General features: G+C 47.1%; 1 protein-coding gene across 2 annotated transcripts; it reads right to left on the bottom strand.

The window, feature by feature from the left end:
• Positions 1-18,285: 18,285 nt before the first annotated feature.
• LOC133339730 (uncharacterized) lies at positions 18,286-61,281 on the bottom strand. Of its 2 annotated transcripts, XM_061547888.1 has the most exons (7): positions 61,015-61,281; positions 43,679-44,035; positions 41,914-41,991; positions 32,439-32,498; positions 30,092-30,241; positions 27,752-27,798; positions 18,286-18,811 (listed from the first exon to the last, which is right to left on the bottom strand). In XM_061547888.1, the coding sequence occupies exons 1-7, from the start codon at positions 61,064-61,066 to the stop codon at positions 18,710-18,712; spliced, it is 846 nt and encodes a 281-aa protein (XP_061403872.1). In that variant the 5' UTR covers positions 61,067-61,281; the 3' UTR covers positions 18,286-18,709. The 2 variants fall into 2 exon arrangements, with proteins under 2 accessions (XP_061403872.1, XP_061403873.1); XM_061547889.1 differs by lacking the exon at positions 30,092-30,241 and having other exon boundaries at positions 27,752-27,801.
• Positions 61,282-72,089: the final 10,808 nt, after the last annotated feature.

The following is a 72,089-nucleotide window of genomic DNA, read 5'->3' as shown; positions in this document are numbered from 1 at the left end:
AAATGGTAGCTCAACAAAGTGTATTTTCGCGTGGAAATTTATAGCATTAGCCAAATATTCTAAAAGCATAATATTAATTCTAAATGTGGAGGGAACAACCGGAGGACTCGGAGAAGACTCCATGCGGCCACGGGAAGAGATATATGCAGACTCCAAATATACTACAAGCGTCATGGTCGGGATCAAACTCCCGACCTCCTGTATACCAGGCGAGGTAGTTAACACCTTGCCACCGCCTGGGTTTGAGAGTCAGAATACCATTTGATAGGAACACCAAGGCATACGTTGTAACCAGATCATTTGCATAACCAACGCTGTTGCTGTCATTTCCAGAATCAAGAGCAAGCAGTCGAGGTGACCTACGTGACCCTGGATAGAGATGCCCTGACGTCAGCTGGTGGTCAGACTCCGTGGGTCGCTTCTCAACTTGAGACCGTTTATGCTTCAGTGGGAGAGACACTCAGCACACTGATAGAGACACCCAGAATCCATACAGAGACACCCAGACCACGGAGAGAGACACCCACCACCCTGACAGAGACATACAGACCCCATACAGAGACGCACCGAACCCTGCGAGAGACACACAGCACACTGAGAGAGACACCCAAACCCCATAGAAATACACTCAGAACCCTGAGAGAGACACCCAGACTCCGTACAGAGACACACGGACCCATGGTAGAGACACCTAGACCACGGAAAAAGACACCCAGACTCCATACAGAGACACCCAGACCATGGAGGGAGACACCCAGATCCCATACAGAGACACCCAGCCCCCATACAGAGATACCCAGACCACAGAAAGAGACACCCACCACCCTGACAAAGACACATAGACCCCATACAGAGATACCCAGACGACAGAGAGAGCCACCCAGACCCCTGAATGAGACACCTAGAACCCATACAGAGACACCCAGACAACTACAAGAGAGACCCAGACCCCCGAGAGAGAGAGACAGATCCACAAGGGTTCCGGATATATATAATACTACACGTGTTCTGATGCATTGATTCATCAATTTATATCGATACTTAATGCTCAGGATATGTGTATGGGAAGTCATGTTTTCTTAATTCGAGAATGCCTTTACCTATAGTCGCAACTTCACAGCAATGAGGGAAAAAGGAATGGATTCTTAAGTATCTTAAAGATTTTTTTTATTATGTTTTTTTCCCCTTCTACGTGACTTTACCGAAAGAACCAAGAATATCTTAAAGATTCTTAAAAATCGTTCCCCACATTTCCTCTCCCTTGTGATTTGAGGCTTGGTCTTATACACATAGCTGGACGTGAGTGACGGAGAAGAGTATGTTTCTAAGCCAGAAGAGACATATATATTATTGCATGGCCTTAACTGCTGGGATTTCCATTCCCATGTAGTAATATTCTATGCCTCCGTTCTGTAACTGTCACAGCAAACTTTAACAAACACGGTCACAGTTACACCAGATGTGCCACTGCCTATTTTAATTAAAACACTCAGAACTTTAACTGTCATTCTAAAGCAAAACCCAGACCTTCCATCATCATCCTCAGCCGTGAATGATCCACTGCTAGGCAAAGAAGTCCTCAAACTCAATCTTGATTTGAAGCTTTCGTGACTGCAGGAATCCATACTTTTTGGTTCTTTCGGTAAAGTCACGTAGGTAGAAAAATAATAGATCACGACGTTTCGATCACAATACAAGCAATCGTCATCATGTGGGACAACGACAGCAAGAAAAAACTGCTAGGCGAGAGATCTGCCGTGGCACGAGGTGAAAGGACTCGGCAGTAGGGGGGGAGAGAGAAGTGGGGGGGAGGAAGGTGGGCGTGCAGTAAGTGGACCCCGCAGCAGCACCCGGGTCACTGGAGTAAAGTGGACCACCGTAGCAGCACTGGAGAGATCAGCTGCAGGGGGGGAGAGAGAAGTGGGGGGGAAGGAGGCGGGGCAGAAAGTGGACCTCGAAAAGTGAATCTCCGCAGTTAATTTTTCTATCACCTTGTGACAAAAAACGATTAACATTGACGTGACTCTGCCTCTTTGTGTATACACTGTGCCGAACCTTGCTATATAAATATTATTATTAAACAATAAATCTTGGTTAAAATGTTTATCATTTCAAAAACATATTCAAGGATTATTTTCGTAGGCCTTTTACTTCAATTTTCATAGGCCCGAGGCACAATACCTACTGTGAACTATTGGATAATACAGCCATGGTGGGTGAGTAGGTGAATGAGTGAGTGGGTGGCTGGGTGAGTGGGTGAGTAAGTAGGTCCTAAGCACAGTGCTTACTGTGGCCTATTGGATCAAACGGCCCTGTCAAACCTGTGGTGTTAGTGTTGATTTACTGCGCTCCTAAGACTGCTACTACATTTCTCCAAATATTAATTTTTAATTTTGGAGAAAAAATGTGTTTCGCACGTTCACGCTCTGCTGGTTACGAAGTAGGTGAGAGTGCTCACCCTCCCTCGTTCCTCACTTGAATTCCTAACTAGCTCAACATCTGGTCGCCTGTGCACCTCTTCACCTCATTTTGCATTAAGCTCGTCCACTACGATGTTTACAAATATTAAAGGTTGTTTTGGCTTAGATTTCATGAATATAAATGTGTCGTTACATCTATATTGACGCGATCTAACGCCAAAAAACTTCGTTAAGGATCATATTGGTCATGTTGAACTGACTATTTCAACCTGACTAAAGAGTTCATTAATTTCCTTCATAAATTGAGTATAACTACTCATCAGTATGTATATTTCACATATATTAGAATTATCGTATATTTTTATCATAATAACAGTTACAACATATACAGAAGTGATAGAGGCATAGCAATCCTACTTAGTATAGTTTTAATGGTACAGCATGATCAATAGCTAATACAGCATTTAATCAGATTATAAATTGCACTCATGACAGTATTGTGTTATTATTTTAGTCAGAATCATAATGACACTTGAACATCGTGTGCCAACTGTGTGACTGGTTATCTCCAAAATGGTTGGGGTCATCTGCGTGTGAGTGGTGCCTTTCCCACGTCGCTTACCACTGTCGTTACATCGACAACTATGTCAGTAGGTAGATTATGTCAGTAGGTAGATGCAGCCAAAAAATCTGCTTCTTGTTGTTACTGTGTTTAGTTTCTTATTCTTCACCCCCCCCCCCCCCGCATCTCCGATTAGCATGGTTGGCTACGTACGGTGACAAGGAAGATCAATGTACATGCATACATACATACAAAGCGATGTTAGGAATCATTGGGTAAGATCAAAACGCCTTTTGAAATGTATCCACTGCTGCGTCATAAAACGCACATCTGAAGATGCATTATTTTGTAACTGGATACAACGTTGAACAGAATGATTGTTGACAATAGTTGGCATCCCATGAGGTCAGAAGTGAACTAGGAGAACTCTATTCTTTCTTTCTCAGAGCAGCAGCGTCTTCTATCGCAGAGTGAGAGTTGACAGTGATTATAGAAAGGAGTTGGATGCTTCATCTCTCCGTAACGTAACGCTTAAAGGATAAATAGTTCACCGGACCGCGTTACTCCACAGACCCTAACTGTGACATAATCTAAATTCGAATATTTTACCTAAAACATCCAGACCTATAACTGACACCATAACTAATTACGTACACTTATGATAATCAGTATAGAGCCAACTTACTGATGCATAGTACAACGATGTTGTGCTATAGCGAGAGACAACTCTCTAGCGACTGACATGAATTCAAGTTATATTTGAAAAGGGTCGAAGATCTGACTGTTTGATCGGTGTCAATTCTGCAAATGTTCTACAATGGCATTAATCACGTATTTGGCACAAGTGTAAATTATTTTGCAGAAATCTAGTAACGTCCATAACACATTGTCCACGTAAATGTAAGGTATAAAATATACTTGTTAGTATTTTGAATACTTTTTAGTATTTTTTTAAGACTGACAAAAGTTATATCTGCAAGTTTTGAACAGCAGTACATGTGTATGTTACGTCAGAATTCATATGGTCAGGTCATGGTTTAAACTAAACTTTTTTTTTTACCAGCTCAGATCCACTGAGCTATGCATTCATTTTTTCTGAATCGACCTGGTCACAAATTATAGCTCAACGAAGTGGCTTATGATGTGGAAATGTATAGCAGCAGACAAATACGTATGATTCTAAATGTGGAGAGAAAAACCGGGGTACCCGGAGAAAGGCCACGCGGCCACGGATAGAGAGCGAGATGCAAACTCCAAATATACAGCAAGCATCATGGTCAGAATTTAACCCACGACCTCCTGTATACCAGACTAGGAAGTTATCATATCCTAACCACCGCGGCGTTTGAAGAGTGTGCCCTTAAAAGGCGATGGAAAGCGAGTGAAGGCCGTTTCCACCAGTGACAAGTTGTGGATCATTATGAGAGTCAGCGCGGTTGTTGCTCGTTAACGTTATCAAAAAAAATCGTAAGCTCTTTTGTGTTTGCCTTTGTGTTGCTCCCATTAAAACCCTGTAACTTTGTATTCATTACCCAATAAATGTGCATCTACAATACAAGCTACATTTGTGTGGCGTTTTGGCTAATACAGCTCCTCACTTATCCATGAATAAGATACACAAAAACCTCGGGTGATTGGCAATGTATAATGATGATGATGATCATGTCTGACTTAAGCTTCTCGTAAGACGACGACATGGGCGATTTATACTCATGGTTGGAAGTTTTTGAACCGGATGTATTTTATTTGAATTTTTTTTTACATTTCATGGGTCTTTTGATAAATTCTAGATTTGAAGCTTTCGTGACTGCAAGGATAGATATTCTTAGGTTTTTTCGGTAAAGTCACGTAGGTAAAACATTAAAAAAGTAAAATAAAATAAAAATCACGACGTTTCGGAGGCAACACAAGCTTCCGTCCTCAGGTGGGACCGTCACATCCACGACAGCTGTATCAAGTAAATGAGAGATTGCAGGAGCTACCATGGGGAGCCGAGAGCTTCTGGCAGGATCGAGGTCGGGGCGTGGCCGAGGGCGGAGCTAAAGGAGAAGCCGAGAAGCCGCGACAGCGATTGGGGCTCGTCTGTGGAATCGGCCCTGGGTCCTGCGGCTCGTCGTCTACGGGTCTTCGGTCTTCGCTTGGCATCGTGGGTCAAGCAGCGCGTAGGCTGACTGACCCGCTCGTGTAGTTAACCCGCTGCTCACGTAGTTAACCGTGCAGCTACACCTAGCAGTAGAACCAGTGGATGTTTAGTGAGTCACCCTGTAGGGGAGTTAATAAATAAAGGTGTTGCCTCCAACTCCAGTGTGTGCCTCCGTACAACACACTACAAAAAGTATAGGAATAGGTTTTACCCTTTCTGGCAATAAAACAGCTTGTGTTAAGTTGTTCAAACACCAAACAGAAACCTTTTGCATGTAATCATGTCTGCATTAACCACATATGCTTTTAGTGAACATGCATGTATATGTAGTTAATGCAGACATGTTTCACCACAAGTATATGTGGTTAATGCAGACATGATTCCTTGCAAAAGGTTTCTGTTTGGTGTTTAAACATCTTAACACAAACTATTTAATTGCCAGAAAGGGTAAAACCTATACTTATAGTTATTCATTATGTTAACGCTGTGAAAGGTATTGTCATACGCCGCATACTTTTTATTAATATGGTAAGGTGAGGCTTAAGAGGGTGAGCCTTTGTTATGGAGAGGTGCGGTTTGTGAATCAACCTGTGACAGGGAGACAACCACTAAACATGGTAAAACTGTAATAGTTATCTGTCAAATAAGATTGGCAAATAAGTGCAGTTGTATGGTTAATCACATCTTTCCAATGATTACTCAGTTTGTAACCGTCATCACGGTTGAAATTATGTCTGTGTTTGTATATTTGTATGGCTTCGTGTAGAAACCTTTGATGGTAGCCAGGAGGTTTGCAGAGAACCTTGGTCTCGGAAAGGACAATTTCATGAGAGCCCACCGAGTTGTAGCAATGATCGGCAACGGCCGAAGAATCAGTTCTGCCGTGTTTCAGATCTGACTTGTGCTCGCGGACACGATCAGAAATATGACGTTTCGTTTCTCCAATGTAGCAATCACCACAAATGCAACTCAATTTATAGACTCCAGGATACTGTTAGTCAGGAACGACATCCTTCACAGATGGAATCAAATCACGGATTTTATGCACTGTACTGAATCGGACTTGGATCTTATGTTTGTTTAGAATTTTGGAGATTTTTTTGGTCACGCCTGCTATGTATGGCAACGTGATAGTTTTGGTCGGAGTTTCATGTGGCTGTTTCTGTGTGGTGGGAGAAACAGCTGAGCGGATAGTGCGGTCAGAGTATCCGTTCATCCTGAGGGCCCGATGTACATGTCTTAATCGTGCCCTCAGGATGAACGGATCCTTGCAGTCACGAAAGCTTCAAATCTAGAATTAATTCATACATAGCATTGTATTTTTTTGTTATCTCACTCACATACTCTGACTTCTAAATCTCAGTAAGTATTTTTCTGGTACTAAAAGCAGTTGTCACACTATTTCGTCTATTAGCCTATTGGTGCATATATGTGTAGTAGGTTCAATGAGACGTAGACGACGTAGTCGGAGGCACACTTATTTATTATAACGTTTCACTCAGCACAGGCCAATATATACAACACTCGAAGGGGTAACGGCCCCTTCACCCGTCTAACAGGGAGACCCCATTAACTCTAGCCCGGCTAGCCTACTCGCAGGTCCTCCACTCGAGAGCTAGGGGAGGCGAGCTGATCCAGTTCTGGCCAAGCTAGGATCACGGCACCCTTAGCCACCAGACCGGCTCTTACGTAATCGACCAGGCTATGCGTTAATTGTGTGTTGACCGACTCTCTGTGTTGCATTACATTACATTTCGATATTTTGCTAGGTTATTTAATTTTAGTGTGTCTTTCTCCCTTTCTCCTAATTGTCAAGCTTGCGTACCGTACCACACGTCGCCCTACTCATTGACATGCTAATTTTTCCTCTGCCCCCTCCCTCTCTCCGACCCCGTCCCCCTCTCTCTATTTAAGGCCCCGTCACAGAGACGATCTCTCTCTTTTTGCCAATGCGTGTCCTCTCTCTGTGTATCTTTGTGATATCTGTCTGCTTATATGTCTGTCTATAGTTTTCTGGTTAGATTTTTGTTGGTATTTCTTTCTTTTATACCTGATGATGATTGCTTGTGTTGCAATCGAAACGTCGTAGTATGCTGTTATTTAATTTATTATTTTATCTTTATACGTGACTTTACCGAAAGAACTAAAGAGTAATTCCTGCAGTCACGAAAGCTCCAAATTAACCCTCTACAAATGTAGTGACACTCGACACAGCAGTCTTAAACAAAATTAGTATTTGTGTATTTTATCAGGAGACACACAGGGGGTCTTCAAGGATTCCCTTCAAACTCTAAGCATATCAAACTCTCTTGCTTTTCCTTAATATATCCCTTAAGCCTCTTTTCTAAAGGTTCTTTGAAACTCCCGTTTTCCTCCAGCTAATCAGCTTCCACTTTTGCTAACGGATTCAACCGTCCACCCTCTCAATCAACCTCCATTATCCAATCGTTCCATTTTGCATTTCTCCTCCAATCGCTTCAATTTCCTGCCTTTAACCAATCCTATTTCAAGCCCCGTTAAGTAACCAATCAGAGGGCTTGGTTCTACTTCCTGACTCTCCGTATCATGCACGCCGTGCCCATAACGTTGTGTGAATATTTTCGGTTGTTATTGAATCACTATACTAGTAACGCACTGTGTGTGGATATTTAATGTTTGAATATGCAACGTTTTACCGCATACGTTGTTATATTTTTAAGGATTTGATTTCAGAATAAGATAAAAAAGTGCTGCCAGACCACTTGGTTTGCACTTTAAAAAGTAAGCGATTTGTTGAACCAGTGGTAACGCCTTCCGGCACTGTGTATGAGCGCAGAGCCATCGAAGAACAGCTTGCAAGGTTATGCCCAAAGCTAGTTTGCATTTCTTGATGTTACCAAAGAGATGCAATCGTTCCCAAACAGCCGCCTAAATTTTTACTTAAAGCTTTCGTGACGGCAGGAATTCATATTCTTTGGGTCTTTGTTTTTTTGTTCTACGCGACTTGACCGAAAGACCCAAAAAATAAGCCACCTAAATCTATAGTTATATTCCATTCATAACAGGAAAATTGTTCAAAAGGAATTCCAAAATCTCTCATTTTTCTAAGCTCCATGATTGCACGGTGAAATCGGCTGGATATTTTTCTTCATCTACTTTAATTAATTTACTCTTTTTTTATCACTCGAATTTGTCAATAAAAGACAGCACTTAAATATAAAGCATTTTCCTCATGGCGATGACGTCACTCACATGTGGAAAACGTCATCACAAGCGATGTAATCTTGTGATGTTACGTGCAACGACCGTGAGATCTCGATATCTGGCTCAAAGACTCTCACGTTATTCCATATCGTCAGTCGTGATCAATCGACTGCCAGCGAAGGTCTCACTAAGCCAACCGGTGCCTCTCAGCCAACCGGGACCCCTGTCGATTCTGCAATGTAACAGCAATCCACCCAGCTAGCACCTGCACAATGAGCTCATGTTATCACTACGTCTCCTCAGTGGACGTGCTATCTCACACAATTTCCATTCCTGAGCTGCCACTCCGTCATTAGTCTTGATCATGGGCCATTTACCCTTCTAGCCATGACGTGCCCTGGATTATGTCTTCACATTTTCAGTTTATTTTGTTCAACCATGTGAGATGTCATTAACCTGTTTATGAACTCTAATAAACGTGTTCCTGTCTCTGAGTGTAAGTAAAATGCACGTATCTCTCCTTTACATGTGTGTACAATTTTCAGTTTTGTTCCATTGGTCTTCGTTCATGTCCACGATTCTTATGCATGTGTCATAGCAGTTTGATAACACTTTGATAAAACAATGAACGTTTTTGGAGGTAGTCACCCCCTGTGAGTGGAAGGCGATCCAGAGTCGAAGATCAGGAAAAGCCCCCAGCAGAGATGATCTCTGAACTTAACTACTGAGGGAGTGTGGCGTTTGTCTGCAGACTACCCTTTACGACATCATCACAACAGTTTAGACCACTGGACAGGGTCCGTACACTTAGAAGGGTGCCCTGGTCATCCTCATTTTTAAAAAAGGGTCATCTCCCTCCTCAGTGTGTCAGGAAAGGTCTTGGCAAGGAATATTCAACATTGCCTTGCCATGCACGCTGAGGAGAGGCCTGCGGAGCCTCAATGAGGTTTCATGCCAGGGTGTCCTGCACAGATGCTATATTCGCTGTCTATCTGCTACATGCAGAGGTGTAGGGAATTCCCATAAGACCTACATCTCTGCTTGTGTCATATCAGTTTGAGAACACTTAAATAAAATAATGAATTACTACCATCAACATGTACACATTGGAAAGTGTACAGAACCATGTATAGACGTGCTTTTCATCCCCGTTGTATGTTTGTTGTATAATGTGATATATTGTTGCTGTATTCGCAGGAGTAAAATAGATCCCAAAACTGGGAAAGCGTTGGACATATCCTCTTTTAAGCCAGAACATACAGTAAAAAAAGTGCCGAAAAGTATCGCAAACTTAGGATCGCATTTAGTACGATTACAGTTTTCACTGAGACCATTATACAAAATGATTACATGGCAAATTACTTTGTTTAAATTGAATTCATTTTAATTTTGGATATTGAAGAGGTCCATGCATAATTAGGGTTTCATTTACTTCAATACAAGAGTTTTATCCAGAATGCTTTGTACCAGAAACACTTTATTTACTCTTCGTACAAGTTAAACTGTCCAGTAATACATCTTTGATTATTGAAAGTGTTGTCTGTTATTCAATGGCTACTAAAATATAAATATTCATATTTAATTAAAAAACTGGTAATTGGAAAACAATTCTGAAATACAATTCTCATCAGGCCCCCATATCATATCCACTCTGGCTTTCTGGTCTATCTATTTATATGCTATGAAGAAGGGTTATTGCTCAAAACGTCACCTATTATATACTTTATACCACCACTAATAGATTCCTTTCATAGATAATTTTTTGTTAAGCATGTACTTAAAATTGAACTTGCTTTGTGTGCTACATCTACTTCTCATCTTTCCAGAACCCACGTTAACTTATCCCCTAATCCTTGGTAAATACGGAAAGATACAGCATCCTTTCCTCTCCTTTATATTTTGTTTGTTAGTTCAATTAATTTCGTATTTTATAACTTTTTTCTGCGCCCATTCCACTCGTGCATGGTTGCTCATTATATTACAACAAACTTTCGTGATGTTTAAATGTTGTGTTCAACACACTAAAGGTGTTTATGAGAATGTTTATGAAGTCGTGGAACTCAAAAAAGAAGCAAGAGAAAGAGCACTGAAAGTAATAGCAGCCCAGGTTCAGGGCTTGCTGCACACAGGAGGGTAATTCATGTGCCACGCACCCAGCACACTTCCTGAGCAGATTCGGCCTCTAATTCCACACACGGAGTAAGATTCGTCAAATTTAAGAAAAGTTTAAAATCTGAATTGAATCCATATCATCTATATGCAGATTTGTCCCATTCCTAATAGTAACTACTGTAGCATTGGAGCCTGCCTTTCAGAATTAGTTTGTGACATTTGGTGGTTTCAGCGTGTGATTTTTACATAACCCCCACTGAATGAAATATATCTTAATGGCACACTGACAGCACCATCAACATAGCAGGTGTCCCAGGTCTACAAAGAGTAATGCGTAGTCCATTGCTGAAGCACAACCAAGACTGGCTCGTGTTCAGGGTGAATCACCTCCTGAGTAACCAACGTTGCTCTTCATCGCCTCGTAGCTTGCTCAGCTCATGCCAGACGAAGCTCCCAACGATAGCCATACTTTCTTTGAAGACTGCCATTTTATGTTGAAGTCGGCCATTTTAGCTTTATGAGAGGTTAACCATGTTGCACTTTTATGATCTCACTACTCTGCTCCCTCCGTTTAACATCCACCATTGAACAGTTTGATGAAGTATAGTCAAATTAACTCCTATGGCCAATATGTTGTGGAGATACCCTAAACCCAACAGTGGGTTGACAAGGGACTGTATATATCAGTGTCAATAGAGATATTTTTGTAAATATGCTGTTAGTCCCATATTATAGTTCGTCAGTAATACTAGTGTAATAAACGACTTCCACGACAGTTGTTGACTGATGTCTTTTCTTTATTTGTAGAATTTCTGCACGACTCCACGCTCTCTCCCTCCGGATAATTTCCCTCTCTCTCTCTATCTCTACTGCCATTGACGAGCCACTCTCTGTCCACCGTCCAGTGCGCCTCCCTCTCTCTCCGCTCGCGTCGCTGGCTTGTGGCGCGCCAGGAAGAGAGGCTGCTTCGCTGGGAGTTGCCACGTGGTCGCCGGCGAAGAGAGGTTGAGCGGTGATGCAATCTTGACCGAGGCTTCCCACACCGACCTCGAGTCCTCCTCTGCCTGTCCTTATATCCCTCTCGGTGGAACTAGCTCGGCCCTCTGCCACGCCCCCTGATGGAATCCTGGTTTCCGTGTATTCTGTGTAGCTCCGCCCGTTACCTTTGGCCCAGATGGATACTGGTTACCCAGCGGTAGCCATGCAGATATCCCTTGTTACTCCCAGGTGGCGCTCTCTCATTACACTAGTATATGATAATGTAAAAAAAAAGTGTGCATGATACGGAACGTAACCATGTTAATATGCATGTTATACCATATTCTCTGGATTAAAGATATCGCCAGAAAATAAGACACCTCCCAACCGTATGTGTTATTTAAAATTGAAAAAAAATTGTAGGGGTAAACATGATGCGGTTAAACGCACAGCACATTACACAGACGGTTATCATTATGGTATCTGGTACAACATACAGTGATAACATTGTAACGTCTTAAACATGGTGCACAACACCACTAGACCACTTGTCTCAACACTGCTATGGTACCATAAAACACGTGTTCTTTCCAGTCACTTGCAAACTCAGTCGAGCAGTGGCAACATTGGTTTAGCACTGCGTGTTCTTAACCATAAACATGCACGCAGTCTGCTTCACAGTGGACGTTACAACCCAATGATATGAAAAAGTTTGGGGCCCAAATGTTGCAAATCTAACTTCCTCATATTTATTTGCAAATGTGATCGAAGATGACACCTAAAGATGTAAATTTGTCGACAAGTTACATTTGTTGAGAGTTGAACACAATATTGGTAGTGGGGGAAGGGGTTAATTGACTGCTTGTCAGAGCACTGTTCGTGTCGTCTTGCTGCCATTAAGAACACATTTTTGATGATTTAGTTGCATTTGGAATAAGTCAAAGTCAGATCATCCTCGGAATTGCTAGACACCATCACAGCGTTGTTATCAGCAAACAAATTGAGGTTGGAGTGGATGAATGAGTCTCATAAATTATTGACACAATTTAAGAAGATAGGACCAAGTATGGAGCCTGAAAGACACCTTTAGTGATCGGGGTTGTGTTCTAGGTAAGATTTATTACAGAAATTAGTTGTGCGTGGTCTGAGAGGTCGCACTGTAACCCGTATACCATTGAATTGGAAAAGTTCAGACACTAAATTTGGCTCAGTAAGTTTGGAGATTGAGCAAAATTGTACATTGTAAGTGGTATGTCCAGGTTCCAGGTTTGTCCATATACCAAATACCATGATGTACCTCTAACTTAGAATGAAATTGCGTCTTAATATGGAGAATATGATATATACATGTTATCCCAAATTATGGTAATGTATTATAATAAGCTATAGTTCAAATGTTATAAAAAAATATATTTACTTGGGCATTGTTTTCATTTATAGTCACCTATTATCTTTATTTGCGTACTGCACAAGAACCGGACCAACCTTACGTTTGTTTTCTAAGATTAGTGGCACATATCTGACCTTATATCTATTCAGTGCAAGGTGTAAACATCAGCACTGGGGATACAAACGTATCCAGGCATGAAGCTGACCAGGCCACCTTCTTGGGCGCCGTATCTACCTGTACAGAAATTTTCCAAAATAATGTTTGGCTATGGTATAATCTTTGTTTTTGCGTGTGGAGTGAGTGTGAGGTTTACTTCACCAATTGGGAGACGAAGGCGGCCAGGCGTGGTGCCGTGCTAGTCTTCATAGGTGCTACTCGCTAACAGCACTTTCCCAAACAGTCAGTTCAGGCTTTACAGGGAATATTTGTCTCTTGTTGAAGAATATTTAATGATGCATGTCAGGACGGGTTGGTGTCCTGGAAATAAGCCTGGTTCAGTGTTTTCCAGGCATAGCGGTGGCACTGTGATTGGAACATTGCAAGATGTATGAATGTTTAACTTCTTTCGCATAGATAATCTAAACACAGCAACATCAAGCAGCAGTTTTGAATAAATTAGTTCGTAAATTTTTATGATTTTAAAGTGTGTAGTTCCAGTGGCTTCCTAATAGCGGAAGGAAGAGTGTTCCAGATGGTCGCTGAAGCAGCGCATCTGAAAACGCCGTGCGATGATGCGGTGACCACCATCTTTGTTCGATGGCCAGCCTAAAGCCGCCGCTGTGGGAATGAGTGGAGTTCACGTGATGATGGTTTATGCTCTTTGACAAGATCCACAGCGAGGTATTGTGGTTCATTGATGGCAAGCACATTGTGTGCAATGAGTGGGATAATCTTAAAATGACGCTGCGTTCGTTCAGCAGCCGGAAGCCAATGCAGCTCGGCGAGCACCGGACAGACGCGGTTTGGGATCTTGGAGTGCCCGTCACGACACACATCCCAGAGCTTTGGTTAATCTGTCCTGGTCATGCTTGACGTCAATGGCACGTGATGTTTGAACCCAGTCCTGCTGCACTAGTGACAAATTGGTATGTTCTGTTCACATGACAACCCTTACTAATTGCCTTGTCGGGTTTTAATGACGCATTTATTTACGCGCTCTAACCCAACGAAAAAAACTGTTATGGACGGTGTGGGATCTTGCAGTGCCCGTCACGACACGCGCCCGAGAATTTTGGTTAATTTGTGGCCTGAGCTGCTGTCCTGGTCACGCTTAACGTCAGTGGCACGTAATGTTGAGCCAGGTGCTGGGTCCTAGGAAGTGCATTGGCAAAGGGCTGTTAAGTTATTCCTGAATACTTGACAGGTTCGAGTTAATACGGTGTGTATGTGTTTGTGTATTCCCTCATAACTCACGAAATACGAGTATCAGTTGAAAATATAAGGCACATGATGATGATATTTTATTAAATAGCTTCTCATACACCTTGTAGGCACTAAGTACAATAAGATTATGACAATATCTTTATATACAATTGGATCTATTTGGAACCCTAATATCAAGACAATAATTATATCTCACATTATGCTTGTTTGTGCCAATATGACTGTATTGTACACAAGTCAATCTTCTGTTCTGCACAAGGCCAAGTAAGATTACAATCTATATTATTGGTTATTTCGGTATAAAGTCACATCGATAGAAACATAATAATAATAAAGTGAATAAAAATAATATAAATTAAATTAAAAAAATCTCAACAACAAAAAAACACTAACGTAGAATGTTGCCTGGTTCTTAATCGGAGTGAGTGTACTGGCAATCTCTAATGTGGACTGTAGCCTGACATTTACGCTGGTGAGCGTATTGGCAGTCTATAAAGTAGACTGTACTCTTTGGTTCTTTCGGTAAAGTCACGTAGGTACAAAATAAAATAAAAGCATGCTTTCCCACCTGATGACGGACGCTTGTGTTGCGCCCGAAACGTCGTGATTTATTTTATTTTTATACCTAAGTGACTTTACCGAAAGACCAACGAGTATGGATTACTGCAGTCACGAAAGCTTCAAATCAAGAATGTAGAATGTAGCAATGGTTATTAAAGTGAGTGAGCGTACTAACCTGACTACAAGAAAATCGTGCATGCATAATGTACATGAATAATTTACGTTGAATACCATATGAATAACCCAACCGGCAATGAAAACCCATTGTAATTTATATGCATTAATTAATCCCCCCGCCCCCACCTCTTCGCACAAGAGGGCTTATAGGTGACGTCATCACATCTATCCCTCTATTTAAGGAACGAACCAGGAGGATTTATACACAAATCTGGATCTCGCCTGATGAAGCTAGTTGTAATTACTGGCAAAACGTCGTACTCAGATTGTAAATATTGTGGACTTGCTCTCCAACACACCGGTGTGCTGTACTAGTAACGAATTGGCATGTTTTTTTTTTTACGTGACAAACCCCTTACTAATTCTCTGTCAGGTGGTGGCGGGTTTAAAGACACATTTTCTTCTTTCTTCTTTCTTGTTCGTCCATCAAAGTTGATGATGACCAAGGCACGTTTGTCATTATGTTGGGTTTTGATGAGTGCGCAGATGGCTGAAGAGGCCAATCCGAGCCCGGAATTCTCTGTGGCACACTGGACAGGTCAGGGAGGATGTAGCGCTCTGAGGTGCAGCCACACGTCCTTCCTTGGTAGATTTGCGCTGCTGCCTCTTCAAGATGGCACAGGAGCGTCTCCTACTCTCACAGAGGACTGCACCGTCCTGTACTTTTCTTCTCCAGGCAGGTCGGTCCTGTGCTAGGGATTCCCAGCTTTTAAGGTCGAATCCAAAGCTCTTCAAGGAAGCTTTCAGGGTGTCCTTGTAGCGCTTTTTGGGGCCACCTTGTGCTCGCTTGCCATTCCTCAGCTCGCCAAAGAAGAATGGTTTTGGAAGTCTCGCGTAGGGCATTCTGGTCACGTGGCCAGTCCATCTAAGCTGTTCCTTCGCAAGCAAGGTGTAAATGCTGGAGATATTTGCCTTGCTGAGGACTTCCGTGTCAGGGATTCTGTCTTGCCACTTGATCCTCAGCAGTTTCCTCAGACAGCTCAAGTGGAAATGATTCAATTTCTTGGCATGGCGCTGGTAAACTGTCCAGGCTTCGCACCCATACAGAAGAGTTGGTAAGACAACAGCCCGGTAGACCTTCAGTTTTGTCTCCTGCTTGATGCCAGTCCTTTCCCATACCGAGTCACGTAGACGTCCAAAGGCTGCACTGGCCTTAACAATCCTGATGTTAACTTCATCATCTATGTGCACAGCGCGAGACAGTGTACTACCAAGGTAAGTAAACTTGTCAACGGCTGAAAGCTTTTGCCCATTCACAAAGATGGTTGGCTGAGTGTAGGGTTTCCCAGGAGCAGGTTGGTATAGGACTTTAGTCTTCTTTGTGCTGATTGTTAGGCCGAAGTTGTTGCAGGCTGAGGAGAGGTGGTCCATACTGCCCTGTAGATCTTTATTTGAGTCAGCAGCCAGAGCACAGTCATCAGCAAACAAAAGTTCTCGAACAGTGATTTCCTCCACTCGAGTTGTGGCTTGCATCTTCCGCAGATTGAATAGCCCACCGTCAAAACGGTAGATGAAGTTAATCCCAGTGTTGTGGTTCTGGAATGAGTCTTGCAGCATGGCAGAAAACACCATGCTGAAGAGCGTTGGCGCTAAAACGCAGCCTTGCTTCACCCCGTTTGTGATTGGGAACGGACCAGAGAGTTCTTGCTGGTCTCTGACGCTGGCCATCATGCCATCATGGAGTTTGCGCACAATGCCAATGAACTTGTCTGGACACCCAAACTTGGCCATGATTTTCCATAGGCCCTCAGACACATAATTACGTGATATAACCCCAAAAACCCTATATTATGTACATACACATTGCCCATAGACTCAACACTGCCCATAGACTCACCGCTGCCCATAGACTCAACACTGCCCATAGACTCAACTCTGCCCATAGACTCAACAATGCACCTGCGATGAGCACAGTTGTCTACGTACAGTCGGAAAGACGAACAGTGAGGGAAAAAAAGTTATCAGTCTATCATTTTAATGGTAGGTTTATTTGAACAGTGAGAGACAGAATAACAACAACAAAATCCCAAAAACGCATGTCAAAAAATGTATACATTGATTTGCATTTTAATGAGAGAAATAAGTATTTGACCTATCTGCAAAACATGACTTAGTACTTGGTGGCAAAACCCTTGTTGGCAATCACAGAGGTCAGACGTTTCTTGTAGTTGGCCACCAGGTTGGTACATATCTCAGGAGGGGTTTTGTCCCACTCCTCTTTGCAGATCTCCAAGTCATTAAGGTTTCGAGGCTGACGTTTGGCAACTCGAACCTCCCTCTACAGATCTTCTATGGGATTAAGGTCTGGAGACTGGCTAGGCCACTCCAGGACCTTAATGTGTTTCTTCTTGAGCGACTCCTTTGTTGCCTTGGCCGTGTGTTTTGGGTCATTGCCATGCTGGAATACCCATCCACGACCCATTTTCAATGCCCTGGTTGAAGGAAGGAGGTTCTCACCCAATATTTGACGGTACATGGCCCCGTCCATCGTCCCTTTGATGCGGTGAAGTTGTCCTGTCCCCTTAGCAAAAAAACACTCCCAAAGCATAATGTTTCCACCTCCATGTTTGACGGTGGGGATGGTGTTCTTGGGGTCATAGGCAGCATTACTCCTCCTCCAAACACGGCGAGTTGAATTGATGCCAAAGAGCTAAATTTTGGTCTCATCTGACCACAACACTTTCACCCAGTTGTCCTCCGAATCCTTCAGATGTTCATTGGCAAACTTCAGACGGGCATGTATATGTGCTTTCTTGAGCAGGGGGACCTTGCTGGCGCTGCATGTTTTCAGTCCTTCACGGCGTAGTGTGTTACCAACTGTTTTCTTGGTGACTATGGTCCCAGGTGCCTTGAGATCATTTGCAACATCCTCCCGTGTAGTTCTGGGCTGATTCCTCACCGTTCTCATGATGATTGCAACTCCACGAGGTGAGATCTTGCATGGAGCCCCAGGCCGAAGGAGATTGACAGTTATTTTGTGTTTCTTCCATTTGCGAATAATCACACCAAATGTTGTCACCTTCTCACCAAGCTGCTTGGCAATGATCTTGTAGCCCATTCCAGCCTTGTGTAGGTCTGCAATCTTGTCCTTGACATCCTTGGAGAGCTCTTTGGTCTTGGCCATGGTGGAGAGTTTGGAATCTGATTGATTTATTGCTTCTGTGAACAGGTGTCTTTTATACAGGTAACAAGCTGAGATTAGGAGCATTCCCTTTAAGAGTGTGCTCCTAATCTCAGCTCGTTACTTGTATAAAAGACACCTGGGAGCCAGAAATCTTTCTGATTGAGAGGGGGTCAAAAACTTATTTCACTCATTAAAATGCAAATCAATTTATAACATTTTTGGCTAGCGTTTTTCTGGATTTTGTTGTTGTTATTCTGTCTCTCACTGTTAAAATAAACCTACCATTAAAATTATAGACTGACCATTTCTTTGTCCGTGGGCAAACGTACAAAATCAGCAGGGGATCAAATACTTTTTTCCCTCACTGTACATCGTACGTGCGTGAAACCTCCCCATCAACCAACAGCCAACGATGGAGCGAGAGACTTGGGGCTGAATTATTGGCACGTGGTAATTTCCCCTTAGGAGGGATTCAATTAATTATTCATAATATTATTATTATTAAACTTCACAAGTCAGTTTAACACGGAGTCTTTCGCGACCAATAGTATCCATTATATAGGGTTTTTGGGTTAGATCGCGTAAATATAAATGTGTCGTTATATCTGGCACCACCGGACACAGCCAAAGTCGTCCTGTGAGACTCAATTTATGATTTCTATCCTGGTGAGGTTCTTCAAATCGTGGGGCCGAGTGGCGGAGAGGTGGCTCCACGTGCAGCCTTGCGATCTCTCTCCAGGTGGTCGTAGACGATCTCCCTTTGGCGCAGCTCCTCGTACTGAGTCAATCGGAAACATCGCCCCACCCTGGTCAGTGACAGCCGTTAGGGAACCTGCCGATTTCAAAATAGCCCACAAACAGACACCACCTTGTTGGGAAAACTCCAACGCAGAAGATCGTCTGGGGTTTGGTCTTCCACGAAGCTGTTCATGGTCCACCCTCAACCGCATCCACTGCACAAACCAGGGCAGTGAATGCGGGTACCTGGTCATTCACAAAAGGAAATTAAAAACTCTCCAGTAGTAGTGGTGTGACTGTGGTCATCCAGAACAGAGACTGTACAATGTGTAATGATGCAACGCCCAGATTAACAAATATAAAGGAGACATCACCGCGATGATCCACGACTCTGTTTGCTCCTGACATCTGTGATTGACCACCTGAATGCGCAATTGTAGACATTGCTCTGCATCTACATCAGCACCCATACGACAACAAGTAGACAGAGACCCATAAACTCATCACCGCACAGCGACACATATACTCATCACAACACAGAGACCCAAAAACTCATCACCACACAGAGACCCATAGCCTCATCACCACACAGAGACCCAAAAACTCATCACCACACAGAGACCCATAGCCTCATCACCACACAGAGACCCATAGACTCATCACCACACGGAGACCCATAGACTCGTCATCACACAGAAACCCATAGGCGCTGCACACTAACAGCTCTCCTTCTCTCCCATATAAACAATACACCCACACATTACGGGTTACAGGACGGGTGGAAGATCCGGTCTTCATCCCTTCAAATGCTGAGCGCACGTGGACACCTCCTCAACTTCACCATATACACGTTCTATGGACCGAGTCTTTGAGCTGCAGTGAACCGATGATGATGATACCCATGAGACGTACTTACGATTGATATATGACTGTTGTTCACAATTGCACCCAATACACAATAAAACCCCAACGTGGTTGCACGATGACGTCACAATATAGAGGTTGTTGTTGCTGTCCCAGGCCTACTGTAGTCCCGTGTCCACGTGGTGCTTGGTCGACAGCAATGGGGGGCACTCAGACCGCATGTTAGCAGTCGTCATTTAAGTTCATAAAGAGCTTCACGGCTCGAATCCAGAGGCCTCCTGGATTATTACAGAGGGTGCAATGACAGTAACAAAATCACTACAACTGCTACTACTACGACTGCTATGAATGTTGCTACTACTGCTGCTACCATAACTGCTGCTACTCCTACTACGTGCTGCCTGCTTCACAGTGGACGTTAAAGATTCCCCTGACGTCATTCAGTAAGAGTAGGTAATTGAATGCCAGCGTCAGGGTCCACATTTGGCACGAAAAAATGAAAATGGCACCGCATATTACCGAGCTGGCAGAGTATTATTATATATTGCAAACATCACTTCCTGCTGGCAGAGTAATTCACCAAGTAACTATTCCAAAGGAGAGTCTTCCGGTCTGTAGAGTCCTTCCAGGGTAAAACTAAATTAGCTCGAGCTTAACGTCATGCCAAATCGCACTCATGGCTCGAGCATTTAATCAATTTCTGTGCGTCATTTGGCATTCTGTTCATGCTATAAAACACACCAAATGTGTGATAAAAACAATAAGAATACCACTTTTCAAATTTTTGGAAGTTCTCGCCTCACTGATGCCAACTATTTCCAAATTAACTTTTACAATTTTTGTGACCATCTACACCTATTAAAATAACGACGTACCTTCATATTCATGGACGTCTCCAACGAGCTTCTTTACACGTGTAATACCGTTGACGACTCTTGACACCGGAGTTGGAGGCACACGGGTTTATTTCACAGCACAACAGTGGGCATATAACACTCGAGGGGGTATCGGCCCCCTCACCCGGCTAGCTGGGAATACACACGCTAGCTACCCTAGCCTGCCTCTTAGTCCTCCACTAACGGGCTAGGGGAGGCTATCTGGCCCGACACTGGTAAGTCGGGCCCGGTACCCGGAGTCCCAGACCTGCCCTGACAAGAGGACCGGCTCTGGCTCTCGGAACCACGCCGCTGGCTCGATCCTGTTCGGCCCTGATAAGGACGTCGAACTAGGGGAGTCCAGGGCTTCTAGCTAAGATGTCTTCAGTCTTCTCGTTAGCTTAACATTTCTCCCCGAGCCCTCTGACACATCCCCTTTTATACTCAACCCCCGCTGAGGGGTGGGGCCCCGGGCTGCCCGGTGCAGACGTCGTTGAGAGCACCCCCCCGTGCACTCACGTAGCCCCGCCCACTGTGTTTGTTTCCCATAAGCTGCCATGCATAACGGCTCTCTCTCTAACACCCCTACATCACTGTGTTTGTTTCCCATAAGCTGCCATGCATAACGGCTCTCTCTCTAACACCCCTACATCACCCCCCCCCCCCCCCCCCCGCATAGCTTGCAGCCGTCCCGGCTGCCAACATACAAAAAAACGACAATAAAAGCGCATTTACCCCCTGACCGCGCGTGTGCCTCACTATTTTTCAACAATAACAAGAACAACAACAAGAACACAACAAGAATGCAACAGCAAGAAGAGAAAACAACCCGACGCACCCCCCCCCCCCCCGAATAAAAACGAATTCCGTAAAACAGCATACATACGATTTGCAGGGAACCCACCACACACCCAACACATGGTGAGCCCAACGCATACGCATCCATTGAGCGGGGAACACACCATTCACAAAACACACAATGAACACAACCTACGTACACCTCTTCCGTCCTCACAACAGTCTGCGCATTTTAGCGCGCATCCTTGCAGCGGGCCCCTCACACGGGGTAACCCCGGGTGGCGGACCGTCCTGTGGCAACAGTCCGTCTTGGGGTGAGTCCTCATCCGACGCCGCGTGACCCTTGGCATCCCCAGGAGGGGTGATCGGGCGTGAGCCCGTCACTCCTGATGCACCTGGAAGTGGCACAGCCGGCAAGGCATTAGGTGAGAGCGACGGAGACGGACCCAGTGAGTCGGCCGACCCCCCACATGTTTGGCCACGCGTGTGTGAAGTGGGGATGTGTACTGCGACGAATGGTTTTAATCTAGAGGGGTGCACGAACCACCGCCGCTTTCCCCATTTGATACGCACGCACTGCGGTCGCAACACCTCAACTACCTCCACAGGGCCCCGCCACGGCCGCACCAGCTTAGAGGAGGTTGCTAATGGCACCTGGGGACAGTGCAGCCATGCCTTGTCCCCCGGCTTCCACTGCAGCATGTGCGCCCGACCCCATCTGAGTCGCTCGTTCGCTTTCTGACGGAGGTCAGAGTTTTGTATGGAAGCATCCCATGCCTCAGTCAATTTGGCCAAATTAAATTTCACATGGTCAGCCAATTTAGTTTTTCCCTGAGGCGCGGGGATCTGCAGCTGGGCACGAACAGGCGGTTCAGGTTCGCGGCCGTACATGAGGTAGAAGGGTGAAAATCCCGTAGCTGCGTGGGGGGCCATCCGGTACGCCGCCAATACCCCTTGAATTTGCAAGTCCCAATCGGTCTGTGAGTCCGACACCTGCTGTGACAACATTGACGTGATGGTCTGATGCAGACGCTCGACCATCCCGTCAGTCTGCGGGTGATACGGGGAGGTACGAATTTTCTTCGTGCCCAGGAGCTCACAGACTTCTTTGAGCAATTTACCGGAAAAAATTTTGTCCTGGTCGGTCAGCAGCCGCTCCGGAGCACCTTTGTCCAGGACATAACCCTGAACAAAGGCCTCCACGATGGCTGCTGCTGACTGGTTGGCAAGGGGCCAGGCCATAGGCCAGCGCGTGAAATACTCCACAACCCGTCAACAAATATCTATTGCCCCTGGGTGTGGTGGGGAATGGGCCCAAAATATCCAGCGCGACGAGTTCGTTAACTCTGGACACTTTGATTGACTGCAAGGGTGGGTTAAACACACGTGCTGGCGGTTTTCGTTGCGCGCACCGAGGGCATGACCCCAGTAAATCCCCGACATCCTTCGTCATGCCTGGCCAAAAAAAATCGAGTTGGAGTAAGGGGAGGGTCTTTTGGGTCCCCAGGTGTAGGAGGCGCTCATGTGCGGCCCACACCGCCTTGCCCCGCAACCCCGAAGGGACCACCAGCCGATGTCGATGGGATTTCCCGTCCAAATGCATCAGCAGACCATGCACCAATTCCCATGCGTCGGCATCACCCCTGCCCTGCCCAGCACAGCCGACGCGACGACGCAACCAGAGGAGGGAGGTATCCTCCATCTGGAGGCGCCCCCATTCATTGACGGGCAACCCCAACAGGGAATCTTTTCCCTGTTGTGCGATTGAATTAGGAACCAATGTTTCGTCGTCGCCGGCGGCCGCCAGGACCGGAACCGGTATGTCCCCTGCTGGCCTGCAACGTCCCGACCCCAGGAGGCATGCACATTCGGAGGTGGTTGGCATGCACGACAGAGCGTCCGCATTGGTGTGGCGAACGCCCTTACGGTAGGTGGTTTCAAAATCAAAATCCTGGAGGATCTCCTGGAGGCTGTTGAACTCGCAGGGCGTACTGCAGTGCCGCATGATCTGTGTGGACGGTGAAATGCCGACCGTACAGATATGGGCGATACTGTTGGATGAAATAGACAATTGCCAACAGTTCCCGACGGGTGACACAATATCTTTGCTCCGCCGGAGACAACACCCGACTGCCGTACGCAACCACCCGTTCCACGCCGTCAACCACCTGGGAAAGCACGCCCCCAATACCCGTGTTGCTCGCATCGGTGTCGAGCAAAAAAGGCTTAGAAAAATCGGGGTAAATCAAGGGAGGAGCTTTTACCAGGGCGTCCCGAAGGGAGCAGAAAGCAGCCTCCTCCTCCTGACCCCAGTGGAACCGAACCCCTTTTGATGTTAAAGCGTGTAGGGGTTTCGCAATCGTCGCAAAATCTGCGACGAACCGTCGGTAATACGACGCGAAGCCAATGAAACTCCTGACCTCTCCCACCGAGGTGGGAGTCGGCCAGGAGCTGACGCACTGCGTTTTGGCGGGATCGGTAGCAATACCTGAGCGCCCCACGATGTGTCCCAAATAACGCACCGAATCGCATAACAGATGACATTTTTGGGGTTTGAATTTCAAATTAGCAGCCCGCATCTTTAGGAAAACTGCCCGCAACCTCTGGAGATGTTCGTCAAAAGTTTTACTAAAGACGATAACGTCATCCAAATAAATCAGGCACGAATCCCATTGCAATCCAGCCAAAACCAATTCCATCAAACGCTGGAAAGTTGCCGGCGCTGAGTGGAGTCCCATCGGCAACCGGTTGAATTGGAACAGGCCGTGCGGTGTACGGAAAGCAGTTTTAGGCTTTGAATCATCGTCCAGAGGAAGCTGCCAGAATCCCGAAAGTAAATCCAATGTGGAGAAGAATCGCGCTCCCGCCAAGGCGTCCAGCGATTCGTCCATCCGTGGGAGCGGGTATGCGTCGGCAACTGAAATTTTGTTAAGGCACCGAAAATCAACGCAAAACCGCAACGAGCCGTCCTGCTTTTTAACCAGGACGATCGGCGCTCCCCAAGGGCTGGTGGAAGGAGAAATGATGTCAGGCGGCTAACATGTCATCAATAGCCGATTTGACATGGTCCTTTTCGGCGGGACTTAACCGAAACGGATTCTGGCGTATTGGCGCGCTGTCACCCGTATCAATATGGTGACGCAGCAGATGAGTGCAACCCAAATCGTATTTGTCCCGACTGAAAACGTCAGAAAATTCCCGCAGTAGCGTTTTAAGCTGTTGACGCTCTGAATTTGACAGGTCCGTCGATCCCGCACAAAGCACCTCGAGCCACCCTTCATCGCTGTCCGAATGTGGTCGCGGCGCAGGGACAGCACTCACGTGATTCGCGACGGGTTCCTCACAGGGCACCGGCGTCGCGTGAGCAAGCACGGTCCCCTGCGGGACCACCACCGTCTGCGAGCCCACATTGAGGACCGCGATGAAGGGGTCTCCGTCCCCTCTTACTATGGTCTGGGCCGGAAGTAAATGAGGTCCACTAACCCCGGCCCTAGATGGCTCCAGCAGAACCCCTTGGGCCCCAATGCCCTTAGCGAAGGGCTGCCGAAGTTTCAAAGGAACCAACATTTGTGCCCCCGGAGGAACGCGCACCGTTCTATCTACAAACGCCGGCACCGTCGCGAACGCCGTCCGAGTCGTAACTGGCGATGGCAGAAACGCCATGCGTCGGCCCGACGGGAGCTCAATGCATCCCTGGTCGATTAATATCCTAATCGGCATTTTGGCTAGGAAGTCCGTCCCCAGCAGGCACGGAACCGCCAGCGAGGAGGAAACAAAAATCGGCCCAGACATTTTAATATCCCCGATACAAATTTGGGCTCGAATCTGTCCGATGATGCCAAGTGAGCCCCCGTTAGCAGCAAAGAATGGTACGTTAACAGGCATCAAAGGACGGCTCTGGGCAGGGAGAATATTGTAAATTAACTCCGAAATAATGGTCGCCGATGCTCCTGTATCGACCAGGATGCGCACCTCGACCCCGTCGATGTGCCCCACAACGGCCGACGACCCCGACGACGCGGCTACAACACGATGGGCCAACACGGACCACTGGCTGGGTTCAATCTGAGTACCCAGAGTGGTGCGTGTTGGTGCGATGGTGCGCGATATTGGCCCCTCAATCGGTGCGGTGTATGAGTGTGTGGCGGGTGTGTGCGTGGGCCAAACATGTGAGGTGCCGCGACTCGCCGGGTTATGATGATGGAGCTTGGGAAGAGGGCCGGCGTCCCGTCGAGGTGTCGTCCCGCGCTGCCGAGGAGAGTGGCACCCTGAGGCGACATGGCCCCGGATGCCGCAGTTGTAGCAGCGCGGGAGCGCTGGTGACGACGACGGATGATCGGGATGGCTCGAGCCGCCCCGGTCCGCCCGTACTCCCGCTCCCTGCTGCCGTTGATGGTCGATGGCGCAGATCTCCTCTGCCGGGAGGGTGGCTGCGGCCATGGTACGCCCACTCGCCGCCTTGCTGGCCTTGCGTCGTTGCGCGAGCAGGTTTGCGTGGAGGAGTCGTGCCGCTTGGAGGGAGCACATCTCCGCGTCGTCCTGTGCGATGATGACGATCTCCAAGTCGTCCGCCAGCAGGAGTATCTTCTCCGTAACCATGACGTCGACACCTTCGTTGTCCATCCGTGGAAAGGCCGCCTTTGCCAGTGCCAGGAGGCTTGTGCGGTACGCCAGAGGCGACTCCTTTGCCCCCCGCTGGCGATCATAGAAGAGTTGGCGACAGTCTGACGGCGGACCGTAAACTGCAGCCAGCACCTGCATCGCCGTCTGCAGCGTAGAGCGCCTCTCCTTCGGTGCTGATGTTAAAGTGACGAGGGCGTCGCTGTCGAGGAGTGCTGGCAGCGCGCGGAGAGCCTCGGCGTCCATCCACTTCGCCATCTCCTGGTGAGCGAGGAAACGCCGCTGGAAGCCGCCCCAGTCGCTGATGTAGCGCAGCGGCTGCCGCAGAAGGTCGCCCTTCCTCGTTCCCCTCACCCGGCTCTGCTTCGGCGCGCACGACCGATGGCATCGCCGGTCGCAGCCGTGGTGACGTCCCGTCCGTTGGCGATGACGCGGCAGGTACTGTATGCCCGCCGTTGGACGCATTGCTTAGGCCGGCCACGCCCTCAACTGCAGCTGCGGTGATGGCGGGATTTTCAAATTGGTGTTCCGCCGAAATGGCGGGAAGGCGCTGTGGTCGTCGGCTTTCGTCGCCCCGTGGCGGTCCAGCAGCCCCCAGCTGAGTGATGTGGTCCAGCATGCTGGCAGCGGCGTGCAGCAGCTCCATCAGCTTGGCGTGCACCTGCCTCAGCCCCTCTGCCGACACCTCCCCACCCTCCTGTTGCTGCGGCGTAGCCGTATCTGGCCCCGACTGCTCCGTGCTCTCTTCACCCGTCCCGGGCTCTCCGACTGCAGCGGTGTCCTCCGCCCCCGGTATCCTGACTCGAGCTGTCCGGCGCGTGTCCATGTTCGTAGATTTTTACTTCTGACACCAGATGTAATACCGTTGACGACTCTTGACGCCGGAGTTGGAGGCACACGGGTTTATTTCACAGCACAACAGTGGGCATATAACACTCGAGGGGGTATCGGCCCCCTCACCCAGCTAGCTGGGAATACACACGCTAGCTACCCTAGCCTGCCTCTTAGTCCTCCACTAACGGGCTAGGGGAGGCTATCTGGCCCGACACTGGTAAGTCGGGCCCGGTACCCAGAGTCCCAGACCTGCTCTGACAAGAGCACCGGCTCTGGCTCTCGGAACCACGCCGCTGGCTCGATCCTGTTCGGCCCTGATAAGGACGTCGAACTAGGGGAGTCCAGGGCTTCTAGCTAAGATGTCTTCAGTCTTCTCGTTAGCTTAACATTTCTCCCCGAGCCCTCTGACACATCCCCTTTTATACTCAACCCCCGCTGAGGGGTGGGGCCCCGGGCTGCCCGGTGCGGACGTCGTTGAGAGCACCCCCCCGTGCACTCACGTAGCCCCGCCCACTGTGTTTGTTTCCCATAAGCTGCCATGCATAACGGCTCTCTCTCTAACATCCCTACATCACTGTGTTTGTTTCCCATAAGCTGCCATGCATAACGGCTCTCTCTCTAAGACCCCTACACACGTACACTCCACTATACACTACAATGCACACTACACAACACACACGACTATACACTGCACCACTGTACTAAATTGAAAACTAATTTCTTTAGAATTAATTCTTGTTGTTGTGTTTAGTTTGTTGTCCTTCCCCCGAACCTAAGATTAGCGCGCATGGCTATGTATGGTGTGAAATAAGTTTAGTAGGCATTCAGCATCGAGCAGGCGCCACCTTATTCTTCAACCAGATTGTGATTGCGTTGTCATCACAAAGTCTCAACCAGACTGGCATTGTGTCGTCATTACAGTGTCAACCAGACTGTAATTGTGTCGTCATCACAAAGTGTCTAACAGCCTACGTGTTAAACAGACTCACCTCGTTTTCAGGAGGAGAGACGTCGTGGGTGGATGTCCGTCCTTTGCCTGCTTCACACAGAACACAATCACAGATTGTACTGGCACCACAGAGACAAAGATCCCACGTGTAGCCTTCACAAACTGTTGGGACAAGTGCTGTTAGTGAATACCTATCGAGGCTGGCAAGATACACGAGGGGGTGGGTGGCCAGCATCACGCCCGGCCACCTTGGTCTCCCCAGTAGCGATGTTTACATTTTAGAGTTCAGATTATCGTCACTGGTATGTTGGCCGTGAGCAGGAATCGAACTTGGGTCGCCGGTTTCATAGCGCAGCATAGCACTGACCACTACACACATACACACACCCACATTCAGCCCAGGAATAAAAGAACGCGACTCAGACACACTTTCGTCAAAGTGATCCTTGGACACATTTCTATTGAAGCGACTGATCGGGCTCAACATTTTTTTTATTCAGCGCCTTAATTGGGGAAACCAATGCTTTCACTGGGTAAATCATTCCAGTGGCTGCCTCAGAGCATCATCATTCGCACCTCAAGCGCGGTTTGTTTTGTGTCAGTGTTAAAATGAGAAGTTCTAACCGACGCAAGAGACGTTAAAATAACCCATTCCGAAGCTATCAACAGAATGTGTGTACAGGATTAACTGCACGTGTGGAAAATGTTATGTTGGGCAAACAGGACGAATGATCAGCACGAGACTAAAATAACATCAGAGAAATATTAAATACTCCCAAATACAACTGTCAGCTGTAGCAGAACACGCACGCCAACAGGGACACTCAATTGATTTTGATAATGTTGAAGTTCTGTGCAAAACTAGCTACTACTGGCCAAGAATAATCAGATTATCTATCGAAATTTAAATAAATAAAATTTTACCGTTCGGATAGCTATCCGCCTTAGTGCTACATGAAAGCGAATCATCAAATAATCCGTTATTTAAATACATGCTTATGAACGGCACCATACTTCAATAGGGATTGCCGTTGGTACGGCTATTTTAATACACACAATAGACAGGAAAGACAAGATCAAAGGGCTCGCATAATGTGCATGCATAATGTACGTTGACTCATTAATCCACCCCGCCCCCCCCCCCCCACTTTGCGCAAGAGTGCAGAAGTGTGGTAACCACATCTATGCCTCTATGTAAGGAACGAAACAGGTGGACTTCACAAATCTGGCTGTCGCCTGATGAGGCTAGTTGTAAATACTGGCGAAACGTCATACTCAGATTGGAAATCTTGTGGCCTGGCTCTCCAACACACCGTTGTGCTGCACTAGTGACAAATTGGTATGTTCTGTTCACGTGACAACCCTTACTAATTGCCTTGTCGGGTGGTGTCGGGTTTTAATGACGCATTTATTTACGCGATCTAACCCAACGAAAAAAACTGTTATGGACGGTGTGGGATCTTGCAGTGCCCGTCACGACACGCGCCCGAGAATTTTGGTTAATTTGTGGCCTGAGCTGCTGTCCTGGTCATGCTTGACGTCAGTGGCACGTGATGTTGAGCCAGGTGCTGGGTCCTAGGAAGTGCATTGGCAAAGGGCTGTTAAGTTATTCCTGAATGTTTATGGCAGGTTCGAGTCAATTAGTGCTAAAGTGACAGCTGAGCGACGGTAGCGTGGCCTACGTTACATTTTTCCCGTCTCCGAATTATGACGATATCATTTGTGCACTTTGGCACGGTATTCACCAACTTCAAATGTTTTTAAGTAATAGGGACAATATGTAAATGGGTGTTGAGTGATTTATATATGATGAATTTATATCAAGTCGGATGAATGTCATTTTTGTATCGGTGAATAAATTAAGAACCGTACGTTTGATTTCAGAATTTATTTTCTGCCTTTCGCTCCTTATCAGCCTCTGATAAAGAAATGTTAACTACCTCGTCTGGTATACAGGAGGTCGTGGGTTTGATCCCGACCCAACGCGACGGTGGCCAGATGTTAACTCCCTCGCCTGGTATACAGGAGGTCGTGGGTTTGACCCTGACGATGCCTGCTGCTGCATATTTGGAGTCTGCGTTATCTCTGCACTTCTGAGAGGACCCCTTCCCGTCCTCGCCCCACCCCCTCCCCTCCTCCCCTCCCACCTCACCCCTTCCTCCCCCCCTCCTCCCAACCCCTCTCCTCCTCCTCACACCCCTTCCCCTCCTCCCCCCACCCCCTTCTCTCCGCCCCTAAACCCTCCCCTCCTCTCCCTACCCCCTCCGCTCCCGCCACCGCCAACCCTCCTCTTTTCCCACCCACCCCTTTTTCCACCCCCTCCTCCCACACCCTCCCTTCCATCCCCACCTTTTCATGACATCGTCACTGTTCCACTCACGTCTGAAATGGCAAATGAGGAGGACGATCACCACGACCGCCACCACCACCACCACCACCGCCACCACCACGACCTCCAGCAGCATCACCGCCGTGACATGAGCAGCAGCAGCGCCGGAGATCACGTGACATGACGCGTTTGTCGTCATTTCTACAACGGCACGGACGCGAATAATCTCACCGCGGTCAGGACACCATTCAGGTTGCTCTGCTGCGTGAAGCAGTGGGCAGTGCCTGCAGATGTTGAAGCATGTGTCCGGTGACTCCAAGTGGCTCCCAGTGCTCACCCCCACATCGCACCACCGAAAAATCTGTAGTGAAGCAGCGGCCCTCCGGGAGTGCCAAAAACATTCTCAACCCCTCAGAACCTTCCAATACGTCGGAGACATAAACCCAATGCCGACTGTTCACGCATAAGATCATGCCCACACCCCCTTCTGGATGACAGCAGAAGCAGCCTCACTCCACGCCACAAATACAAATAAAAGCGAGAGATGGAAGCGAGAGTCAAGGCCTGCGGCCGATGTCTAAAATCAACATTTCGTACGGGGGGATCCCTACCGTCGAACCTCCCCGGTTTCAACCTTCCAAACCGCCAATGGTCGGCCATCAACCGAATTAGGACCGGTGGCCGATGCGGCCACCCGATGCCACAAATGGCGAATCAACGATTTGGCGGCCTGCGAATGTGCGGCCACCAATTCCAAACCATCGACCAGCATCGTAAACTCTCCACTAACGCTGCCGCTGCTGCTGTTGTCATCTTCACTCCTTTAAAGGAGAAATGGACGAAATCCATTCTGCTTCTGAACAGACAATTGAGTTGAGAACAACATCTAAATATTGCATCTTTAATCCGCTGCTATCAATTCATATGAAAGAAGAACTGTGTCCGGTAAATGATGAATTTCGATTAAAACGTATAGAAAGAAGGCTATGGTAACAGAAAATTGATCTCACTGTTCTTGCACGCAATAACCTATTGTGACTTTAAATTACTTTGGTAAAAACAGTGAGTGGAGACCTCTGTACTCAAGTATGTCAACACGAGTTAAGATTATGTTTGCATCCTGTTCAATACACGACCAGGCTCATGTGTTGGCACGACGGCCGTTCCATTCCACGAGTATTTTGTATGAATCAGACCTCACGTTTTTCTGTGCAGCTCATTTTTCTATGTTTACTGTGACCTCAACAAACACCCACCCACCCCCGCCTCATTCCCCTCACAACCACATCAGACACGGTCGGTGGATTCAGAGAGACATCTGCATTTCGGAAAATACACACGGGGTTAAGGCCACAGTGGGTCTCAACCGGGGGTCTCACTCGGACCACCGGGCAGTTACATGGCAACGTGACCAGGTCTGTCCGACAAGGAAAGCCGTGAGGGCAAGTCCTGTTCAGGTGGAAGTGAAGATGTAATGGAAGAGGGAGGGCAGAGGAAAAAAATGCTCAAGAGTATTCGATAACTTCTGCCACCAGGTCAATTGTTACGAGGAGAAAAACACAGCACAACGAAGATATTGGTGGATGAAATTAAATCAAACCAAATGGGAAGGAGTCCACAGATGCTGAGTCCCAACCAAGAACACACCTGTTGGGGACCGTTCATCAGCAGTTTCCCAATTGTTCACACACGATGACGGCAAGCCAGAGGAGGAGGAGGAGCCGGCCATGCTCCTGCCCGAGAGCTCATACCTGGTCCCTGCCGCCATGCCTGCCGAGACGTGCTACGACGAGGACTGGGAGGTGTTCGACCCATACGCCTTCATCAAAAACTTGCTTCTGCTATCTGAGGAACAGCTGGTTTGCAAGTCGGCGCTTCCATTCAAGACGCGCAGTACCCCAGAATATTTGCTCGGCCTAAGTGAAACCCTGGTGCATTGCAGCCTCATTCATCTGGAGGAAGCAGCACTCACATTCTCTGTTCTCTTTCAGGATGTCAACTACCCGGTGTACATTCGCCTGCGTCCATAATGATGTTGGGAGTGTTTGGAGAGGATATCTAAAAAATTTGAGATCATTCTCTTCACTGCATCCATAAGAAGTGTATGCTGACAAACCGCTCAATGACGTCAACATCCTTGGGAGTGACCTCTCCAAGACCATCATCATTGCCAATGCTCCACAGGCGTTTTTCCTACCAGCTGCCCAATGGGATCCCCATTGTTACTCGTGGGGAAATAGCTTTCTCTGAACGCGTTTTTTCCGGGAAGGCATCTCCTGACAATCACGCGTCACTACAATGACTCGTTGCAGGCCTTGCAAAAGTGGGAGGATGATGCTGATGATGATAAAACTTCCGTTTCACGATGTGTTCCCACACATCCGACAATTTCACGCACCCACTGTAGGACCGTCGTCCTCGGTCGCTGTGGATGACACTGTATCTCCCGTGGTCTTGCCTACGAACGACAACAAGAACACGCAAAATTAAATGGCCGCATTACAACACTATACATTATGGGAACCTCATTTGCCAGTAAAAATATGATAATTGGTTCTTTACCCTTCTATCTGGCAACAAAACTGACACCTTTTTACAAGGAGTCATGTTTGCATAGACCGCAATACCTGCAGTCATAATACAAACAAAAGAACATAACTCTGATAATGTGCACTGTCCCTGAAGTTGATTGGCCCACACCCGAGACAGCTTTCCTTCGAGCCTAGTCTCATATGGGTTGGACCAGATGACGCCAAAAGGCGCACAACTCAAGGACAATGCACCATCAGAGTATGAGAGCTCGGGGCAAGCATCTACACTATGGGGACCTCATTTGCCAGTAAAAATATGATAATTGGTTCTTTACCCTTCTATCTGGCAACAAAACTGACACCTTTTTGCAAGGAGTCATGTTTGCATAGACCGCAATACCTGCAGTCATAAAACAAACAAAAGAACATAACTCTGATAATGTGCACTGTCCCTGAAGTTGATTGGTCCACACCCGAGACAGCTTTCCTTCGAGCCTAGTCTCATATGGGTTGGACCAGATGACGCCAAAAGGCGCACAACTCAAGGACAATGCACCATCAGAGTATGAGAGCTCGGGGCAAGCATCTACACTATGGGGACCTCATTTGCCAGTAAAAATATGATAATTGGTTCTTTACCCTTCTATCTGGCAACAAAACTGACACCTTTTTGCAAGGAGTCATGTTTGCATAGACCGCAATACCTGCAGTCATAATACAAACAAAAGAACATAACTCTGATAATGTGCACTGTCCTTAAAGTTGATTGGTCCACACCCGAGACAGCTTTCCTTCGAGCCTAGTCTCATATGGGTTGGACCAGATGACGCCAAAAGGCGCACTTTTGGCGTCATCTGGTCCAACCCATATGAGACTAGGCTCGAAGGAAAGCTGTCTCGGGTGTGGACCAATCAACTTTAAGGACAGTGCACATTATCAGAGTTATGTTCTTTTGTTTGTATTATGACTGCAGGTATTGCGGTCTATGCAAACATGACTCCTTGTAAAAAGGTGTCAGTTTTGTTGCCAGATAGAAGGGTAAAGAACCAATTAACACTATACATAACACTATACAATGCTATAGACTACACTATACAGCACACACTACAATACACTACTATATCGTACACTACACACTACACAGGACACGATACACTACTAAACACTACACTCTTATACTCAATTGCAAAATAAATTATTTACAAGTGCTTGTTGTTGTGTTTAGATTGTTGCCATTTCCCAGCACTACCGATTAGCATGGTTGGCTATGTACGGTGGTGCCAATGAAGTTCAACATATACACAAAACACTCCAATTCACAATAAATACTACACTATACACTACACTATACACTACGCTACACACTACACTATACACTGCTTTACACTACACTACTATATACTACACACTACGTGGACATTTTCAAATCCATCACCCCTCCTTCCTCCTCTCTGTCTCTCCCAGGATGCCGGTGAGATGGTGTAAACGACAGTGACTGTGGGTGGCAAGCAGACTGCCGGTTCTGACACTATACACTACACACTACACTATACGCGACTATACACTTGATTGCTTGCTTAAGGTAGTCTATCGCATCCTACGATGACTTCTTCTTGTGGGTTTTCTGATGGTTGTATATTTCGATGCGGAATGCACACAGTCTGCCACAGACAGAGCACACATATGCATGTCCCGTTGAGGTTGATACAGCCATGGTCACATTCTCCTCTGCCGCTTGATCAGGCGACGTTCGGCCCTTTTTAAATCCTTTATATTAAGTTCGCTTGCTTGCTTGCTTGCGTGCTTGCTTGCTTACGACTGTGCAAATCTATCGGTCGTTTTTTAACCCACTTCCCGTGATCCAATCGAGCTGACATTTTGCACACAGACTCGTTGTGCGAGACAATTAATGTTCGTGAAAAAAATTCAAAAATTTTACACTTTTTAGGCAAAAAAAATTATTTTACATTTATTCAAATAGAACTCATTCATGGCTTTGGCTGAACGTCACAGTGTAGGAGCCCAGAGCGTAACCCCTCCACAGGCCGTGGTGGAGTAGCGCAGTTGGTAGCGCCGTTGCTTCCCATGCCAAAGGTCGCGGGATCGATCCCCGCGTCCTCCACAGGCGAATATATTTTTAAATCTTTTATATTAAGTTCGCTTGCTTGCTTAGGACCGTGAAAATCTTTCGCTCGTTTTTTAACCCACTTCCCGTGATCCAATCGAGCTGACATTTTCCACACAGACTCGTTGTGCCAGACAATTATTGATCGTGAAAAAAAATTCCCAAAATTTTACACTTTTTAGGCAAAAAAAATTTATTTTACATATATTCAAATAGAACGCATTCATGGCTTTGGCTGAACGTCAGAGTGTAAGAGCCCAGAGCGTAACACCTCCACAGGCCGTGGCGGAGTAGCGCAGTTGGTAGCGCCCTCGCTTCCCATGCCAAAGGTCGCGGGATTGATCCCCGCGTCCTCCACAGGTGAATATATTTTTTAATCCTTTATATTAAGTTCGCCACCACGCATATAAAGGATTTATAGTGAAAAACTTTGTTTTTACGGGTTTACTTGTTTTAAATCCTTTATATTAAGTTCGCTTGTGTGCTTGCTTGCTTACGACCGTGCAAACCTTTCGGTCATTTTTTAACCCACTTCCCGTGATCCAATCGAGCTGACATTTTGCACACAGACTCGTTGTGCGAGACAATTAATGTTCGTGAAACATTTTTTCAAAAATGTTATACTGTTTAGGGAAAACAAATTAAATATTTAATTACCAATTGTTTAATACTGCAGACAATCATCTGACCCATAGGTGGCAGCCATCTCAAGCCAGAGGACGAGAGGACTCTAGCCGCCACGCATATAAAGGATTTAGAGTGAAAAACTTTGTTTTTACGGGTTATACTTATCCTCAGCTAACTGCACTCGTTGACGGCAGTGACTGCGCCAGGTGGAACAGTCAGCAGCAACAGCTTCAATGAAGGCAGGGTCTATCCCACACCTTTTTGGTGAGGTTTCAACTGATCCTTAAGCCGTTTTTTTGCCCCATCTGCAGAGCGACGGCCCAGTTTTAGCTGTCCGTACCGCATATTTCGCGGCAAGCAGTCCTCCGGCATTCGGATTGCATGGCCGAGCCATCTGAGCTGGTGATGTGTAACGCTCACCTCATTGCTCCTACAGCTGGTTTTCTGTAGAATCATAGAATGTGGAAAACGGTTCTGCCAAGTCACTTTCAAAATTTGTTGGAGGCATTTGCTATGAAACGACTCACGTTGTTTTAGCTGTCGGCTGTAAACTGTCCACGTTTCACATCCATTGAGGAGTGTAGAAACACACATTTCCTGGTATACTGCAACTTTGGTGTGTAGGTGGAGGTAACAGTTGTTGAAAACCCTCCTCCTGAGTCGTCCAAATGAGGATGAGGCCTGCTTGACCTGGTGCTGCATGTCCTGGTCGATGTTGGAGTCTTCTGAGAGGATGCTTCTGAGGTAATTTAAAGTGTGGAACGATGGCAATTGGGAAGTCTGAGATGGAGAATGCTGATGGTTTTGTGTGAGGCTCAGATAATCATTGACATATGACCTCTGTTTTGGTGATATTAACAGATAGCCCCATTCTGCTGTATGCTCTCACAGCTGCCATGAGGGTGGCTTGCAGAGCTTCTAGGGTATGTGCCACAAGAATGCAATCAACCGCATACTGGAGCTCAAGTACAGGTTCAGATTTAAGATTTGTGGCTGCTTGGAGCCTCTTGATGTTGAAGAGGTTCCCATTTAGCCTGAAGTCCAGGGTCACCCCAATCTCCGTTTACATGTCCTTGTGCAGAACTGTTGTGACATATAGGAGGAAGACATTGAATTAGACCGGCACAAGCAAACAACCTTGCCTCACACCAGTGCCTACTCCAAAGGGTTCAGACTCCTGACCTCCAACTGTTACCCTGGTCATCATCCCCTCATGGAATTGATGAAGGAAGTTTTCAAACTTACCAGGGCAGCCATCCTGCAGAAGGACCTTCCATAGCAGTTCACTGTGTGCTGTGTCGAAGACTTTAGAGAGGTCAACAAAAAGCCATGAACAGTTCTTGCTTCGGTTCACAGGACTTTTCCTGCAGTTGGTGTGCAGTGAAGATCATGCCCACCGTGATTTTGTTCTTTCTGAAACTGCACTGGGACTCTTCAGTGATGGTGTCAATGAATCTGCGGAGTATGTCGTTCATCAGGACTTTGCCAGCAATTGCAAGGAGGGATATGCCCTTGCTGTTGCTGCAGATGGCTGTCCCCCTTATTTTTGTATATGGCGACAATGTTTGCATCCTGCCATTGATGGGAGATGCCTTCTTACCTCAATATCTTAGAGATGAATAGGTGAACTGTTTCAGGATCTCAGTAGGAAGGGAATCAGGTCCAGGGGTCTTGTTTTTTCTTAAGTGACGTGATGGCAGCACAAACCTCAGAGTAGGTCGGTCGGAGATCAAGGCTCTAGAGTCTAGATGGTGGGCAGTGTTGGGAGCTCCTCCAGGACTGAGTAGTCAACTGGGTTTGGCTGGCTTAAGAGGACTGCAAAGTGTTCACCCAACCTCTTGGCTATCTTAGTTTTGTCCTTTATGAGAGAGGACCCATCTGCACTTCTGAGGGGACAAAGAGATAAACTTGTTGGGCTGTGGGTGGTCTTCAAGGCATCATAAAAGTTGTGCATGTCATATTTCTCCCCATAAGATTGGATTTCCTGTGCTTTGGAGATACACCACTCATTTTGCAGGTGTTGTAGAGCACTTTGAGCCTTCCTCCTCTGCTCCTGCTATTGCTTTTTTGAGTGACCTCAGAAGTGGGGTTGTTAATTGGGGCTTCATGCACTCTGTGCACGCTGTCAAGTCCTGGTGTTTCTTGATGCTGTAGCCGATGGAGTGAGCTGCTGACGCAGTGATGAACTTAAGGAGGACCATTTGTCGGCAATCAAACCCTCTGCACTCAGGAGAGTCTCAATGCTCCCTAGTTTTGTTTTGCTAGAGAGCAGCATATGCTGTTTCGTGCCTCTGCTTCCTGAAGTCGAGCACAATGCAGCAAATTTCTGGTGGACTTATTGAGGTAGACGGCTATACGAACCTTCATTCTGAGCTTGGCTAAGATCATCCCATGAGCCATGCAGTACTCTGATCCTATTATGGCTCGTGTAATGAGGACGTCCCTGACATCAGAGCGCCTGACAATCATATCATCTATGGGGTGCCAGTGCTTCGACCGTGGGTGCATTCAGGAAGTTTTGTAACTATTTTTCATTTGGAACATGGTATTGGTGATGGTGAATTATTTTTCAGCATGAAGGCTTAACAGTCTCAATCCATTTATATTAGCATAACCGACTTCATGATGTCCCATCACTTCAATCCATATCTAACAATCTCTCCCCACTCTTGCGTTGAAGTCACCCAATAACAGGATTTTATCATGTTTGGGGACTATGCGGATGGCCTCATCCAGCATCTGGTAAAAGCGGTTATTTGCTTCATCTTATGATGGTAAAATCGGTGCATAAGCACTGAAGAGAGTGGCATGCTGCTTTCCAATGAGGGGAATGCGGAGTAATGTCAGCCTTTAGCTTCTGCCAGTTGGTGTTTCTGTTAGATTTGGCAGGAGGCAGTTCTTCGTGGCAATGCCCACACATGCAGATGTTTCCCTTCTGGCCGGGATCCCTTCCAGAAGAATGTGTAGCCCTCTCCTTCCTCCGTGAGCGACCCTTCCCCAGGAGTCTGGTCTCACTCAGAGCAGTGATGTCGATGTTATGTCACTTCAGCTCTGCTGCAGTCCTTCGTTCAGGCCTGTCGGTCCTTATGTTCCATGTTGCAAGTCGTAAAGGGACATATTTCTTGTTTAGTTTTCTACCACTTAATGGAATGTCCTGCTAGCTGCAGCGACCTATCCAGGAGAGTAAGAGTGGGCAATATTTAGGCCACCATTTCTAGGACTTTCCACATCTGGGCTAAGCAGTGTGGCTCCTAAATTGGGCTGCTGAGACATATAGGGGTCTGCCGAGAGCAGCTGCCACTCAAATCTGAGCTGCTGAAAACCAATAGCTCCTTGTGTCGTTATTGGGCAGGGGCCTGGTTAGGAGCTTCCGGATCATTCAGTCCTGCCCCCGTCACCACGCACTCCATCGCCAGTAGACTTTCATGGTGCAGGAAATCGTAGATGGAACTTATAAAGAGCATCTTCTTGGTTCTTTCGGTAAAGTCACGTAGAAGGGAAGTAATAAAATAATAAAAATAAAACATAAAAAAATAATTCTCACGACGTTTCGGCCACAACACAAGCAGCCGTCCTCAGGTGAAGACCAGGTCTGTCGAGGCGACAGCGTCTAAATGAAACACCACCACGCTTGGAGCGTCTATTTAAACTGGGTTGGAAGGGGGGGGGGTAAATGCGCCTTGACAAAATAATCTGCATATCAAGAGGAAATTAGCATATTTATGGGAAATGCAGGAATGCGACTAGTGCTACTTGTGAAATGCGTGGGAGGTGGGCGGGGGGTTTTCAAAGTCATATTATGCCCATGCATTATGCAGGATTAGCAGCATCAAAGGGAGGGGGTAGGGGTAGCATTAATAAAGGGAAGGAATGTTAATAGTATGTAGCTGCAGTAACTAAACAACCACGTAAAAAGCTAAAGTATAAACTACATAGTATCATCAGTATGCTAAATATACTCTCAATAAGCTGAGCTACTAACCGTAAGTAATACATTACAATTCTAGGTCGCAAAAAATATAATAGTATGCTTCCAGCTAAGCTTTTCTAACCTTTTCCTTACATCACACGGGTCTATCCCGTACTATATGCTGCTATAGACAAACCCAACACTAAATTGTATACTGTATTACTATACACTACCCTATGTCTTAGAATAATACATAGTGTAATATTACACTATGTATTATTCTACCCACCCAACTGTAAACCACCCTGCTGTATATTCACTATACAATAACGATACTATATATTACCTTATACATTGTATTAAACATTACACTTTAATACTATTTATTATTATACAATATGCTATACACTATACCATTGACCGTCGCGTGAAAGGTACTAAGAGGAAGCAACGAAATATGTCAATGAGAGAGTGGTGGTAGGAAGCTTGCAGCGGAGCAAAGAATCCATTCCCTGCGGAGAATACAAGATATATAGTCAATGTCAGTGAGTGGAACGCGGTCTGAAAGTCACCGTAAACGTGGACACAATCAGTTAAGATCCGAAATGGTTTATTACGTCCTTCCAATGATTGCTAAGCCGGAATCCATCTTCTCGATTGAAATTGTCTCTGTGTTTGTATATGTGGATCGCCTCATGAACGAATCTCTCATGGTAGCCAGATAGCTTGCAGAGAACCTCTGTCTTGGAAAAGTCAATATCATGTGAACCCACTGAATTGTAACAGTGATCTGCTACGGCTGAGGTGTTTGTCCTACCATGTATCAAGTCTGCTCTATGTTCACGGATGCGGTCCGAGACATGTCGTTTGGTTTCTCCAATGTAACTGCTACCACAGAGGAAACTTCGTTTGTAGACGCCAGGGTACTGTATGTCTGGAACCACATCTTTTACAGACGGGACCAGATCACGGATTGTATGTACTGTGTTGAATCGGACCTGGATCTTGTGTTTAATCAGGATTTTGGAGATCTTTTTTGTGACCCCAGCAATGTAGGGTAAGGTGATAGTCTTGAGAGGCTCCTCAACAGGATCCTTCTTGATGGTTGGAGTGATGGCTTTGCGGATTGTGTAGTCGGAGTAACCATTCGCCTTAAGAGCTTGTCGTACGTGTTTGAGTTCACTGGCAATGTGTTCCTGGTCGAAAATGCATTGGGCTCTATGGTATAGATTATTATTGTATTACTTCCCTTCTACGTGACATTACCGAAAGAACCAAGAAGATTAATCCCTGCTGTCACGAAAGCTTTAAATCGAAATTTATAAAGAGCAGTAACGGATACCTTTGTGCTGAAATTACATAGAGTAACGTGGGGGGTGCGCTTATCCCAACATCACTTCTTCGCTCTGGGAGAATGAACTCCAGTGCAAAGGAGAAATTTCAAGATGACCAGCACCTCCCCACGGCTGCTCCAGTCTATCGGAGAACCGCCTTTCGCGCGCCGCCAGCACGTTGCTTTTCTCTCGGGGTGAGCTCCCCTAGGCTTTGTCTTCCCGGACTTACCCACAAGGCAGTGGGGCAGTGGTTGGCCAAAGCCAGGGAATGTCCATATAACCTGGACCTGCACATCGCACCTCTGGGGACAACGCAGCTCAGAAGGGGACCTTTATTTGTCTGGAAACTCTCCCTTGACCTGTTCACCAAGGGAGACCGTAACCAAGAGTATAAGACTCCAGGCGACATAGCTCTGAAGGTTATTGTAACACACAAAGCCACCACTATGAGGTTATGATCCTTCGGTGTGAACTATACACTACACTACTATACATTACTATACACTACTATACTAAATTGATAACTAATTTATTTACAACTGCTTGTTGTTGTTTTGTTTGTTGTCCTTCCCCCGCACCTCCAATGAGCATGATTGGCTACGTACGGTAGTGCAAAAAGAAGTTCAACATGCATACATACATACATACGGAGTCGCTTTAATACCTGCCTCTTATTTCATTGTGTGTTGTGCACGTTATCACCGCGAGACAAACAGCATGCAGTTAACAGGGGCACCGCGTTAACACTGGCTGTGTATTAATAAGGGCATCACGTAAACATGGGCACGTTAACATCTCGCCGCCACTGTGACGCTCGGGTCGGGGTTGAACCCACGCCCTCCTGCATACCAGGCGAGGTAGTTAACATCTCCTAGCCACCGTGGCACCCATTGAACTAGTAGATAAATTAATTATCATTAAATGTGTTGATTGTGAGGTTGCGATTATTTTTGACACAGACATGGATGATGCAAATGTTCCACATAAGGAGGGAATACAGTACACACTCTCAAAACTTGATATCCACTTTTAAAGAAATGCAAAAATCCCTCTTCTATGGGACACACAAAGGTAACACAGCAAAGTTTTTTCTCAAGAAAAAGCGGAAATATATATATTTTAAATTCCAACAAATATTAAAAATAGTCTGTTTATCCGCAGCTCCCAGGGGCTCGATGTGTCACAGAAGTGCTCACCATCCACCGCTGTCAGAAGCAAATCTCCGATACTCCGTCAATTCAAGAGATTGAAATACGTATGGACTGCGATTAATTGGATAATCATCCATACAAATAGACCAGCTCCCAAGGATACGTATATATATATATACACCAGCTCCCACCTACCGCTTGCACGGCCATCTGTCGTCACTGTAGTTGTCGTTGTTGTGGTGGCTGTTGTGGTTGTGGCTGAAGTGGTCTTGCCTGTGAAACGAAATCATTACGTGAGGCAAATCTCCGAAGATGACGACACCAAACTACTTTCGAGGTTACCGACGCAGCCCTCTTCATCTACCCTGGGCTGATACTCCACGCAGAAGTGCATCATTCATGCTACGCGGTGACAAGTGGTGCGCTGTCCATGCTGGAATGCAGCCAAATGAGGTGACGCGTCTTTTTTAAATTGCGATGGGAGTTGTGCACTTGTCTGTGGTCCGCACTGATATGATCGGCTCACCGCCCTTGAGAATGCACTTAAAACGCAGATGGGTCGATGAGTGCACGCGCATGTGTGCATTTTTCTACATGCGAGATGAAAAATATCCAATTGGATCTATGTGATGTTAGACAGATTAATATAGCGCCTTAGTGCAAGGCGCTTTGCAACAACTACACAATTAACAGTGGTGCAGATAATAAACTGTTGGGGTTGTTATTATAAGTGGTGGCATAGTTATGGCGGTGGGAGAGGTTAAGGATGGGTAGGGGTAGTGATAGGGATTAGGGTAGTGATATGGGTAGGGGTCGTGATAAGGGGAGTGATAGGGGTTGGGGTAGTGATTGTGATAAGGGTAGTGAAATGGGTAGTGATAGGGGTAATGATAGGTGTAGCGATTGGGGTAGTGATAGGTGTAGTGATAGGGGTAGTGAAAGGGGTTGTGATAGGTGTAGTGATAGGGGCAGTGATTGGGGTAGTGATAGGGGATAGGGTAGTGATAGGGGTAGTGATTGAGCTTGTAAATGTTTCAAAGCAGAGACCCCATAGAGTAGAGTTGCAGTAATGGAGCATTGTGGATATACGACTATGTTACGTTTGTGCAATTTAGCAGAAGAAGCGAAGCGGAGGCGGTGTTGGTGTGAATAATCGATGTCTGTAATGGACTCTTTCCGTTTTTCTTCCCCTCTGCGTTTAGAATCAACATCATGCATTTACATTTGGCTGCGCCTATCAGAATCTCTACTTAGACTGCAGCAGGAGAAATCCTATGAGCTACAAAGCTCTTCATCACAGATGTCCAGTATCGGCACTGGATCAGCAAAGTTACAACAGCAAACACAATAGACAAACAACTAACGATAAGAGTGTAACATAGAGAGAGCATGGTAGGTACTATGAATTCCCACGTGATAAGCCACTTCTTTGAGCTGTCATTTGTGATAGTCAGGTTGCTTCTTAAAGAGAGCTACGTAGCTCAGTGGGCCATACCCTGGTTAGATAAAAAGTAAACCCGTAAAAACAAAGTTTTTCACTATAAATCCTTTATATGCGTGGCGGCTAGAGTCTTCTCGTCCTCTGGCTTGAGATGGCTGCCACCTATGGGTCAGATGATTGTCTGCCACCATTAAGAAATTGGTAATTAAATATTTAATTTGTTTTCCCTAAACAGTGTAAAACTTTGGGAATTTTTTTTCACGAACATTAATTGTCTCGCACAACGAGTCTGTGTGGAAAATGTCAGCTCGATTGGATCACGGGAAGTGGGTTAAAAAACGACCGAAAGATTTGCACGGTCGTAAGCAAGCAATCAAGCACGCACGCAAGCAAGCACGCAATCAAGCAAGCAAGCGAACTTAATATAAAGGATTTAAAAATAGTGAAATAAAATGCCACGGGTTCTCTCTGGGTTACTGAGCATTCTGCATGTATGAATTAAATGTTCACGCAACTCACGTTTGGTGACCTCCATCGTCACGGTGTCCACGCTGTTCCAGTACACGTATCCGTGAGTCCAAAAATGCCTGCACTCGTAAACTCCGCTATCGCTAGGGCTGACGTCGGTAAGGATGAGCGATGCATCGTGAGGTTGCGACCAAGCCAGGCGGGCCCGGCCCCGGTATGCCGCTTGGGTGACAACTCTCTTCGTCCGATCCCGCTTCAGTATTTGCTTTGAGTCAAATCGGGCCGTGATCTTGAACCACATTATTATTTGGAAGATGCAGAGCGGAGAGCGGGCATGGCACGGCAGGATCACGGTCTCGCCCGCAATCGAGCGGAGCGGAGCAGTCTTCTGGCTCTGAATATCACAACCTGAGACAGAAACAAAGACCCCACCCCTGTGTAGCCAGCAACAGACTGTTGGGGCAGTGCTGTTCGTAGCGAATAGTAGCAGCACCTATGAATGCCAGCACTATGGCACACGAGGGGGTTGGTGGCCAGCAACACGGCCGGCCAATTTTAACTCATTTGAGGCTGAGTCGACCTGCGGGAGACCTAGGACCAGTACAGATAATCGCTATCATCGGCGTTGGTGACCGTGAGTGGGAATCAATCCCGAGTTTCCGGTAGCGCAGTGTGCTAACCGCTACACTACCACTCCCCACACCTTCACCTACTCACTCACAAATTACTCACCCACCCATTCACTCACTCACCGACCAACTCACTCAGCCACCAACGAACCCATTGACCAATCTACCCACCCACACCCTAAGTCAGTCACTCACTCACTCCTTCACGCACTGACTGATCCACCCCACCATTAACTTATTTAAAAACACACTCACTCACTCACCCTCCACTCATTACCATCACCGGCAGGGTAAGTTATAACATCATCTGCTATTACCACCGCGCACTTTTCACTTGCCCACCGCATATTTATTTCCTCCAGTCACCCGAGGTGTGGGGGAAGGAGTCAACGGAGCTGATGTACAGTGTACACATTTGAGGCTGAGTCGACCTGCGGGAGGCCCAGGACCGGTTCAGATAATCGTCACTAAAAGTGTTGGCCGTGAGCAGGAATCGAACTCGGGTCTCTGCCGTGTTCGTAGTGCAGCGTAGCGCTAGCCACTGCGCTACTGCTCCCCACTCAACAACAGCAACCGCAATTCGCCACTAAGTGGCGGTGACGTCACCACGACGCTTGTGCCAGGCCATGTGCACCTTGAGGCCACGTGAAGTGTCGAACGCCCGCTGGCAGGAGGTCACGGGGCAGACCCAGTTGCCACGGGTCGACTGACCGAGATGACCGAGATGACTGGCTGATGCACCACCTGTGCCCCCTACTGTACCAACTCGCTGTGCTTTAGCCACCCGGCGCTCCGCTCGTTGTTGTGAGCGTCGCTCCTCCGCCCTCCGTTGTTGTTGGAGGGCGACTGCCTCCAACTGCCCAGTAGCGTCCTTCACGAGCCTCCTCCACAGAGGCCGATCTTGACACCGCTAGCATCAGTCATCGACAAGTCCACTCAGCTCCACGTCCTCCTGTACCACATCACTCCATCTCTTCTCTAGCCCGTGCCGCGCCCGTTTAGCCCCCTCGATCCGGCCGAACAAAAGCTATTTAGGCATGCGGTGGCTGGGCATGCGGGCTACATGACTGAGCCAACGCAGCCTTGCCTGCTGGAGGAGCTCACCGATGGGACTTTGGCCAGATCTTTCAAGGATATGTGTGCTCCTCACACAACCCAGGATGGATCGTAAGCAGGCCAGCCTAAATGTTTCCAACCAGCGAAGATGCTCCATTAGGGGGTCCACGTTTCGCAAGCGTAGAGAAGGGAGTGAATGACCGTGGCCGAGAAGACCTGAAGCTTCGTGCGGAGCGACAGACCAGGTAGCTTCCACACAGCGTTACGCAACCGATGAAAAGATATTGCCGCTCGACTGATTCGGAGTGAGACCTCTGCTATTAAACTGGAGCCGGTCATAAGTACACTGCCCAGGTATGGGAAACTCTCCACTCTCTCCACAACTGCCCCATCACCGATTGGGAGTTGTAGGGGTGGAGTGTCCGATGGTACAAAATACCCAGGCAGCTGCTTAGTTTTGGTAGGGCTGATGGTCGGGCCCCACCTCTTAGTGGTCGAGGCCTATGATACCATCAGTAGGCCTGGGCTCTGGATTGTTCTTCGTGCTTTCGGAGTCCCTGACCCTCTGCTCACGAACATTAAGGACCTTCATGATGGTGAGCGGGCCCGGGTAAAACTATGTGGCCGGGAGTCAGAGCCTTCCCTGTACACCTTGGGGTGCGACAGGGATGTCCTCTGGCTCCCACATTATTTAACATCTATTTTGATCGCGTAGTTCGTGAAGCCTTCAATAGCTGTATTGGGGAAATTTCCATTTGGTACAGATATAATGTGAGGCTGATCGACGCCCGGGTGCGATCAAGGGATGGCTCCCTATTGGTCAACCACGTTATGTATGCCGATGATTTGGTAATAGCTGCTCATTCAGAAGAAGAGTTGGAGACGCTGCTGCTGATACGAGCTCCCCACTCACACACTTGCACACACTCACACGTACGCAGGCAAGCTCACACAAAATCAGATCCAACCCCAGCAAGAAGGATTCAAGAAATGGGAAAAAACCCTAAAGTGAGTTACGTCTTTAGGTGGGATGTGAATAAAACGAGGAGGGAGAGAAAGTCAACGGAGCGGACGTCCAGCGGACATCAATTTCCACAGCCTGCGGGCCACGTGAGGAAAGTCGCAGTCACTAGCGCTGTGCTCATGACCACTATGCTAACCAACACTGGGAGAATACAGATGCACGCACGCTTTGCCCGACAAGCGAGAGATATTCGAAGTGCGAGGACGATGAGATGTTTCGCCTTCGGTTCATTCCATTATAATGGCGCATGTTGTTTGCTCAACGCAATATTGGCTATACAATGCAATATTGGCTATACAACGCGATATTGGATTTATGAGATATTGCATATACAACGCGCTATTGGCTATACAACGCGACATTGGCTACACAATGCGATATTGGCTATACAACACGATATTGGCTATGAAAGGCGATATTGGCTATACACCGCGATATTGGATCTACAGCGCGATATTAGATATACAACACGATATTGCATATTCGAGAAATTGCATATACAACGCGATATTGGATACACAACAAAATATTGGATATATCTAATAAGATAGATGCGAATTAGATATATAACGCGATCGAGTGAATGGAGCTACGTCGCACCAGGAGGAACAAGTGGCCGTATGACTGGCTCAGAGTAGCAGCATCATCATCACACAAAGCAATGGGATGCTACCCACCACGCACCTCAGTCATTGTTCAGCTTGGGTTACGCATTTTACACGTTATCGCGGACTGCTTTACCCCCATACTATATATTATTTTACATAACGCGATTTTTCCATAGCGTGGTGTTCTTCAAGGGAACGTCAACTACTACTTCTACTGCCACGTTACAGGAGAACAACAGGCTGTACCCAGGAGGATTTTATGGAAGGGTATTGTCTTTTGATGACTTCCACTGTGGTTTTTCTATTTGTAGTGGCATAGCGCTGGCTGCTGGCGAAAAAGGGGATTTGCGGTGCACAGCAGTACTGACGCCAGAAGGCCATGAGAGACACGAGAGGGGGGCATCTAGGGCAGACCGAGGCCACGCTGACAGTATAAGAGGGGCCCGTGTGGGGGACCTCGTGGCTATTGCTGGAAGTGGGATCTCCGTCGTGCTGCTAAAGGTCATCATCACCATTCTTCTCGTCGTCGTCTCCGTCTTCACCATCCCGGGGGCGACACTAGACAGACAGCCTACCAACTGTTCTGATGGTCATAATATTAAGTGGGGTGCTCAGGAAATAAATAAGTGCCTCTTAGTCTTATTGTCTCTGAGTTAGTCACTACATATGTAAGAGGCTACTGTGTACCCTGCACCCCCAGCCTTAGCGGTTAGCCCGAGTGAGGCACTGTGACATTCCCTCGTTATTCACGACTAGGGACACGTTCCGCACACACTCGTGAATAGCGAATACCGATGTTTTCCTATGAAACCCCATCTTTTTAAATGAATTACATTAAATTACCTTTAAAAAATACTTTAAAATTATCATCAAAAACACTAAATAACAATTGGTTGAAATAAACATAACGTAAATGAAAATAAATATTCAAGGATTAAATAATGGTACTGCATTTCAATGGACTATCCATGTTTTCGCTTTAGGGTTTTACAGAGTTTTCTGGAAAGTTAAACATGTTTGGATTGAAAATAAAAACGACTACATTCGTCAAGCAGCGTGCATTTTTCAGAATTTAATTTCCACTACTTTGGTCCCATTTTGCCACGCTTAAATTGGGGACTCTTAACAATTGGTTTTCTACTATTTTAGTTGGCGTGGTGCCTCAACGGACCCCCTGACAGGGTTAGAAAGGTTGGGGTCTCCTGAACGATGGACCCTGAGGAGCTCCACATGTCAGCCGAGCGACATCCTCTACAAATTAAAAAGCCTCTACAAACTCGCCCTGACCAGCGTGATGAAGGCTGGAAGCAATATCCTTCAGCAATCAAAATGTTTATTCATACCGGAGGAATCCGATGAGCCTTATAACTCTTTGTCGATCCTGACCCTGATATTTGGAGTTTGTGTGTGTGTGTCTCTCTCTCCATGGTTGCGTGGATTTTTTTTCTCTCCAGGTCTTCCAGTTTTTCCCTCCACATCAACATCCCACGTTGAGATTATTTGGCTGCTATGCATTTCCACACAATAAGCCACTAAGCTGAGCTGCTCTAATTTGTGGACAGGTCTCTTCTGAAAAAAAAGCTAATAGCTCTGTGGGCTTCACCTGCTAATTATTACATTGTTTAGTTTAATAGGTTATATAATCGTTATTCTGCAGGAGGAAACCAAAGAGCGATAAAGCTCTTTTTCACAGATGTCCAGTAGGGCCACGGGGTAATCAGATCGTTACAACAAACAATACAAAAACACAATCGGAGTGGAAAGTATATGATAGGTAAACAAATCACTTAAAATTTTGAAATAAAACTAACAATTGTTTTTAAATCTTAACAGGTAAAGCCCACTGAGCTTTGAGCTTCTCTTTCTTCTCTTTCAGAAGTGACCTGGCCACAAATTACAGATAATAAATTATCATCATCACGTGGAAATGTATTCGCATGAATCTACCTCAAAGCGTGATGTCGATTCTAAATGTGGAGAAAATAACCTGAGGAATCGGAGAAAAATTCACGCGACCACGAGGAGAGAGAGAGACTCCCAATATAGTGCAGTCGGAAAATAAACAACTACAGAAAATCCCTCGCCATCTGCGTTGAATCGGTTCCTGGAAAATTACACGGTAGGCAAAAACGCGGTTTGTAAAGTATGGGGGCCTACAGGAAACAGGGGGTTAGGGGAAACACATAGATTAACTAAGCTGCCTGTTTAGTACCTAAACACCAATAAAATACGGTACTATACACGAGAAAATAACAAAACATGAATAAACATTGCATTAACTTTAGGTAACCGTTAATATTAATGATGATGATAACAATGAGATAATGGGGGAAGGGCTGGTTAGCAGGTACAGTACGTCTTGAATGACGTCATGCAATACAATTATGTAATTCCGTGATTCAATGACACGTTGCAAACGTCACGTAACTTCCTGAACGCCGTGCTTGGCCGTGGATACTCAAATTTTCAGGCCCCAGATAATAAATTGGTATACAGATGATAAATTGGTATACAGATGATAAATTCGGTATACAGATGATAAATTGGGTATACAGATAATAAATTGGTTTACAGATGATACATTGGTATGCATATATTACATTGGTATACAGATGATAAATTGGTAATCAGATGATAAATTAGTATACAGATGATAAATTAGGAAACAGATGATACATTAATATACAGATAATAAATTGGTATACAGAATATAAATTGGTATGCAGATAATAAGTTGGTATACATATGATACATTGCTATACAGATAATAAATTGGTATACAGATGATAAATTGGTATACAGATGATACATTGCTATACAGATAATAGACCGTGCCTACATGAAACCGCGGTTGGCAAGTCCACGATTGCCCAGAGAGTCGACTACATCAAGCCTGTACCTCACAACAACAACGTCGTCATCAACGACCACCACTACCCTCGCGTACGTCCATCTCGAGAGACCACTGGCGGGTTTACGCGAGCGGGGCGTCTGGGGTGAAGGAGGTTTCAGTGGGTGGCTGCGGGGGTCAATATTTTTCACCCGCTGAGAATGTGGAAAATGTATATACATATATTTTTTATCTTGGTGTGGCACCTGGATACAAAACGTGAAGTCGCAATGCAATCCCCTCAAATATTAATTTAGCTTTAAAAAAATTGAACAAAAACACCATACGTCAACACGTTTGGTTTTATCAACCGACCGCCAAATGAAGGCCTCCACAGGGCACGTGCGTCATAGCTTGACACTGCACTACACCACGATAATATATTTAAAATGTATTTCTTTAGAACTGCTGTTTGTTGTTGCTGTTGAGTTTAGCACGGTTGGCTACGTACGGTGGATAGGAGATGTTAACTACCTCGCCCGGTTTACAAGAGGTCGTGGGTTCAATCGCGAACCTGACGATCCTGCTGTATATTTATAGTGTGCGTCTCTCTCTCTCCCCGTGGTCGTATGAATTTTTCTCCGGTTTTTCTCTCCACATTCAGAATCAACGTCACATGTTTTAGAGTATTTGGCTGCAAAACATTTCAACAAGATGAGCCACTTCGTTGAGCTGTTATCCTATGTGATAGCCAAGTCGCTTCTGAAAAGAAGCTACACAGATCAGTGGAGCCTTACTGGTAACATATAAAAACTAGCTGTACTACCCGGCTTCGCCCGGGACTTGTATCCACCATGCCCGGCCGCCTTTGTCTCCCCAGTGGCGATGTTAATACGCCACACCAGTTACTCGTTTTGAGGCTGAGTCCCTCCCTCACCGCTCTCCCTCCCTCACCTCTCTCCCTCCCTCACCGCTCTCCCTCCCTCACCGCTCTCCCTCCCTCACCGCTCTCCCTCCCTCACCGCTCTCCCTCCCTCACCGCTCTCCCTCCCTCACCGCTCTCCCTCCCTCACCGCTCTCCCTCCCTCACCGCTCTCCCTCCCTCACGACTCTGTAGAGGACGTGAAACTTTGATGAATTTACCTCAGAGTCGCGTGGTGGGTATCGAGGCCTAGCACCGTGCAGAGCCTCCGGCCTCGCCTGATTTTGCCACCCGGCTGACGCTGGGTACGGGTGCCGTTCCCCCCCCCCCCCCCCGCGCTACAATAATACTGTCTAATCGCTATAATTTTATAATCTACCGACCCTATAATAGTAATTGCACACATTGTGGTGGGGGGGGGGGGGAGTGAAGAGGACGTGAAACTTTGATGAATTTACGTCAGAGTCGCGTGTTAATGCGTGCGCCTATTTTTAAGGGGAATTAAAAATGGCGTCCACCCCGCGGCGAAGGCGTCGCTACCCGTTGCCAGGGGCAACCGCCGTCCAATGAAAGCGGCGAAGGCGTGGCTACCCGTTGGCAGGAGCAACCGCCGTCCAATGAAACTGCAGCCCGCGGCGAAGGCGTCGCTACCCGTTTCCAGGGGCAACCGCCGTCCAATGAAAGCGGCGAAGGCGTCGCTACCCATTGCCAGGGGCAACCGCCGTCCAATGAAAGTGCGTATGGTCCGGCGACACACACACACACACAGACAGACAGACAGATTCGCGATTTTATATATATAGATAGTTTGCAGTTTAGTTTAGATCCAAAAGTGCATATCTCCACGCTTTTTTTGCACACTTTTCAACTTTTTATCGCAAATTTAAACGAAGATCTTTCTGAACACGTATTGCCCGTGCGACTCAACACATTTTGACTGCGCATATTACTGCAGTATATACGCTATCGCCTTTTAAGGCAGTGCTATTGAAATATGTGAGTGCAGCAGATATCTGCATCAGATATAACATTCGGTCAACATTAACCTCTAGCCCTGCGGTAAACCTGAATGGAAACTCCCGGAACAACCTTCGTCACAGGCTCGTCTAAAATAACTAAACTCAACACATTCGTTCATAACACTTTGACGTGTGTGTGGGTGGGAGGTCTGAAAAGTAGGGAGTGATGGTGTAGCGGATAGCTCACTGTGCTTCGAACATATCGACCCGGGTCCGATTCCTGCTCATGGCTAACACCAGTGACAATTATCTGAACCGGTCCTGGGCCTCCCCAAGGTCGACTCAGTCTCAAATGAGTATCTGGTGCGGTTTGTAAACATCGCCACTAGGGAGACAAAGGCGGCCGGGCGTGGTGTTGGCCACTCACCCCCTCGTGTCCCGTGCTGGACTTCAATGGTGCTCGCTTAACAGCACTTGCCCCAACAGTCTGTTACAGGCATATATGGGGGATCTATGTCTTTGTCCTAATTTCTTTTTTACTAAACTAGGCTCTTGCATTCACGATAATAAATTGCATTCCAAAGTGCCTTTCACCTGCAGGTCACAAGGCATTGTACGAAACAAAGATCCCCTGTGTAGACTTAACAGACTGTTGGGGCAAGTGCTGTTATTTTTGAGTAGCAGCACCGATGAAGACTGGAAGGACACACATGGGGGGTCGGTGGTCAGAACAACGCTCGGCCGCGTTTGTATCCCCATTGGCGGTGGTTTACTACACACTGGGGCAGGTACTCATTTGAGGCTGAGTCAACCTGGTGGATGTCCAGGACTTGTTCAGATAATCGTCATTGATGGTGTTGGCCATGGGCGGGTATCGAACTTATGTCTCTGCCAGGTTCGTGGCACAGCACAAGACGCTGTGACACTGTTTCCCATACAAAACTCACACACATAATTACTCAAACTCACTCACGCTCACTCACACAACAACAATAACCGCCATTCGCCACTAACTAGTGGTGACGTCACCACGACGCTTGTGCCAGGCTATGTGCACGTTGAGGCCACGTGAAGTGTTGAACGCCCGCTGGTAGGAGGTCACGGGGAAGACTCAGGTGCCACAGGTCGACTGACTGAGATGACTGGCTGATGCACCACCTGTGCAACCTACTGTGCCAACTTGCTGTACTTTAGCCGCCCGGCGCTCCACTTGTTCTTGTGAGCGTCGGTCCTCCCCCCTCTGTTGTTGTTGGAGGGCGACTGCCTCCAACTGTCCAGTAGCCTCCTTCACGAGCCTCCTCCAAAGAGGCTGATCTTGACACTGCTGGTACCAGTCATCGGCAAGTCCAATCAGCTCCACATCCTCCTGTACCACATCACTCCATCTCTTCTCTTGACCGTGCCGCGCCCGTTTAGCTCCCTCGATCCATCCAAACAAAAGCTGTTTAGGCATGTGATGGCTGTGCATGCGGGCTACATGACCCAGATAACGCAGCCTTGCCTGCTGGAGGAGCTCACCGATGGGACTTTGTCCAGATCTTTCAAGGATATGTGAGCTCCTCACACAACCCAGGAGAGATCGTAGGCAGGCCAGCCTAAATGTTTCTAACTGACAAAGATGTTCCATTAGGGGGGGTCCACGTTTCACAAGCGTAGAGAAGGGAGGGAATAACCGTGGCTGAGAAGACCTGAAGCTTCGTGTGGAGCGACAGACCAGGTAGCTTTCACACAGCATTACGCAACCAATGAAAAAATATAATGCCGCTCGACTGATTCGGAGTGAGGCCTCTGCTGTCAAACCGGTGCCGGTCATGAGTACACTGCCCAGGTATGGGAAACTCTGCACTCTCTCCATAACTGCCCTATCACCAATTGGGAGTTGTGGGGGTGGAGTGTCCAATGGTACAAAATACCCAGGCAGGTAGTTCGTTTTGGTGGGGCTGATGGTAAATTTCCACCTCTTTAGTGGCAAACTCCAGGTACAGCAGCAGCGCTTCCAACTCCTCCTCTGAGTGAGAAGCAATGATCAGATCATCGGCATACGTAACATAGTTGAGCAATAAGGATCCATCCCTTTACCACATCCGGGTATTGATCAGCCTCCCATTGTATCTGTACCAGATGGAAATTCCTCCGGTACAGCTATTGAAGGCTTCACGAACTACGTGGTCGAAATAGATGTTAAATAATGTGGGAGCCAGAGTACATCCCTGTCGAACCCCAAAGTGAACAGGGAATAGTTACAAATACCGGCCACATAGTTTTACCTGGGCCCGCTCACCATCATGAAGGTCCTTATTGATCGTGAGCAGCAGGTCAGGGACTCCGAAAGCCCGAACAACAACCCATAGCGAGGGCCTACTGATGGTATCATAAGCCTTGACCAGGTCAATAAAGCAGAGATGTAGGTCTTGTTGGAATTCCCTACACCTCTGCTGTAGCAGACGGACAAAAAATATGGCATCTGTGCAGGGCCGCCCTTTCCTGAAACGTTGTTGAATATTCCTTGCCAGGATCTTTCCCGGCACACTGAGGAGTTAGATGCCCCTGTAGTTGTTACATTCTCTGCGGTCTCCCTTCTTAAAGAGGGGGACCCCACCAGGGCATCCTTCCAATCCTGCGGAACCTGTCCAGTGGTCCAGACTGTTGTTATTATGTCATATAGGGCAGTCTGTGCACAAACGCCACCCTCCCTCAGCATTTCTCTTGGGAGATTATCTCTGCCCAGTGCCTTTCCTGTTCCAGCCTCTGGATCGCCTTCACTACTTCCTCAAAAGATGGCACCTCAGCCAGAAACTCATAGGGGGTGACTTCTTCTGCCAATATTTGAGGCACCGCAGCCTCAGCAGGGTCATCCCCATTTTGTCACACGTTGTTTTCCAGGCTGATGGATTTCCCTCCCCCAGGACCTCACAGAAATGCTCAGCAAATCTGCAAACCTGTTCCTGGGGGTCAGAAATTGGATCAATATTCTTCCCCTAATGATGGTAATAGGTATGGTGCTGCTGTTTACCTTTTTGATGGAATTAAAGAGCGATTTGTGATCACGGGCCATTCAGACAGACTCCATCTCCTCAGAAACCGCGACCACCACCCATCATCCTTGCAGTGCCTCACGGTTCTCTGAACCTGCGAGCGAAGTCTGCGGTAAGCCTCCTCATTTTCTGATGTGGGATGCTGTAGACGATTAGAGTGAGCCTGTTGCTTTTTCTCAGCCAGCCTGAACACCTCCTCTGTCAGCCAAGGTCTCTGGGGAGGTCTGGACCGTGTACCCAAAGCAGCCATTGCAGCTACATGAGCCACAAGCCTAAACCTCGCCGATTTCCCCTCGACATCAGGAGGAGTGGGGGACGATGCCAATCCCAGCCGCAAGCGATGATGGAATTCTCGCTTGCAACTTTCATCAGCTAGCTGAGACCATGCCACTATGGGTCTGAATGGGGTCCTGGGTGTACACCCACCACCGGAGTGGAAGAATAGCAGACACATCTTACAGATGACAAGTCAATAGTCAGTGGGCAAATCAGCTCTACGGGTAGGTCCTGGTGTCAAGGAGATGGGCCCGCATCCACTGTTCCATCACTATGCAGTCCAGCAGATGTTCTTGCTTGGACCCGGCATGCATCCATGATGTTGTGTGGATGCGCCAATGCCAGAACAGCGTGTTGGTAATTATAGGCCCAAGGACTACACTAAAGTTGAGTAGCCTCCTACCGTTGTTATTGAGCTGATCTGGCCCAGGTCTTCCAAACACTCCAGACCAGGTGCTAGCATCATGACCAGGGGTCCTCAAACTTTTTAAACAGGGGGCCAGTTCACTGTCCCTCAGACCGTTGGAGGGCCGGACTATAGTTTAAAAAAACTATGAACAAATTCCTATGCACACTGCATATATCTTATTTTGAAGTGAAGAAACAAAACGGGAACAAATACAATATTTAAAATGAAGAACAAGTAAAGTTAAATCAACAAACTTGCCAGTATTTCAATGGGAACTATGGGCCTGCTTTTGGCTAATGAGATGGTCAATGTCCGGTTCCATATTTGTCACTGCTAGTCGTAACAAGTGATGCAAGTGTGCATCCGTTAGTCTAGATCTGGTTGGAGATTTCAAATCTTTCATTCTGGAAAAAGTTTGTTCACAGACATAAGCGCTGCCAAAGATGGTTGCCATTTTGAGTGCATGGTTCCTGAGATGAGGATATGTCTCAGAGGGGAGAAATGCATAGAAATTATGAAGGCTGCTTGACTTGAATGCGTCTTTCAGAGTCAAAATTCTGCAGTTCAGCCAGTTCCATTTGGTAAATTGTATCCACATTTTCAATGTCAATAGAAAATGGGTTACGGAAAAGCTGTATGTCCTGTTAATGGAGATGAAGCTCTTTAAATCTAAATTGGAACTCCTTTTGCAATTTTTACAGTGAATCCACACATGTTTTGTTTGGGAATGCAACCAATGGTTTTTCCGCTAACAGATTTTGAGTTGTGGGGAGATGGCAGAAGTTTTCCTCCTTCACTTGTTTGATGAGGAGGCCTAATTTTACTTGAAATGCTTCCAATGTGATTGCATATCACAGATGAGCTTCCCCTTTCCTTGAAGTTGCACATTGAAACTGTTGAGTAGCTCTGTTACTTCTGTCAGAAAGGCAAGGTGCCATTTCCATTCTGCATCATTAAGCTCTGGTACTTCTTTGTTTTTTGAAAACAGAAAAGCTGTAATCTGTGGAAGTAAGTCATAGAAACGTTTCAAAACTCTCCCTCGACTCAGCCAACGGACTTCTGTGAGGTACAGAACATCTTCATAGTCAACATTTAGCTCAGACAGAAATTCCTGAAATTGTCTGTGGTTTAGTGCATGAGCTCTAATGAAGTTAACAGAGTCCCACTTCAGTCATTTACTACACCGCACTTGTTGGTGGATGAGACAGTGTATGGCTATTGGATGAGAATGGTTATGTTTGTCCATCTCTTGGTTAATGCGAGCAATCACTCCTTTCTTAGACCCCACCATGCTAGGAGCACCATCAGTTGTCACACTGGCTAGTTTAGCCCAGTTCAGCTCCAAACCATTCACAGTTTGGCAAACCTTTTCATAGATATCCTCTCCTGTAGTTGTTCCTTTGATGCTTTGCAGTGCAGAAAGCTCTTCTGTGACTTCGAAATAGTCATGCGTCCCACGAATAAAAATTAGAAGTTGTGCAGAATCACGAACATCATTGCTTTCATCGAGTGCCAAGGAAAAATAGGAAAGTTTTTTTGTGGAGTTTTGCAAATGCTGATGCAAATTGTCTCCCATTTCTTCAATCCTCCGTGTAATTGTAGGTCCTGAAAGACTCACTGTACTAAACAAATCGGCCTTCTCTGGACACATCTCTTTGGCAACAGAAAGAAGGCATTCTTTAACAAATTCTCCCTCCACGAATGGTCTGCCAGTGCATACTATTAGCTTGGCAACTTGACAACTTGCTCGCAGTGATGAAAAATTTAGCTGCTTCTGCTTCACAAAAGTATTTTGCTGAGTTGTTAATGTATTTTTCAGTTTTAATATTTTATCTTTTCTCACTTCTCCGACCAAACAATCATATTTATCTTTATGTTGAGTTTCATAGTGTCGACGTAAATTGTATTCTTTGAACACAGACACTATATTCTGGCATATCAGACACACAGCTCTTTCCTTGTACTGCATGAAAAAGTAATCATAAGTCCACTGTTTTTGGAATATCCTACACTCCGAGTCAATTTTTCTCTTTCTTGACATCATTGTTTCCTAGGGAGTCAAAATTGCTATTAGTAAAATACCAATATATATACAGCGCTACAAAAACAATATACCAGCGATAACTTTGCCCACACAGAGACATACAGACTGCACTGCCCATCAATGCAGTCTGGATTGGGGGAACTCCGCTATTACCCCAGGTTCACACTGGTGCGGGTGCCATTAAAAAGTTAATTACACCTGCAGTTTTGTGCGGTGCATAGGAATCTGATCGCATGGGGGAGAAGACCCATGCGATCCGATTCCACTGCAGGAAAAAAGAAGGCACATGTGCCTTTTTTCTTCCGAATCTAATGCAAGTTCAGCCATACAAGCATATGGCTGAACTCGCACTGCTCAGAGATCGCAACAGTATGAACCGGGGCTTACACAGCATACAACATATAACCTCATATAATTGAATAGCAATTAGAATATAAATGCACTTACTGTCATTTAAATTGGGTTTCCTACTCCTCGGCTGTCTGTCACTGACCAGCACGGGAAAACAGCAGGCAGCCCCTCCAGAGATCAGAGATCACTCTGTTATTACCCCTCTATCATTTACTCAGCACACAGGAATATCACTGGGAGTGGAGCCGAGGGGCAAGTGAGGGAGCTGAGGGAGGGAGAGCCAGTCAAGCGCAGCCAGGGGAGGGCTGGCAGCCTTAGGCCTGGGGGGCAAGTCCAGTCAATTGGCCCATTGAACCATTCACCAGCACAGCCCAATGAGTGCCCACCGCCGCAGCTCAATCATTGCCCACCGCCCCAGCTCAATCAGTGTTCACCAGCGCAGCCAAATCAGTGCTCGCCACCGCAGCCCAATCAGTGCCCACCACCGCAGCCCAATGAGTGCTCACCAGCGCAGCCCAATTAGTGCTCACCAGCGCAGCCCAATTAGTGCTCACAAGCGCAGCCCAATTAGTGACCATGGGCCAGATAAATGCCCTCGGTGGGCCGCATGTGGCCCGCGGGCCGTAGTTTGAGGACCCCTGATCATGACCAACTCGGGCATTAAAGTCACCCAACAAGATGACTCTATCCCGAGGGGCCACCTTAGCCAGCACCTGTGACAGGAAGTCATAGAAGACATTTGACTCATTGGCTTTGCCTGCATCCCTCCACGGATGTTCAGTGGGGGCATACGTAACCACGACCACCACTCCTTGCCTCTGGTTGATGGGAAGGCGAGCCCAAAGTAGCCTGGGGCTTACAGCTTCCCACACCTCACTACCACGCTCCCACGCCCCCTTCATTTTTTTTGTTCAGAAGAAGAGGCACTCCCTGTTGTTTGGCAGTCTCCTGCCTAGAGTAGAGGACTGTCCACCCCTCATGGTAGCAGGAGCCAGAGCTGGTCCAACGGACCTCCTGAATACTAAAGAGATCCAGGCAGTACCAGTCCAGTTCTCAACAGAGGAGTGGCAGCCTCTTCTCTGCAGTGAGCATTCTAACATTCCACGTGGCCATCCGTAGTGGCTTTTTGTTGTTTATGGAGGAGCCCTGAGGGTAAGGATTCAGTCTCCTGGCTCCGTCAAATCGGGATTGGCCAGTAAACGTCATAGACGCCTGTCCCTCCAGGGCCTCCAGCACAAGCTTAATACATTTTTAACTCATAGGTTAGTGGTAGTTAATTGAAGTTGGAGGGGTTAACATCCCCTTGCACCCATCAAGTTCCCCCATTTGGCCGCTGTCGTGGCTACAAACGCCAATCTATATTGGCCCTCCCCCTATGGCTCTGCCCACCACAGCGTTGCCGTCTGACACCACGAGGAGGTAGGGGGTTGTTTTTCCCGGACACACATGTACACACAGAAGCACATACAAGCACACACACACCCAATAATACCCAATACCCGCCATTCTCCGCGAATTGATCGTGACGTCACCACGGTGCCTGTGCCAGGCCAGGTGCACTTTCAGGCCCCATGAAGTGTCGAAGGCTTGCTGACAGGAGGTCTCGGGACAGACCCAGGTGCCATGGGTTGGCTGACTGGTAGATGCACCAGCTGTATCCCCTACTGTGCCAACTTTCTGCATTTTAACCACCCGGCACTCCGCTCATTGTTCCTCCGCCCTCCGTTATTTCTGGAGGGCGACTGCCTCCAACTGCCCAGCAGCGTCCCTCACGAGCCTCCTCCACAGAGGTCGATCTTGACACCGCTGGTACCGGTCATCGGCAAGTCCACTCAACTCCACACCCTCTTGTACCACATCATTCCATCTGTTCTCTAGCATGTGCTGTGCCCGTTTAGCCCCATATAACCCACTGAACAAACGCAGCCTTGCCTGCCAGAGGAGCTCACGATGGGACTTTGTCAATATCTTTCAAGGATTTGTGAGCTCCTTAAACAATCCAGTCTGATTAAAATCAGGATGGATCGTATGGATGCCAGCCTAAATGTTTCTAACCAGCGAAGATGTTCCATTAGGAGAGTCCACGTTTCGCAAGCATAGAGAAGGGAGGGCATGACCATGGCCGGGAAGATCCTAAGCTTCGTGCGGACCATGGGTCCGATCCTGACCGTGACACCTGCTGTATATTTGGAGTCTGCAGCTCTCTCTCCCCGTGGTGATCGCGTGGATATTTATCCAGGTCCTCCTGATTTTTCCTTTCAAATTTAGAATCAACGTCATTCGCTCAGAGTATTTGGCTAATGCTATACATTTCCACGTGGCAAGTCACTTCCTTGAGCAGCAATCATTTGTGATAGCTAGGTCGCTTCTGAAAAAGAGCTATATAGCTCACTGGGCCTTAACTAGCAAAATAAAAAGTTTAGTTTTAATATGGGTCTCGATGAGTGTAAGTCTCTGTGAGTCTCTATAGTTATATACGAGTCTCTCAACCTTTGTGGGTCTTTGTGGGTCTATCAGTCTGTAGAAACGTAGATTCGATCCCGACCCTGAGGACTGCTGTATATTTGCAGTCTGCGTGTCTCTCTCTCCCCGTGGTGGTCCCATGTATTTTTCTCTGTGTCCTCCGGTTTTCCCCTCCACATTTAGAATCAACGTCAAACGTTTAGGGTATTTTTGCTGCTATGAAACATTTCCATGATGATGAAAAGCCACTTCGTTTGGCTATCATTTATGATCACCAAGTCACTTCTGAAAAATAACTACATAGCCATGTGGGCCTTACCTGGGAAAATACACATTGTTTTTAGTAGTAGTTTTAGGGAAGTGGACAAGAGGTTCTGCAGCCCATCAGCAGCCGATCCCTTTTAACAGTGAATCATCTTTTAGCGTTGCTACCTTGAAAAAGTACAAGCGTATACGTGTCTGTATATATGTGTATGTATCTCTATGTACGTATGTCTATGTGTACGTATGTGTCTATGTGTATGAGTATCTGTATGTATGGACGTGTGTCTGTGTTTGCACGTACATGCGTTTCTATCCATCTGTATGTGCGCGTGTCTATGTGTCTGTACATGTGTCTATGTATCTGTATGTAGTATGTACGTGTCTTTCTGTCTGTTCGTGCGTGTCTATGTGTCTGTATGCACGTGTCTATGTCTGCATATGCGTGTCTATGTGTCTGTATATGCGTGTGTCTATGTGTATGTATGTGTCTGTGCGTGTGCGTGTGTGTAGCCAGTACCTTGTTGTGCCAGCGTGAGCAGCGGTAGAGCGAACAGCACCAACCAGTCCATCGCGATCCACCTCCACCACAACACAGTCAACCGGCCAAATTCAACACCAATACTGGCCCAATGGTCCGTGACATTCGCTAGTCTTGCCCAGAATCGGTTGAATTCTAATCCTCGCGTTTAATTTATATTATACGATGGCAGCAATACAAATAAACACCAACGTTTAGTCAGTTCATCTGGTCACGACGAGACAGCTTCAGGAGTGAATTCGTGCCGTTCCGCTATTATAAACAGCGCAGAGCACACAGAGAGAGATGAGTGTTACCAACACGGTGCACCCAGTCCACGATAACGTCCGGGCTCAATCAACCACAGAGACCATCAGAGAGGGAGAGTGCAGGTCAGAGAGTGAGGGTCAGAGAGGAGCCCCTCCCAGGAAGCGCACCTCCCACATATTAACATAAACAAAGAAAAATAAACCCCGTATAGCCTCGATAGACTGCAAGTGCTGTTAGTGAGCGCCTATTTTTCAGAAGCGACCTCGCCACACATGATAGCCAAGTTAAGTTCCTTATCATGTTGAAATTTATAGCAGCCAAATACTCGAAGCACATGTTTGTAATTCTGGAGGGAAAACCGGAGGACCTGGAGAAAAATCCATGTAACCCCAGGGAGAACATTCATACTCTATATATACTGGCGTCAGGGTCAGGATCGAAAGCACGACCTCCTGTATACCAGGCGTGGTAGTTATCATCTCACCCACACAAAATGGTAACTTTTAAGTACAGCTTCACTATAACACTCAGCGACTTTTGAACAAATCAACCGGACCTCAAAAGCCAAGCAGATCTGAGCTGAGACATTGCCTGGATGGGTGTCCACAATGCACAAACAGGTTGTCATAAGGTTGCGAGGCCAAGTTGTGTTTATATGTAGATGTACTATAAGTCGATGCTGCCTGCCTATATCACTCCTCAATGACCAGCTGGGGTGAAATATGGTCAAATGGCCTTTACAACCAGCAGGGCGTGGGGAGGCCTTCATCCAGCAGTTGATTGACAAAAGGTTTATATGCTCCTAGGAAGAAATTGGGCAGTGCTCATCTCCACCAGTGTAAATTCCACATTCCCATGACAGGAACCATCTTTAACAAGCACTGACAACTTCGCAAAAGTGCTATCCATTTTATGACCCTGTAGAGATGGCAATGATGGCTTGTCTATGTCAACCCTTGATGCTACAATAAATGAAAGTGTACGCATTGCTACACAAAAACAATCTACGTGATGAAAAGCTGATTGCACGCAGCACGGCTACTACAATTAGAATAAGGATCTGTGGTGCCACGGCCTCGAATCCAAGCTGTAAGCGCCGCGACCTCCCCCTTGCCCCCATACTGAATACACACACACAGCGCACACACATAGTATCCTGGCATGAGTTTGCTTGGCACAACGGGTTTTAATCCGAAGGGTCCCTATGAGGAAAGTCCCACGGTTTCCGATGCCAGGGGATTGGCAGACCTTCACACGACAATTTACACCGCAGTGCCCCTGAATTGGCTTAATAGTGTATGGGCACAAAAAAGTTACCGGACCAGCCGCGATGAGTCATTCACGGCATCGGGAGAATCCGGGGGCGAAATAAGCGAAAAAAGCAGAATATGAGGTCAGGGGAACGCAGCACCAGGGTCACCCCCCCTGACCCCCACACCAAATACACACCCCCATCCTGCCTTCTACAGCTAGGAGGTACGTGGTAGGACGCTTGAGTGACTGCGTAGGCATAGGCGGCACTCGGCTAGGCTTTTCTCACAAGATACTCTCCCCGAGCAGCTTACTGTAAAGGATTTTGGTTTGCGCCGAGAATAAAAGTTAGCACAGTGTGAATGTGTTGTGGTGTCTGCGATTTCTGTGTGGAGCGACTACGTGTGCAAGCTGAGTCCTGGGTAGCAGTTGGGAAACGCATGCCGAGAGTGAACCTGAGATGTAGATCGCGGAATCGCTACCACGTTTGCGTGGGTGAGGTAATCATGCAGGTGTAAGCGCGCTCGCAGCCCCCTTTTGTCAACGGGGCCGCGATGTGTATAGGCGTGCGTGTTAAAAGCTAATTGTACGCAGGTGGAAGCATGCATTCGTAGCCCTCCGGTAAGCGACAGCGGCTGGGTGTGTGAGGCCCGCGTTCACCACAGCGCTTAGCTAGGTAATCGCGTCCAGGCGGGAGTGCACAGTCGCCACAGCGCAGCTGATAGTTTATCGCTCGCAGGTGATAGTGAGGTTCGCGGCCCCTTTGTTAGAAACAACTGTGGTGTACACGGGGGTGTGGCTTAACCCCGTGCGGCTCCAAGGCCAACAGGACGAGCAAATCCTTCAGAGAGGGCGCTTGCAAGCAGGGCCCCTTCACTGGTTCGGCAGAGGCCCGGCGGGAGCCGACCGATGCAGTGGAGGAGGCAGTGGAACGGGCGGACGTCACGCCCATACCTGTGTAATAATGGACTTCGCCGACACACTGCTTGGTCTCCGTCACTCTTTATTCTGGTTGACGCTCGCACTCCGCTGGTCCCGACAGTGGACCAGTTGCTCCTCTTGCGCGCCCCGCACGCGCTCTCCCGTCAGTCGCTCCGCTCCTCCGCACCCGCACACCACTGGCCAACGGTGTGCTCGAAGCTCCTCCGGCCACGTGGCTGATGGCGCGGATCTCCTCCAGCCACCCAATGTGGTCCAGCTTCGTGACTCTACCAATTGACCCGGAAGTATATGCCACTGGTTCTTCATGTTCAGCAGATGTAGATGCCACTGATGCTTCATGTTCTGCAGCTGTAGATGCCACTGGTTATTCACCTTTTGAAGATGTAGATGTCACTGGTTCTTCACTTTCTGTAGATGTAGATGACACTAGTTCTTCTTGTTCTGCAGATGTAGATGCTACTGATTCTTCATGTTCTGCAAATGTAGATTCCACTGGTTCTTCATGTTCACCAGATGTAGATGACACTGGTTCTTCATGTTCTGCAGATGTAGATGCCACTGATTTTTCATGTTCTGCAGATGTAGATGCCACTGATGATTCATGTTCTGCAGATTAAGATGTAACTGGTTCTTCACGTTCTGAAGATGTAGATTCCACTGGTTCTTCACGTTTTTCTGATGTAAATGCCACTGATGATGCATGTTCTGCAGATGTAGTTTTCACCGGATCTTCATGTTCTGAAGCTGTAAATGCCACCGTTTGGTCACGTTCTATAGACGTATATGACACTGGTTCTTCATGTTCAGCAGATGTAGATGCCACTGGTTATTCACATTCTGAAGATGTAGATGCCACTACTTATTTACGTTCTGCAGATGTAGATACAACTGGCTATTAACTTTTTGCAGATGTAGATGTCACTGGTTCATCACGTTCTCTAGATGCAGATTCCACTGGTTCTACATGTTGTGCAGATGTAGATTCCACTGATTCTTCACGTTCTGCAGATGTAGATGTCACTGGTTCTTCACTTTCTGTAGATGTAGAAAACACTAGTTCTTCTTGTTCTGCAGATGTAGATGCTACTGATTCTTCATGTTCTGCAGATGTAGATGCCACTGATGATTCATGTTCTGCAGATTAAGATGTCACTGGTTCTTCACGTTCTGAAGATGTAGATTCCACTGGTTCTTCACGTTTTTCAGATGTAAATGCCACTAATGATTCATGTTCTGCAGATGTAGTTTTCACCGGTTCTTCATGTTCTGAAGCTGTAAATGCCACCGTTTGCTCACGTTCTGTAGACGTACATGACACTGGTTTTTCCACGTTCTGCAAGTGCAGATGTCACCGGTTCTTCACGTTCTACAGATATAGATGCCACTGGTTCTTCATGTTCTGCAGATGTATATGATACGGGTTCGTCATGTTCTGCAAATGTATATGCCACTCGTTCTTCACGTTGTGTAGACATTGAGGCCACTGGTTCCTCACATTCGGAAGATATAGATGCCACTTGTTCTTCTTGTTGTGCAGATGTAGATGCCACTGGTTCTTCATGTTCTTCAGATGTAGATGCCACTGGTTCTTCATATTCTGCAGATGTAGATGCCACTGGTGCTTCATGTTCTGCAGATGTAGATGATACTGTTTCTTAATGTTCTGCAAATGTAAATGTCACTGGTTCTTCATGCTCTGCAGATGTAGATGCCACTGGTTATTTACGTTCTATATACATAGTTGCCACTGGTTATACATGTTTGCAGATGCCACTGGTTCTTCACATTTACTTGATACAGCTGTCGTGGCTGTGACGGTTCCACCTGAAGACGGAAGCTTGTGTTGCCTCCGAAACGTCGTGATTTTTATTTTATTTTACTTTTATTAATTTTTATGTTTTACCTACGTGACTTTACCGAAAAAACCTAAGAATATGAATCCTTGCAGTCACGAAAGCTTCAAATCTAGAATGAAAGAGGAAAGACAAGAAGCTGTCGTGTCGAGTCGAGCACTACATTAATATCAATTATGTGAGTGTATAAAAACCAATTCTCGGGGTAAGGGGTTCTCGCTCTCCGCAACGTACATAGTTCTTGATGTGAATTGTTTTTTATACATAGGTCTTTTGTCAATCTATCTGCTGGATGAAGGCTTCACCTCGCCTTCGCCCTCACAATTGGCCAGTCTATCCACAACTGGATGAAGGCCTCCCCAATCCTGCACTAATACATACCGGATCTCAATAACATCGCTCGTCGTCGCTTGAAGTCACGCAAGCCCTTTTGGATCCATGCGCTTAACCTTAAACAAAGCAAATTCAACGCAAATGAAGTCCGGAGAGCTGGAGTTCAAATAACTCACAGACACCTTGTGAATGACCCAACGAAGAAGATTCCTGCATGGGTTTGATCTTCCACGAAGAGCGGCATGTAGTTGTGGATTTGAGAATCGGCTTGGCGTGGCGCAGGGGTTTGATCAGTGAGGCGTGGAGCATGAAGTTGACAGCACATTTGGTCATTTCAGATGGTCCGACATACTCGTGTAATGAAGATGCTGGTTCACTAAACCCACCGTGTGAATGGAGTTTCCACCTGGATTTTGTGTATCCAAGTGTGGAGAGAAAGAAGATCACGCGAGAGAACTATAGTTTTTTTTTGTTAATTATTGTTGACCACCCGCACTGTGCCCAAGAGGATGATCACGGCCAGGAAGAACCGAGGCACAGTGGGCGCAGGTCACATCTGCATCTACATCAGCCACACGGAAGAAGACTAGTACTTAAGCATCAGCCATGATCTATGCACTACTGGCTGATTAGCCATACTTCACCACGCTGGTCACGGCCACCAATGACACCAGTGGCCTTTGACAAAACAAGCGGGGCTGCTGCTCTTCATCACGAGATCGGAGAGTTTACAGAACCATGCAGAACTAAAGACAAATAGCGGTTTATAAAAGAATGGCACCTCCCATATTATTAATTATTTTCATCCAGTCTGCAATATTCTACAATGTCATATTTTGCGTTTCATAGGTCTCTACCTGTCACCTGTGTAGTGGTTCACACGAGGGAGGCAGCACATTTATTTCACAATAAGCACTAAAACACGTAGGGGTATAATTGCCCCTTCACCAGCTATCTTAAGGAGGTATCTCCCCCATGCTAGCTAACCCTAGCTAACCCTCGCTAACCCCAGCTAACCCTAGCTCACCCTAGCTAACCCTAGCTCACCCTAGCTAACCCTAGCTAACCCTCGCTCACACGGGGTGGCTATCCCGGACCGGACCCTGGCTCAGGTCCGGCTCCTGTAGTCAGGCAGGTCTTCTCTGGGTGGCGGCTTCTGTTTTCAGTCTTGCAACAGCCCTCGACCCGTTCAGGGTCCGGCTTATATTGCCAGTCCCGGGGCTTCCTCCGCCCCTAGCCACGCCCCCCTTCTCGAGCCTTCGAGAGGGACCTGGTCCTGGTCCCGTGGTCCCCCCAGCCCCCTCCCTGGGGCCTCTTGGCCGGTACCTCCGGTCACCAGGCCTCCGGGTTCACCTGGAGCGCCATGGCTCCAGGTGAACCCTTGCGCCCCCTAACCGCCAGAGGCTGGCACTGCATGTGGCTGGTGTGAGCGGCGCGCATCGTGCCTCACACAGGCCGACTTATACCTCATGCAGTGGCCTCCACCGATGCCACTACACCTGTACTTATAGACACGTATCTCTACATGTCAGAACACATCATTTTGGACAGCATTCTATTACAAAATACATTATTAGGTGGGGTGTTGAAACCAATCTTGGTCCCATTACCGCCAATATCTTCTCCATCACTCGCCTAATTCAATAGATTTCAAAAACAGAGACAGGGTAGCCGCAGCAGCCAGAGGCAGCACATCGAGTCGCGTCTTGTGTAGACCGGAGGGAGTGGGCAGGTGCGAGGATCCAGGCCAGGCCTCTACCCTCACCAAGATTGCTGCCAGCTGAAGCTTGAGTGCTGGCCTCCCAGCTGAAATTCAGTGGAGAAGATGCGCCATGCAGACATGGAATCGGTAGACTGTGTGTGCGTCAGGATTGCATAAGGCCATAGTGAAGTTATGATTGTGTACGCCTTATGCGTGTGGCTTTGTGGTTCTATTTCTCTGGGGTGTGTGTCACCATTTGAGGTGCTACTCACATCTCCCTTTTTGTGTTTGTCATTGTTTGTACTCAGTGAATAAAGCAAAACACGTAATCTTACACTCAGAATCAAGTTTAAGATAAAGTAGGACATCGGAATACACTAAATCGCGGCTATGACAAAATCGGACAGCATATGTATTTAAATCCTTTATTAAATCCTTTATATTAAGTTTGCTTGCTTGCTTGCGTGCTTGCTTGCTTGCTTACGACCGTGTAAATCTTTCGGTAGTTTTTTAACCCACTTCCCATGATCCAATCGAGTTGACATTTTCCACACAGACTCGTTGTGCGTGACAATTAATGTTCGTGAAAATTTTTTTCAAAAATTTTACACTTTATAGGACAAAAATATTATATTTAATTACCAATTGTTTAATACTGCAGACAATCATCTGACCCATAGGTGGCAGCCATCTCAAGCCAGAGGACGAGAGGACTCAAGCCGCCACGCATATAAAGGATTTAGAGTGAAAAACTTTGTTTTTACGGGTTTACTTATATTAAGTTCGCATGCTTGCGTGCTTGCGTGCTTGCTTGCTTACGACCGTGCAAATCTTTCGGTCGTTTTTTAACCCACTTCCCGTGATCCAATCGAGCTGACATTTTCCACACAGACTCGTTGTGCCAGACAATTAATGTTCGTGAAAAAAAAATCCCAAAATTTGACACTTTTTAGGCAAAAAAAAATGTATTTTACATATATTCAAACAGAACTCATTCATCACTCTGGCTGAACGTCACAGTATAAGAGCCCAGAGCGTAACCCCTCCACAGGCCGTGGCGGAGTAGCGCAGTTGGTAGCGCCCTTGCTTCCCATGCCAAAGGTCGCGGGATCGATCCCCGCGTTTTCCACAGGCGAATATATTTTTAAATCCTTTATATTAAGTTCGCTGCCACGCATATAAAGGATTTATAGTGAAAAACTTTGTTTTTACGGGTTATACTTATTTTACGTGTAAAAAAGGTTTTTACACAGCTATTTAACACCGCAGTCTGATCGACTATATGAACCGAATATAAAAAACACGCAAAAATCAGATATCAATACCGTTTTGTATTATCTGTGAACCGCATATTACAACAAGAATATACTGGGAGCCTTTTAAGATTTACGTCTATAAAAGCCTTTAACATTGAATTCTATGAGAGACTGGATGGTGCCCCCATCACTGTGGTGCGTGGGTGGGGATGGGATGGTCGGGAACGGAAGGGAGGGATTTGGAATCGGAGCTCTGCTCGGTGGGACAGTATCACACCCAAGTTCACATGTCGCTCTCATGTTTATTTTATTTGACAGTGACACAATCTGAATGCAGATTCGCATCATCACCCCGCACAGAAATTCTCTCTCATCAAGTCGCTTATATATCGCGCTAAAACAGTGTCAGATGGTGAAAGTCTGAGGAGCGAGATTAAACATGTTAAAAAAGCGCTATGATTAAATGGCTACAATAATGCTCAACTTAACAGGGCATTGAATGCCAAACCAAGATCAAACAAAAATACTGCTGAAAGCGATGTTATTAAAACAATTAAAATACCATATATTGCGGGATTAACTGACAAACTAGCCAGAATTTGGGAAAAATAAAAAAGCAAGATTTGGCACGGTACACAGCATTCTAAAACTAGTATCTAGTACTAAAAATCAATTGCCTACGTTATTAACAGAAGGTGTATATCGGATTAATTGCTTATGTAGCAGATGCTATATTGGACAGACGGGACGTAACATTAGCATATGATTAAAAAAACACCGAAGAAATATGAAACTCTCAAACACAACTGTCGGCAGTTGCAGAACATGCTTGCCAAAAAGGCTACTCAATTGCTTTTGATAACGTTTAAGTGTTGTGTAAAACTAATTACTCCCCCTCTGATCCCTACACCTGATGTGCTCACAGTGATGCTGTCATCTTGCTCTATTTAAGACCACAAGCAGGTGGATTGCTTCACTATTTTGGCAAATCGCCCGATAATGCTGGATGTAATTATCAGCGAAACGTCGTATTCAAATTGTGATTTAATTTATTTTATACCTATGTGACTTTACCGAAAGAACCAAAGAGTACAAATTGTAAATGTTGTGGATTTACTCTCCAACACACCAGTGAGCTGAAGTAGTAGCTACCTGGCATGTTGTTTACATCACAAACCTTACTGGCTGTGTCGGGTGATGGAGGGTTATAACCCAAAAACCTTAAATATGACTAATATTGGTCACGAAATTCTATGTTTAAAATCGAGACTCTGCTCTATATGTATATATGGCTCAGCTGACGGCCTTACAGCTGGTTAAATAAAAACATAGTTGAGTATATATATTTTTTGTGTAGGGCTGGTGAGACCAAATCTTTCTCCCCTTCACGTTCCACCCAAACACCCTCCATTCTGCGATCGCCGTCGTGTTAGCCGGGGCTCGCGCGTGGTTGAGTTGTGATGAAGACAAAAGTTGAAAGGACAGAGACTCGGCCAATGTACATGGAAGATGTGATGAGTGGAGATGTGATGAGTCGAGACAGAAACCCCGAGAAGTGCGTTAGGAGTGGCATGTAACGGTGGAGTAAATCACACGCTCCGAATTGTCGTTATCGTCGATAATGATGCGGCGGTGGTGGTGATCTTCTCGGTTCGAGGAACCGGCGGTTTGCTTGCCGGCCACAGTCACCGTCGTGTAGACCACCTCAGCAGCATCCTGAGAGACACCGAGAGGAGAAACGAAGAGGAGGATGAGGAGGGAGAAGGGGAAGTGGTTTTTAAATGTCCACGTCAATTTAACGGTGGCTGTCACTATGTACGTACGTGTATAGTGTAGTGTATAGTGTTACTGTGTAGCGTAGTGTATAGTGTAATGTATAGTGTAGTGTACAGTGTAGTGTATAGTGTAGTGTATTGCAGTGTATAGTGTTACTGTGTAGCGTAGTGTATTGTGTTGTGTATAGTATAGTGTATAGTTTAGTGTATAGTAGTATAGTGTATAGCAGTTTACAGTGTCTAGTGTAGTGTTAGTGTAGTATTTAGTGTATTTTGTAGTCTATAGTAGTGTAGTGTATGTGTAGAGGTGTAATTGTGCATGGCCACGGAGGTAGAGGTGTAATTGTGCATGGCCACGGATGGCTAACAAACACAAGGGGCGGAGTTAGGGCCGTACACAGGGGAGGTGCTCACACCGACGTCCGCACCTGCATCCCCCACGGGCCCCTCCCGGGGGCCGAGTCCTATAAAAGGTGGTGAGCCGGAGGGCTCGAGGTGGAGATCAGCTTTAACCAGCGAAGACGGAAGACCAGCTAGAATAGGCCCCAGAGCTCCCCTGGCTCGATGTCCTTATCAGGGCCGACCAGGGCAAGCCGGTGGCGTGGCCCCGAGAGCCCAGACTGACGAGCCGGTCTGGAGACTCAGGGTGCCGGGATCCCAGCTTGACCAGGGCTGGGATAGGTAGCCTCCCCTAGCTCCGTAGTGGAGGACTTGGGCGTAGGTTAGCGGGGTTAGATGTTGTGTATCCCTGTAGCCAAGTGAAGGGGACAATACTCCCTTTAGTACTGTGTGTACCCGTTACTGTGCACAAGTTGGTGTAATAAATAAGTGTGCCTCCGACCCTGTCGTCAAGCCTCCTAAATACTTACTACATCTGGCGTCAGAAGTAAAACGTTCAACGATGGACACACGAGGGACGACACGTACCAGGGAGTCGGAGATAGAAGACACCACGGCCGAATCACCACCAGAGATGGCCACGGTCGGATCGGAGCAGCCGGGGCCGAGTACACCCGCGCTGCTACGACAGGAAGGGGGGGATGCGTCGGCCGAGGGACTCCGGCTGGCTCACTCCCGCCTGGTGGAGCTGCTCTACGCTGCGGCCGCCGCGTTGGAGGAGATCACGCGGCTGGGGGCCGGGGGGGCTGCGCGGGACGACGACAGCAGCCGACGCGCGGCGACGTTTCCCGCCACCCCGACGCGGCTCGTGGTTAAATTTCCCGCCATCACTACAGTGCGAGCAGAGGGTGGGGCCGGCCCGCGTCAGGTGACTGCTGAGCGCCAAGCACAAGCCGTGACATCATCAACACCGGCCAGCGCGTCAACAACGGAGCGACCGGCGATGCCATGCTCGCAGCCCGCCCACACTATAACATCTGCTGGGAACGACGGAGCGCGATCCGCAGCCACGGACGTCGCGTTACAGCAGCGTCTGCCGCCTCTCAAAGAATTCGTGGGCGCGGACGGAGACTGGGGCGGCTTCAGAAGACGATTCATCGCTCATCAGGAGATGGCGAACTGGACGGACGCCGAGGCACTACGCGCGCTGCCGGCGATGCTGGACAACGACGCCCTGGCTACTCTCACCTCGGCGCCTAAGGAAAAGCGCGCCACGCTGCACTTGGCGTTGCAGCTGCTGTCAGCTGTCTATGGTCTGCCTTCGGACTGCAGGCAGCTATTCCACGATCGCCAT

Source organism: Lethenteron reissneri, unplaced genomic scaffold, assembly GCF_015708825.2.
Source record: "Lethenteron reissneri isolate LAM-NWPU_2019-01 unplaced genomic scaffold, ASM1570882v1 scaffold_214, whole genome shotgun sequence".
Lineage (NCBI taxonomy): Eukaryota > Metazoa > Chordata > Hyperoartia > Petromyzontiformes > Petromyzontidae > Lethenteron > Lethenteron reissneri.
Note: the sequence above shows the minus strand (reverse complement) of the source record. Positions and strands in the feature narration are given on the sequence as shown.

Bases quoted from the DNA above. Each gene is read 5' to 3' on its own strand.
- LOC133339730 (XM_061547888.1), bottom strand. From the start codon at position 61,066: ATGGACTGGTTGGTGCTGTTCGCTCTACCGCTGCTCACGCTGGCACAA. The intron at 32,499-41,913 runs GTAGGTGGGAGC...TGTCGTTCGTAG, and splicing joins GACAGATGGCCGTGCAAGCG to GCAAGACCACGGGAGATACA. The intron at 30,242-32,438 runs GTGCGTGAAATT...GTGCCGTTGTAG, and splicing joins GGACGACGGTCCTACAGTGG to AAATGACGACAAACGCGTCA.